General features: G+C 36.9%; 5 protein-coding genes and 1 non-coding gene across 6 annotated transcripts; 1 reads left to right on the top strand and 5 right to left on the bottom strand.

Annotated features, from left to right (window-relative positions):
* The first annotated feature begins 17,024 nt into the window (after positions 1-17,024).
* On the top strand, positions 17,025-23,357 carry LOC141591822 (putative ethylene response sensor 1). Its single transcript, XM_074412303.1, has 6 exons — positions 17,025-17,294; positions 18,999-19,916; positions 21,052-21,420; positions 21,751-22,017; positions 22,348-22,463; positions 22,859-23,357. Exons 2-6 carry the CDS (start codon positions 19,017-19,019, stop codon positions 23,097-23,099), a joined length of 1,893 nt encoding a protein of 630 aa, XP_074268404.1. The 5' UTR covers positions 17,025-17,294; positions 18,999-19,016; the 3' UTR covers positions 23,100-23,357.
* Positions 23,358-24,139: 782 nt separating this feature from the next.
* LOC141591821 (large ribosomal subunit protein eL19x-like) lies at positions 24,140-27,462 on the bottom strand. The gene is made up of 5 exons (XM_074412302.1): positions 27,310-27,462; positions 25,975-26,097; positions 24,867-25,180; positions 24,700-24,752; positions 24,140-24,392 (listed from the first exon to the last, which is right to left on the bottom strand). Exons 1-5 carry the CDS (start codon positions 27,419-27,421, stop codon positions 24,359-24,361), a joined length of 636 nt encoding a protein of 211 aa, XP_074268403.1. The 5' UTR covers positions 27,422-27,462; the 3' UTR covers positions 24,140-24,358.
* On the bottom strand, positions 25,689-25,774 carry LOC141593408 (small nucleolar RNA R16). Its single transcript, XR_012521492.1, has one exon. It is a non-coding gene; the product is annotated as a small nucleolar RNA R16 (small nucleolar RNA).
* A 1,805-nt stretch (positions 27,463-29,267) lies between the features above and the next one.
* On the bottom strand, positions 29,268-42,371 carry LOC141591820 (uncharacterized). Its single transcript, XM_074412301.1, has 15 exons — positions 42,042-42,371; positions 39,633-39,794; positions 39,399-39,464; positions 39,108-39,251; positions 38,927-39,040; positions 38,121-38,222; positions 37,852-38,037; positions 37,185-37,274; positions 36,973-37,107; positions 36,292-36,414; positions 32,945-33,030; positions 32,259-32,871; positions 32,052-32,129; positions 30,275-31,440; positions 29,268-29,724 (listed from the first exon to the last, which is right to left on the bottom strand). The coding sequence occupies exons 1-14, from the start codon at positions 42,291-42,293 to the stop codon at positions 30,397-30,399; spliced, it is 3,195 nt and encodes a 1,064-aa protein (XP_074268402.1). The 5' UTR covers positions 42,294-42,371; the 3' UTR covers positions 29,268-29,724; positions 30,275-30,396.
* A 5,616-nt stretch (positions 42,372-47,987) lies between these two features.
* On the bottom strand, positions 47,988-48,593 carry LOC141589762 (putative mitochondrial protein AtMg00310). Its single transcript, XM_074410387.1, has one exon. It carries the CDS (start codon positions 48,591-48,593, stop codon positions 47,988-47,990), a length of 606 nt encoding a protein of 201 aa, XP_074266488.1.
* A 1,568-nt stretch (positions 48,594-50,161) lies between these two features.
* Positions 50,162-63,779, bottom strand: LOC141591818 (putative GTP diphosphokinase RSH1, chloroplastic). Its single transcript, XM_074412299.1, has 24 exons — positions 63,340-63,779; positions 62,982-63,184; positions 61,096-61,266; positions 60,107-60,172; positions 59,927-60,019; positions 59,719-59,850; positions 59,502-59,597; positions 59,347-59,424; positions 59,195-59,266; positions 57,792-57,899; positions 57,391-57,488; positions 56,770-56,830; positions 56,601-56,663; positions 56,442-56,498; positions 56,237-56,338; positions 55,802-55,954; positions 55,558-55,689; positions 55,364-55,450; positions 55,218-55,289; positions 53,628-53,714; positions 52,849-53,272; positions 51,438-51,499; positions 51,279-51,347; positions 50,162-50,615 (listed from the first exon to the last, which is right to left on the bottom strand). The coding sequence occupies exons 1-24, from the start codon at positions 63,365-63,367 to the stop codon at positions 50,529-50,531; spliced, it is 2,601 nt and encodes an 866-aa protein (XP_074268400.1). The 5' UTR covers positions 63,368-63,779; the 3' UTR covers positions 50,162-50,528.
* Between the last annotated feature and the right edge of the window lie 8,310 nt (positions 63,780-72,089).

Raw genomic sequence — 72,089 nt, 5'->3', positions numbered from 1 at the left:
TGGCTCCGGGGCGGCCTCCGGCGGCTTCCTTTCGTCCGGCGGGAATTTCGGCGACTCCACCGCTCCCATGAACACCGACGACTTCCTTAGAGAGTCCGTGTTTGCAGCGGTGGACGGAGATGACAATGATGATGATAATGATAATAATGATGATGATGATGATGACGGGGACCTTGAGTCTTAGGCGGCCTCGAGTTTGGCCTATCTTTCCTCCCTTTTCAATCCAAAGCCGTCGGTATGCTCCCCGCATTCAATCCAAATGTCAAGTATGTACCCAACAATCCAAACTTCTCATTCATATTTAAATTTTGTATGCATTTAGTTAGAAATTCATATAGTTGCATTCATATAGAATTGCATTAGATTTCAATTTGTAATATATTGTCACATTTAGTAATTACATTCACTTAGAATAGATTGCATTGTCATTTAAATTTTGCATATAGAATAGAGCATGCATTGCATTTCCAAAATAAAAACCAACTAAAAAATTCAAAAACGACTAAAACCACCAAAAACATGTTATTTTATTTCACTCAATTGCCCTCCCATGTAAATGAATAAGTGTGGGGAGGGCCCAAAAAAAAAACCAAAAACATGCATTTTAATTTCCAAAAATCAAAAATACCAAAAATATGTTATTTTTATTTTCAAAAATTAAAAAAACCACCAAAAATATGTTGTTTATTTTTCCTATTCTCTCCCTATACTTTGTTCCATTGAGGACAATGTAAATTTCAAGTGTGGGGAGGGAAATATCCACTTTGTGAATATTTGTTTGCACCTTTAAATTTGATAAAAATTCAAAAAATGCCTAAAAATTGAAAAATTTCAAAAATTCAAAAAAATTGCATTGTATATATATGTTTGTCTAACAAGTGGTGCAGGCACATACGGGACATTTGAGGCATTAGGAGACTAGAAGACCGCTCGGTTCAATCTTTCTTATCTCTTTCTCCTTTTCCATTCCTTTTCTTTTACAATTGTTGTATGTATGGAGGAGGATGGGCTATGTTGATGAGGATGTTCCATTTTGGAACTTGGTATGTGTTGCTTACGTGCTGCTAGGTTTAGACAATTGTTGCATGTTTATTTAGGTTGCTAGTGCTTAGAAATGCATTTCGTACCTTGTGAATACGTGTTTGTTGCTTTATTTACATTTTGCATCGAGTTTGTATATAAGTTTTTGAACAAATTTGGTCTAGGAAGGGAGTATGATACCTCAATGATGATATTGTCTTGGCAGCGTCTTTCCCCTCCTATTGGCTTGCACCTTGTGACATCCTCGTTATATACGGGAAATGAGGCTAGACCGGAGAGTTTTGACCACCTTGTGAGACCATAGACCGTAGACTAGGCCTAGATTTCGACCTAGCTACTCAAATGTGAGGATTAGAGCCTCCTTGGGACCGGTACATCCATACCCGGTCCCCCTTTAGGTGTGAGTAGGCTCCTCGCGTGGCATGTCACATCACGACGCACAAGCATGGCGTCCTCTCCTTTTAGACCATGAGATGTTCATCTATATGCATATTTTGAAACAACAAGTTGCATTTCGATTTTTGAGCCTCACATTGCCAAATAAGCCTAATTCTTCGACCCTTTAGACTAGGACCGATTTTGTTTACCCCTTTTGAGCCTTGACCTTTCATTTGATACCTACAATACTAACTACAACCCAAAAACAACCAACCTTGATCAAGAAAGTTGTCTATGAGTTTGGGTAGTATGAAGCAAGGGGATTTGAATCTTGGTTTAGTGGATGTGCACAATCCATTTGAGTCGGAATGATGGTTTAGTTTGGTTTGCTTTGAATAAAGAGGTTTTTGAAATAAGAAATAAGAAAAAGAAAAAGAAAAGAAAATAGAAAAAGAGAAAAATGTAATGAAAAAAAAAAAAAAAAAAAAAAAAAAAAATTTGCACTATTACTTTGTTGATGAGAAAAAGCCAAGCAACACTCCTTCATCAAAGGAGTAGAAAAAGGCGTTGCAAAAATAAAGGGGAAATGATGTTTTTCCAAATGAGTCGGATTTTCAAATTTTTGTGTGATTTAGGCAACTAATATCATGTTCTTTTTGATTCATTCATTTGTTGTAATAAGTTGGGAAGAAAAGGGAAATTTTGACAACTACTTGATCTTAAACTCCAAATGAGCCATATCGGTGCTTGCACCAATCCCGTTTCGACCCTTCACCTAGCCCCATTACAACCCTTGTTTCTTGTATGCATATTTTTCCTTTTTTTTGCATCTCACTAATGGTCTTGTAGGAGAGAATTCCATGTTAGATTGCGGGCATGTCTCACGAGTCGAGTAGATGAGTGATTTTGGTTACTTTTTACACAAAATCACCCGTTCCAAAAACAAAATGAGAGATTAGTGAAAACCGTGAGGAAGTCGGTAGTCTTGGTCCCCTTAGTCATGGGTCAATTTGGTTGAATCTTGAGTGTGTCATGTGATTCTCGAAGGTTAGGCTTTGTTTTCCCCCTTTCCCGCCTTTGAATTTGTTTCCTAGGCATTTGGTTGTCAAATTGCGGTTGCTTGAGCCACCATTAGGGCATTGACACCCGCCGAGACTATGAGATGGTATCTCCCGACCAAAACCTTTAATCGTTCAAAGTAAAACGGCCGCTTAGATGAGGAAAGCGGTTTGATTTTTGTGATGCATCATATATTTTGACTTGTGCTTGATTGAACGTTTGCATCAAAAATTTCGTAGCAAGACCCAACTTGCCTTGCAATAGGGCACTCTCCCCTCATGAGTGTCAAATTGTGAGTTGAAGGGGCGTTGAGTGCGCTAATACTCGATCGGCTTAAGTAGTAGTTTAGTTGAGTGATGCTTATATTGTGCACTCACTCTCCTTGTCTATTTTAGTAGGGACTTGTGCATTGATTTTGGACTTACTCGAGGACGAGTAAGGTTTAAGTGTGGGGAGGTTGATATGTGAATTATTTACACCTTATTTCCCTCTTTCTTTGACGCATTCCGGCTCATAACGAGTCGGTTTCGTGTGCCTTTCCTTGCATTTGTGCCCGATCCCCGTACTTGTCATTTTGTGTGCCCTTTTGTAGGAACCGAGTCGAGTATGAAGGAATTGGGGCAAGATAAGGCATTCTAATGCCTTTACATGAAGAAAAGGGAGATGAAGGATTTTGAAGAAGAAATCCTCTGCCGGCAGGCCGGCAGCCGGCCCACCGGCAGGGGATATGGCTATGAGGAGAAAAAGGAGGAAACAAGCTGAGCATATGTTCTCTGCCGACAAGCCGGCAGCCGGCTCACCGGCAGGGAACACAATCCCATACTTAGTCAAATTTTTGAAGAAGTTTTTGGCCAAAGTTCAAGCAACGCGCTACCGGCACATGTAGCCGGCAGCCGGCCCACCGGCAGGGGATTGCGCAACCTTCATTTTTCTCAGTTTTTGAAAGAACGCGCTGCCGGCAGAGGAGGCCGGCAGCCGGCCCGCCGGCACAGGAGTACTTTACACGCAAATGGGCTTTTCCACTCTTTCCTCCCTTAATCCAATGATAGCCTATAAATACCCCCTCCTTAAACCCTTTTGCACACAACCCTAGATCTGAAAAACATTCCATATTTATTGTAATACCTCCTTAATCAAGTTCTAATCTTTCAATAATTATTATTAATATTTAGCAAGAATTAGTTAGTTCTAGTAATAGTCAATTGTTTACACTTGTTTGTTGAAGTTTGTATTGGGGATTTTGAAGGGTTTTCCTTCTTATTAATCAATCAAGCATCCATCTTTCCTTTTGTTGGTATAATTTCTCTCCTTTCTTTTACTTGTTTATCATTTGTTTACATTTTCCTTGTCTTTTGATTTTGTTACAACCTTCATTATGTCTCCTCCTTGTGTTGTTTGCTTTTCTTCTCTATTTAGCATAATTTCCCTTAACATGAGTGAGTAGATCCCTTCTAGGGTTTAGGGTGATTCTTTATGGAATTTATGGGCATGATTCTTTGAATATTTTGGTCTTTGGTGAAATTGTTTAACTTTCCTATTCATTGCACTCAAGGTGTTTGTTGATTTGCTCAAGTGAAAGTTTTTGCCTTTCTTCCATTATTGCTTAATTCTCCCTTAGAATGAAAGTTTTTGGGAGTCTTGATGTATGTTAGGAGAGGAGGGATGCTTAATGAAAATTAGTAGCCACCCTTAAGATAGCCAAGACATTGGTTCTTCATCTTAGGTTAATCTCTCACCATTGACCCTTTTTGATCTTCATGCTTGCCCCTAAACCATATTGATGACCCCGAAGGCCCTAGCTTTTAATTAACCGTATTCATTATCATCATCTTGTTTGTCCTTGCTCTAGTATTAATAACCAAAACCCTCACTTTTAATTTTGATTAAACTTGACTCTTAATCGAACTTTGTAGCAACCCCCGTCGTCCTTGAGTTCGACCCCGACTAAATACTACGCTTTTTCGGGTTTTATAAATTGTTTTGGTATAGGGAGTAGACGACAAATTTCCTACTATCACCTATGGAGTCAATGTAGGCTTGGGTTTGTCTATTCATACCTTTTATGATGGTAAGACACATAGTAAGCCGTGGAATTATGTCCTCATAATTATGAGAATGAATCCAATAATTCCATCTATGCATGTAATCATGGAAGTTTTCATTTTCACCCTGTAGAAACTCGATGGAAAACATTAGAACGGTCTCAAGGAACTGATGTTCCCTGAAACAAAAGACAAACTAAACAAAAACAAACAGAAAAATTTTGCCTCCCCGGCAACGGCGCCAAATTTGATAAGGTTATTTTCAGTCGTTTGCCTTAATCAAAATAAATCCTATACTACTACTAACAAAATAACTAGTGGTAAGTTAGGGTCGAATCCACAGAGAGGCGGTGATTATCTAATTTGTTGATATTTAAATCTGTCTTAAAGGTAACAATTTTATGGGGTTTGATTGAGTTTGATTTCTAAACAACTAATAGCAATTTAAATAAAGATGATAAACAATAATATCAAAGAGTCTAGGGATTTGGGTTCACTAGGTAGTCATCAAAGGGTAGGATTTAATTTATTGATTGAGCAATTTATATTGTCGAAAGTCATATGATCGGTCGATTCTAATATGTCTTTTTAGATCTAACTTAACATGCGATCGCTATCATTAAGTTGGTCTAATTCAATTATCGTGGCTTATACTAGTCTTAACCCGGTCGGTGATAATCCTAGTTTATGCAAGACTACTTAATCAATTCTGATCAGTAATCAACTAATTAGAAGTAATACGATAATTGAACAACAATAGAAAGCAATTTAACAATCAATTCATAAGTAACCCCTTTTCTAACAACCTAGATCCCCTTTCACCCTAGATAAGAGATTTAGCTACCCATAATAGAAATAAGAACAACAATAACAATAATAAGAAACATGATTGCAAGCATAAAAGATGAACAATGAAATAAATGATTAATAATAAAGGAAAGATTAAGAACAATACCGTAAATAGCTAGATCCGGAAGTAAGAACAATAAATAAACTAAACTAAGTATTTGAGAGAGTTTTCTAAGGTATCTATATTAAACCTATGTAAAATAAAGCATAATATAACCTAGAGTACGAGTTTAGGTATTTATAGTAGTCATAACCGACTTAAGGAAATTTGCGGAAACTAGTGGTTCCTCGATCGAGCCAAGGTTGACTCGATCGAGGCACCAATTCCCAGATACCCCAACTCTCGACATTGCAAATTTTAGTGATTAGGTTGGTTCCTCGATCGAGTCGACTGTGACTCGATCGAGCATGAAGTTCCTCGATCGAGCCAAGGTTGACTCGATCGAGGCATCAATTTCCTGCTTCGCGCACTGAACTTCAAACGGCCGCTATTTCTTCGTTACTTGTCAGAAACAAGCGATTTTTGCGGCGTTGGAAAGCTAAGAAGATAGGCTTTCACCTCCAATTGGAATAACTTGAAAATCTGTTGTAGAACTCGAGATATGACTCTTCAAAGTAGGCACTTGTAATAAGAAGCTCTTTTCTTCGTGTTTTCTTCTTAACTTCTCTTCCTTCATTCTTATGGATTCTCGTGCCATGCTTCGTGTATCCCTTCATGCTCACTCCGCGATGCCCATTTCATTCCTTTGCTCCTCAAATGCATCATTCCTGCATTAAACATCAAAAGGCGGAAGTATCAACATTCTAACATAAAAGGCATATAAATGATATAAACTAGCACCACCCTCGAATGGATCACCACAGTTTTTAAAACATTTAAACGGGGTCAGTTACTAATTAAACAAATCAAGATACACAATACACAATATACAAACAACACACAACTCCCAACTCCATTATATCTCCACACACCTGACTACACACTAAAGTGTGTAGTCCTGCCAGAATACTCATCGCAACAGATATTCCTCGCCGCCAGTGGGGGACCGCAGCCATACCCACCTAATCCCGCTCATCTCATCCGAGCGATAACCCATGTTCATTAATGTGCACATCTCCTTTGTGGCGGGTTCCACATAGAGCGAATTAAGGGCGTGAAGCCACTCCGTAAGTGACTTCACTCAGCCGAGGGCGCACCTCGCGAACTATAGACAAACAACAACAATTAACTACAACATCAACAATTACCAATTCAAATACGATATAGATAAATGTCATTAACCAACTATTAACAACCAATCAACCATCTAATATACATGTAACAATAACCGAGTAGGAAAACCCTACCTGGAAAAGCAATCACCAAGATCGTCACAATCAACTAATCAAAATCGTTCTTCAACGAAATCACCTCCTATCAAACATGCAATCATACAATCACCATCGCACTACAAAATAAAGGTCTCATAGCGACGGAAATGTTGCGACGGACCTCAACTCCGTCACAAAATTGACCTTGCGACGGATTATGCGACGGAAATTAAACCTTGCGACGGATATGCGACGGTACATCCGTTGCAGGCAAATATAATAAAAAGCGCCCCAAATATTGACCTGGCGGGAACGATTGTGATGGCTTCACTATGGCCAAGTACAAAAGAAGCAGCCAAAACATGCAAGTACAAGAGATCTTGGACAAGCCATGAACCCCAAATATTGACCTGGCGGGAATTTCCGTCGCAGACTTCCTTTATAGGATTGTCACTGCTCCCTCACTCCCCCCACTTCCTCATTTCAATAATTTCCCCAAGTTATCAAACCCTAAAACCCGATCTACTCTCTCCGGCCACCCCCACACCGATCACCATCCCTCACCACCACCACCCACCCTCATTGACTGCCACCACTCTCTTCTCCCTTCTCCCTTCTCCATTTTCCATTCTCCCTCTTCTCTTCTCCTCTCTCTTTTCACCGACTGCCGCTGCTCCGTCCGCCCGCCGCCGCTACATCCACCGTTGCCTGACCACCGACGACGCATCTGCCGTCTACTACTGCCTCTAATCACCCCAAGTATGTTTACTTAGTCTAATTTTTAATTAAATCCTTGATGTTTTAATTAATTAGTGTAGTTTTAGAGTTGGTTTGTTTAGTTTAGTTTTGGCATAATTAGTTTCACTTCGGTTTTTGTTTGTTTTTTTGTGAAATAATGTGCAATTGTAGATTGTGTTAAGTTTTATGGAGTACTACGTAATTCCGTATTATGCTAATGCGTTGATTTGAGTGGTTAAAATACGAATGAATGATGAACGAGTCTTGAGTTTAAACGCTTGTGGGAGTAATTTGAGCCGAAAATTACGTCTTTTTTAGTTAGAGATCGTCACAATGATTTCATGCTTTAATTGTTATCAAGTGCAGGTTACGACAAAAGTCATCACATATCTCTATAAAGTATAACCCAATTCACTTGAGGTCAGTAGTTTTGTGCATCTATTTTTTAAATGTTGGTCAACTCATTAGTCATTACTGCCACCTCTTAATCTAATGAATTACTTTGCATTACACTTGATTTTGACTTCATCTTAAGATGCTGACGTATTTTTGTTTGCCAATTCCATTGTCACATTGAAATGAAATTTGTTCTGAGAAATTGACTTCATCCATTGTCACATTGTTCTACTTATGCAGGTAACACGGACAACATCACCACTTCACCACTGGCCAAGTACAAAAGAAGCAGCCAAAACATGCAAGTACAAGAGATCTCGGACAAGCCATGAACCGCAATCCTTTTTCTCATGACAACCAGAAGTATACTCCTACCCATCTCATCCCATTCACCCCGTGTAGTTGAACGACTATTAGTTGGATTGTAGACTTATTTAGCGTCACAAATGTTGTACTTTCTTTATTTAGCTTAACTATGTAAAGTTAAACAAATGTAACCTTTTTTTAGATATGAAATATTTTTATTCGAGATGAATTGTTGTATTGTCATTTGTGGTGTTGGGTTGTTGACATTACTCGAGGAGCTGAGTTTAAAAAAAAAAAAGAGTTCTGTAGGGCATTTAGAGGAGCTGAAAACTGAAAAAACAGGTGAATGTAAAGGTACATTTGCTACGGAATTGGGCATTTTGCTACGGAAATAGCAAACCTTGACTTTTGAGTTGACTTTGGAATTTTGATGAAACCGTCGCAAATTTTGTTGCGACGGAAATATCCGTCGCAAAGTTATGCTGCTACGGAATTTCCATTGCAAAAATTAATTTTGCGACGAAAGTATGCGACGCTTGTTATTCGTCGCAAATCCTTTTTTTGCGACGGATTATCCCTTTTTGCGACGGAATTTTCCGTCGCTATGGTACTTGTTTTTTTGTAGTGATCTAATAAACACAATACTGCCAAAACCTCCAATTTACCCAATTAGGGTTTCAACCAAAATCAATGAAACAACATAAAAACTATACTAGGATCTTACCCACATTACGACGGTCTCAACGGCATAAAGAACACAACGATTCGACGACTCTAGCCCTTAGGATTTGATAGCAATGAGATAAAGAGAAGCAACGTAACTTTGTTTTGTCTTTGTGAAGTTTAGAAAAGTGTAAAAATGAAAAAAACCTGATCGACGGATTAAGTTTATATATCTTTCTCACGTTGCTATCAAAACCCGTCAAAAACAACCCGTAAAACCAACTTACTCGATCGAGTAAGTAACTTACTCGATCGAGTAACTTACTCGATCGAGTGCCACACTTACTCGATCGAGTACCCAACAGCAGAACATTGTTTCGTAAACCAAACATACTTACTCGACAGAGTAAACCTCACTCGATAGAGTACCCAAAGACATAGAAGACCGTAGTGTTACACCAATAACCCCCAATTCACCCAATTAAAGTTTAAACAATATTAACGAATTGACATAAAAATGGTACAAGGATCTTACCCACAATACGACAATCTCAACGGTATTAAGAACTCCGAAATCCGACAACCCTAACCCCTTTGATTTGATAGCAATGAGTGAAGAGAGAAGGTCGTTGTTTGTTTTCTTTTGTAAAATGTTAAGAAATAATTGAAAAGGGTAAAAGAATTGATGAATTCACTTTATACAACTTTTCACGCGTTGCTATCAAACCCTGCCAAAAACACGTATAACCCGACGTACTCGATCGAGTAACAAAGGTACTCGATCGAGTACCGCCTACTCGATCGAGTTACCGCTACTCGATCGAGTACCCATTAGGCAGAACGTACTCCAGAATGTAAAACTAACTTACTCGACAGAGTAAGCCCTACTCGATTAGCCCATTTGTACGAAGGAGAGTCAAGTCCTGATTCAACACCGGTAAAGTCTGAACTCAAGTGTCGTGGTACTTAGTTTACGAAAGTTCATGCTGGTTAGCGTTTATGAGTCAGTATACTGAAGGTTTCTTGCTAAATTAGGAGCGAACTTCCTCTTAATACGATGATTTCGCAATAACAAATAGTCATCCCTTGGCATTATCCAGGGGTATTGCTGCGGATGGACAAACTTTTGTCACTTAAGTTGACTTAAATATGTTAAATTAGAGTGCTTTATTTTTTACGACAACTAAGTTGCCTTAAATATGGTAATGACTATTTTCCATCTTCTAGCTTCGTATGGTAATAAAAAGCTTGTGTCTTTGCCCCTCTCTGCCTCTTATTTCTCTATGAAGTGCTAGTGTCCGTTTTCTTTGCTTGAGTTAACATTGTTGTTTTATTCGTTTATTTTTTTCATCAAATCATGTCAATAGTACCTTCCATTTGATTATTTTAGCCATCACTATTGGTAAATTATCACTCCTTATGTGTTAAATACAAGGATTCATGGGCGAGGTTGAAGATTTGAAAGTCAGTTTGATTCCGTTGGTATATTTCAAGGACCTCATTGTATAGGAATTATAATAATGTTTGAATGTTAAACAAGCCTTGTGTTACAGTCAAAAAACTCGTACTTCTTGTAAGTGTACTTGACTTACAAAGATAGATAGTTCAATGGATAAGTACCAGTATATTATTACATGGCCATATGACGGATTTGTGAGCACTATATCATTGTTCATGTGGTCAGGTAATGAACATGAATGTTTTAATGGCAATTTCCGAAATGAAACAGCTATTTTTTTCAGAATGAATAATGTGGAATATGATTTACCTATCAAAAATATTTTACTTCCCTTCTATTTAATTTTATATGTACTACAAATATCCAATGCTTATGAAACTTTTAGGCTTGCCAGGTAAAATTTCTAAAGCCAAATAGTTAAATGAATAATTAATTTGGTTCTTAACTAGTTATATTTTTTCTTTTGTGGGAAATCTTTATACTATCTCTATTTGATTTTCCCTATATTGATAGTTTCTCTTAAGTACAGATTAGTATCATATTCTTTTGGTCGAGTATTCTGATTTTGATGTTGTATGCATCATGTGTCTTTTGCCTCTTGTACATCTGTTCGTAGATATCAGTTGGGTTTAAGTGTATCTTTGCTTATTTCTAATTATTATACTTTCTCACCTTGGATGAAGCCCGAAGGTACCTTATGGGGCTTTTATTGAAGTTAGACTTCATGGCTCCATTTATTTTTACAACTTTTACAAAGGTATGTAAATGATAATTTCACTATCACTGAATCTCTTAGCTTAACCGTTGCCTAGATAAATGTTATTTTTGTTGTTCTAATGATTTATTATCGACATTTTAGCTCCACCGCAATGGTTTCAAGTTGTCGTATTGAATTACGATATTCAAACTTCTATCTGTTAAGCTTGAACCACTGCTATATTGAACATTTGTGCCTATTTTTTTTTACTTTCTTGATGAGTTGATGGACAGTTGGTGGACTCCACGACATGGATGAGTTTGTTCAGTCTCAGCTCATACTCATACTCATACTAGCTCATACTCATACTGACGGTGAGTGTCAACACACTAGTTTCTAATATATCCTTATCGTTACGTTGTTAACCGAATCTAAGAGGCAGACTTTCAATTTAGCATTTACGCTTGTTCAGATGAGTTTGACATTTACTCTTATTCAGGTCCATACCCTCTCTTTATTTAGACTCATTTTGAAGCTGCAAATTATGTGTTTGTGCTTTCTTTTGGCGACTTTTGTCCTGTAAATGTTTGTAGCTATAGAATTCTGGATTATTCCTTCACAAGTACAGAGCTTTGATGTTGGTACTAGGTAGTACTTGCTGTTTTTGTTTGGTAAGCTCATAAGAATGAAAAGGTTGTCGTATACTAAAACCAAATTATAACAATTTCCGTTACCATCCCACCAAATTATAACTTAATTTCCATCAAATATCAAGGAACTTAAATCCGACATGCTTGGTCGTCATGATAGTGTCCTCTTTAGCTCTTCTTGATAACTTCCTGATAACTGTGCATTTTTCCTGGATTTTTTTTTATATTCATACTTTGAAGTCGTATACACTACTCGTACTATATTTGGAACATTAGGCAGTTTTTGATAAGAGTTTTAAGAATCATGTTCTAAGAGTCTATGGGATTATGTTTTACCGCCATGTTCACGTCGTTATTGTGGCCATTTTTATCACTTGCCTAGGAATGTTTATGGGTTAGCCTCAATTCCGCGAATAAAAATCTGGTAACTAATGTTGCGGTTATAATTCTTTGATGCAGGGTATTGAGGTTATAATTCTTTGATGCAGCCTTACTTTGATGCAGTCTTTATAATTATATGATGGCAATGTTAAGGAGCCTTTATAGTTATATTAGGGTATGTTCCTTATTTATGGGCACATGTGAGACTTGGTTATTATTTTGTGGGTATGTTCCTTATAAAATAAGGACATGTTGGGGTATGTTCTTATAAAATAAGGAAAGGTTCAAGGTTTTGACAAGTGAATATTAAGGACATATATTTGTATGTCCTTGTCAGCTGTCTACTTACTGTTGATTTTGTATAAATGTAGTGCTCGAGCAAAAGCAACCTGATTGTCCTTGTTGGTTGTCTACTTACTCTTGATTTTGTATAAATGTAGTGCCCTCAACAGCCGCAGAGTTATGAGTGCGGTTATTATGTTATGAAGTGGATGTATGATATTATTGTACGTTACGCATCATTAGAGGACGACATAGTAAAGGTAGCTTGATCTATTGTCTCGAACTGTTTGAATTTTTATGTATAGATATTGTTCGTATAGAATGTCTATGTGTAGATATTGTTCGTATTTTCTAAGTGTGGCCTAATAATCCTTGTTCTTGTATGTAGTGTGTTTCAGGTTCGCAAATGACAATTGAACAAATGAACGAGGTTCGAGAGCTTTGGTCGCTTTATTGTGGAAAGAACGTCTAGAGTATGTATGATTTAGATTTCTAGAAATTGTAATTGAAAATACACATTTTGCGTCGTAGAAGCTTGTAGTGTACATTTTAAATTATTTTGAATGGACGGAATTGTATACGCTATGATATTTTTTTGGTATAATAAATATGTAGTTATGTTTAAAATTGTTGGAAGGAATGAGATGCAGGGTTGTTATTTTTATATTGATTCATTTTGCAGGCCCCTAACAAAGGTAAAAATTCACAAATAGCTTAAGAGTAAATCGTCATTCTGAATCATACTACATTAGTTTCATACATCAGTTTCAGACAAAACGATGTAAAAATGCCATTTACATTACATCAGTTTCAAACAAAAACCGATGTAATTGAGACACTATTAACATCGCTTTTCACCTATAACCGATGTTAATAATATACTATTTACATCGGTTTTAGACCAAAACCGATGTAATTGAGACACTATTAACATCGCTTTTCACCTATAACCGATGTTAATAATATATTATTTACATCGGTTTTAGACCAAAACCGATGTAATTAAAACACTATTAACATCGCTTTTATCCATAATCGATGTTAATTTTATACTATTTACATCGGTTCTGAAACCGATGTTTAGCTAAAAATACTAAATACGTCGCCCCCAGAAACATCGCCACAAAAGCGATGTAAATAGGCTAAAATAACCGATGTCAATGAGACTTTTTCTACTAGTGTACCCAACAACTCATAAATCTGAGGTATTACAGATCCAATGCATGCTCTTAACTTCACTTTGACTTTTAATTGGGCTTTACTTGTACACCAACCAAAGTTGGTTTCTTCATGCTCGTGATTTCCAATTCTCCCCAAAACGCTCCTTCATGGTCAAGACTTGCTCTCATTAGCCTCGTGAACTTGGGTGATTGCTAATTTGACGGGAAAAAGCTACAAAAGGCTTCTTTACCTACAAAATGCAACGAATACAAGCAAAACACCTAGAACACGGAATTAGCTCATAAATACACTTATAGAAGTGCAATAATCAAATAAAACCGAGTTAAAATAGGGAGTTAAACTATATATAAAATAGACCTATCACCTTTGTTTTTACATAGCTTATTTCATGTTACCCAATAGATGTGACGTTCTTCATCGTTATGACCCCGCCAAAATTTGATCTTCTCACTATTCAAATTCAAACAAATGGTGTTAGAGATCTTAAATAAACCCAATAGGTGGGAATTGTTTGGGCCACAACTTTTATGATAATTTCTCTCCTCGCAAAGGATAATTTTTTTTTCTTCCACCCTTTTAATTTCTTCCAAATCCGCTCCCTGAGAGGCGAAAAGCCTCCTACCTTACTCCTTCTAATAATGGCTGACATTCCCAAGTACTTATCAAGCAACCTGCTCTTGACTTCTAAAAATGACCCAATGTAAGCCCTCCAGTGCAGTAAAAAAATTAGAATGTTCATTTGGTCAGTGATTGAATTATGTGTAGTGTGAATAGAGTTCAGAGTGGGATTGGATGACCAACAATCCGTTGTGCGCCTGTGACCGGGATGTCAATGCGAAGAGGAAAAAACCGAACACGTACTTCGCTCTTGACCCCTTTCACGTGCTATTTGCAGCCAAGTAGGTGACTTTGCGTTGTATAACTTCTTCTATATTATCGTCCTTTTCTCTGAGTGAGTGGTAAACAACACAAGTAATAATTATTCATTTACATCAAGTGATTGCTCTTTACAGTTCATAATAACATGTTGGTGGCTTTGGAGATGGCGAAACAAAATTGTTTATGGAAGAGCTGAAGACAATCTAGTCCTTCACCGCTCTTTTTTATTTCACCAATTGGAGATCTATCAGCGAGTTTTTGATAAATTCTCAGTATTAATATCCCGTCCGAGAGCTGGTAGTAGGAAGGTCCTCATTAGATGGCTACCCCTCCACATGGTTGGTTTCTATTTAATATTAATAGTGACTCTAAGGCACCCCATTAATTTGAGAAATAACAGATATTTTTTTTTGTGTGCTAATATTATACCAAACCTTGGTGGCTCACTGGTAGAAACTATCATCCACCATCAAAGCAACCTGGGACCAAGCCCCCACGGGCAAGAGTTGTTTAAAAAAGTTATGAATATACGATAATTAAATAAATTTCTAAGTGAGAAGCATATAGTGTATTTGGTAAGATGGTAATACTTTCTTGTTTTCTTTTTCTTTTTTTTTCCCTAAAATTTCGACCATTTTTCATTAATTACTTTCTTGAATTTTTTTCCCTAGTTTAAAATGATTCTTTCATTTATTAATATGATTGTCTAAGCAATTTTTTTTATTTAGGGAAAGCTTTCAAGTGAGATCTTTACAAACGTGAGTATCTTTCGTTTTTGTTTGTAAAATAATGTCCCATAAGTTATTGTAATACCGTCTAACCATAAACATATTGACATTCATATTATTTGTTAAATGTCGGGGCGACCCTGATCGAGTAATTATATTTTGGCGTTTTTCTATGTTATAAATTTTATTAAACGCCCCCATTTCATAAATCTTAGATTTGCCACTGCTCTAAGGGCAATTCAGGTCCAATAGGCAGTAGTTGTTGGATTTCGAGACGGGCAAATTCATTTCGGCCTTTTACTTCTCTTGGGGTCACTCTACGTCGATGAGGCGAACTTAGGTTCTATCTGCTGGTTTGGAAAGAGCTTAGTATCTCTTTATTGATAAACTTGTTATATATGGACAATGCCACTTGTATTAGTTCAGGATAAACAATTTATCATCAATTTAAGGTCACTAGTCAAACGATGTAAGGATCTTATGAAGGACGAGGGATGGTCGACCAAGCTAAAGCATATTTACAAGGATGTTAATAAGGCTAGCATCGGACTCACTAATCGAGGGGTTGACTCAAGCACACAACTTAATGTTTTGGATTATCCATTTATGGAGCTTCGCTCTATTCTTCGTGAATATGTACTTAGGACAGTTATTCCCCATGTAAAAGTTAACTAATTTTTCTACTATCGGCGTTCGCCTCTCCTTGTAAAAAATAAATGTACATTGGGTAAACCTCCAAATATGCTTAATAAGTTAGTGTAGTTTTGTATTTGCACTTAATAAAGTGGATTTTGCGTTAGTGTGAACTAAAGATGATAATGGATAAGATCCTATAGGATCCAGATCCTTATGTCTTATAGTGGATCTAGATCCCGTCCATGTTCATAAGGTCTGAAATTCTCAAATCCATATCTAGATCCGCAGGATATGGACTGGATCTGGATCAATTCCGTATCCATTTTATGGTAAAAAAATCATATTTTAAATATTAAAATATTATTTTTTGGGTTATACTACAACTTACCATTCTATTTTTTTTTTTTTTATATTAGACTACAAATGTTAAAAATAAGGTTGTAAAGATATCGAAATAAAGTTTCATAAAATACAGTAGCGATAACAAAGAATTTTTGCAATTGAAAAATGTAGATGAGAAAGAAATCATAGCTTAGTATATGAAAAAAATTTAAGAAAAAAGTTTTACTATTTCTTTAACTCATTTTTTAAATTTCATTTTAAAATACAATAAAAATGGATTAGGGTAGGATCTGGATTTCGACCATATAGATCCATATCCGGATCCGTTTTTATGCATATACATCTGATCCATATCCATATCCACTAGATCCTGAATATTGAGATCCAGATCTGACCAGTTGGATCTAGATCTGGATCTGGACAAGATTCGAGATCCATTGCCATCCCTAGACTGTGAACCACTTGATAGTCGTTAAGAAACAAACATAATAATAGAATTGTTGCATCACATATATTTCACACCGATTATAACTTATTATTGTAAACATCAAGATAATCTGAATAAATCGACAAATACATTGACGAATGAAAATTCAATTTTAGCGACAACTTTCAACGTTTCTACGACTTTTATCTTTCACATTTGGTTTAAATGCCATCCGCATAGTTGATTATAAAGACTTTAAAATGCATGTTCTTTCTAACTTAATTTAAGCTCATTTTGATTTAACTTAATTCTAATTCATTTTTGTTCAACTTTTCATTCACTTCAACTCAGGTTCACTCAATCCCAGTTCAATTCAATTCAACTCAATTCCTTTAACCGAGAAAAACCGAGCTAAGATCTTTCACACATTAAACGAGCATTAGAGATACAGGATAACATAACATCCCTTAAAAAAATATCAATAATTGTCAATTTTTTTAATAAAAAAATAAAAAATCCACAAACGGTGATTGACTAAGAGTGTACACATACACTACCCTTTTCCATAGTAAACTGTTGTTGAATCAAAAATTTCTTCATCCTGTCAACGCTTGCTCACCTTATTCATATCATACTTGCCCTTTTGTAAAGCAATCTCTTTCTCTCTCTATATCTTTCTCCTTTTCCCCTTCTCTTTCAACAAGTCACGGCGCGCTTCTTATATACAATACAATTCCCCAACTACCAAATCTTTCCCTTGCCTTATTACACTTCTCTTTACCCTTTAATTTTTGCAAAATGTGATCACCATTTTATAGCTTTAACTTTAAAAATCCAATTTTTTCAAGGTAAAATGATTATGTATTGAATCTTGAGCACCATTTTTGTTAACCCTTTTGTGTTTCATGCTTGTTGTTTGGATCAGATTCATGGGTTTGCATCAAAGTTCATATCTTTTTATGTTAATTGATGTTTTGTTGTGTTTGTAATCATGTTTGTGTTTGTGGGTTTTGATTGGATTTTGATAATATTTTAGAAGTTATGTTATTGATTGTGTAACTACTGTCAATTGATGAGCTTATAGAAATTTTAAGGAAATGAACTTGGGAGTTGGGATTTATGTGAATTTGTGGATCCAGAGAAGGGGTTTAATTTTTTCAGTTTATAGGCTGCAGTTTCATCTTGGATCAATCGGAAACAGTAGCTTTGTGGTGATAACACGAGGGTAAGACTGCGTACATCCAACCCCCTTACCCTGCAATTTGCAGGGAGCTATTGATGCATTTGGGTAATGTTGTTGTATATGTTACTAGGGTTTTGAGTCTGATGAATGAATAGTGATTTTCTTAAGTTAATCAGGCTTATTTATGATTTATGGAATTTTCTTAATCCATGTGTTGTATTGCACAAGGGCTAGTTGTAAATTTTGTAGCTCATGATGAGATGAAATGATGAATGTATGAGTGCAAAGATGTACAAGAAATCACATGACTCGTTTCATGTTATATACCACATTTCGCAAATGAATTAATGATTTGGTTGTAAGTGGACAACGGTCTCACACGGAACTAATTAGCACGGATGTAATCAATGTTATATTAGCGATTATCGGCTGGATGCTTAAGACTCTGAATTGGATCATGGAGGTTTTGATTTGCACGTGGTATATTAGTATTTTATCTTCTGCAGAATGAGTGCTAGATAGTTGCTAGTAGTTGTGTGAAGTTTTGTAAGGCCAAATGCAAAACTTTTCTAGAGGGCTCTGCATTCATACTTTTGTCGATGCGACTCTGCTGTGTTGGAAGTTTCCGAGTTGTTAAAGTGTTTAAACGGGGTTTTGCTGCTTTCATCCATGTCTGTTGTAGGTGATTCATATACCTAGGTGTCCATTCCTATTACAATCGTGGGAAGGGTGGTTGAGACATCAGATAGATAGATGATAAAAGAAATACAAAATCTTGGTCATGGAGCTTGAGTTGTTAGATTTTAAGTGCCACTGAAAGATATGTGTCACTTAGTTAGTTCTTACTCTGGTCAACGCATGTTTGTATAGCTGATTGGAACAGAAAGAAGCTATAACTAGCATTGGATTTTTAATGAGCTGTAGCAATGTGTTTAGTTGTCATTGACATTCTTGTCTAATTGTTGAAGGTGTAACTTAGTTATGGCCCTTGCTATAATATACGGAGTTAGTTGACATCTACATGGTGTTTACTTACAAAGTACATCTTGTTACAATATCTGCAGTGTGATCTCATGGTGTTTACTTACAAAGTACTAAAATCATATACTCGTCTCTGTTGTGAAACCCTGTCTAATTACCAAACTGTTTTTAGGTATAGTCAAATCAGGTCAAATACTGTCTGGAATAAGTGGAGTAGGAGAATGAGCAATTAGGCGATCCTCATAAGTCAGATGTAGAAGTTCTTTGCGTCTATATGGTTATTCAGTTGAGCGTCCGTATATGTTTGGAAGTGCGCTGTCGTTTTTCCAGTATAATTGCTAATGTACTGAAGCTAATTTTTCAATACAAAAAATTCTGGCTGTTTCAGGTCGAAACTGGTTGAAGGATGGACTGCGATTGCATTGATACACAATGGCAAGATGAACTTCTAGTAAAATATCAGTATATATCAGATTTCTTTATTGCCCTAGCATATTTCTCCATCCCTTTGGAGCTAATTTATTTTGTAAAGAAGTCGGCATTCTTCCCATACAGATGGGTGCTTATGCAATTTGGCGCTTTCATTGTTTTATGTGGCGCCACTCATCTTATAAACCTGTGGACATTCTCGATGCACACAAAAACAGTTGCTATAGTAATGACCATTGCAAAAATGTCCACGGCTGCTGTATCATGCGTGACAGCTTTAATGCTTGTTCACATTATCCCGGACTTGTTAAGTGTTAAAACAAGGGAAATGTTTCTAAGGCACAGAGCAGAGGAGCTTGACAAAGAGATGGGTCTTATCCTTACACAAGAAGAAACTGGAAGGCATGTTAGAATGCTCACTCACGAGATTAGAAGCACACTTGACAGACACACCATACTGAAAACGACTCTAGTTGAGTTGGGTCGCACACTCAACTTGGAAGAATGTGCATTATGGATGCCATCACAAACTGGGATGACAATGCGACTCTCTCATACTCTGAATCACTCGATGGTTGTTGGATCAACTGTTTCAATGAATCTTTCTGTTATTGCTGAGATCTTCAATAACTCTAGTGTAGTGAGAATACCATTTACGTGTCCTTTGGTTAGGACTAGGCCTGTTGCCGGAAGATATGGAGCTCCTGATGTTGTTGCTGTCCGGGTCCCCCTTCTGCATCATTCAAATTTTCAAATCAATGATTGGCCGGATATTTCAGCGAAAAACTATGCAGTGATGGTTCTGATTTCTCCTTCCGACGGTGTCAGGAAATTTCGTGATCATGAATTGGAGCTAGTAGAAGTTGTTGCAGACCAGGTTGATATTCTCTCTTGTTCAATCGATGCAAAACCTTTATAGTGAGTTTGTATACAGAAATCTAGTTGTTAGACATGTAATTCCCTGCCTTAATATTTCTCTACGTCTAGTACTTCATTCGTTGAGTGTTTTCTGTTCTTTCTATGGACTTTTGTGTGAATTAGACTTCGAGCAGTTTTAGTTAACTCCACGTTTTTATAAATCTGGGGCTACTATTATAAATGGGGTGTCCGTTTGTGTCCATGGCAGAATCTCTGCTATTCTATGAAAAAATATTTTAGTTTTTTGCCCGAAATGTTGAAATGTCATACCCATGTCTGTGTGTTTGAGTGTCATATAAGGGTAATTTCATGAAGAGTCAGTCAGTCAGAGTAACATAGGTTGTCCAGGGTCTGTGGGAAGGCCCGGAAGGTTTGCGTGTATATGGTCTTACGATAAAGCTTTGGGAAAGAATATGAATGCGACTTTTTGCAGATATATTGTAAAACAAACTAATAAACAAGATGCAGTTTAGCACATTGAGTTCTCTCTCATCTATTTTAACCTTCTGTTTTGTACGGATGTGGGTAATAACAACCTTCTTACAACCCGTTGCCATTAAGTTGGATGATGGGCAATGGCTACCTTTTCCGGGGTTTTGTATAAGTTCAAAGCAACCAAAAGTTAGTTAGTGAAATGCAGAGGTTACTTTTTAAATTGGTACCTATAAAAGAATCACTTTGTCTAGGCCTCTTAATGCTTAAGGGAATAGTTGCATAATCTTTATCTGGTCTACATTCATCATTGAACTATGATTTCTTATTCTCCATCCTTTCCATCTTGTTTAGGCCATCCATAATTCCATATTTCTGTTCTTCTCCCCACCCCCATACTGCTTACACATATACTCATACATTTTTTTTTTTAATTTTAAAATTCTTGTGGAAGCATTGATAGAAGATACTCTTCAGTTTTCAGAGATATCATTTGAGTATTGGCTCTTTTTACTAATTGATTTTGATGTACTTGTGTTGCTGTAAACGATTAAGATGATTTCGCTCATCTAGTCTTTATATTGGACTTGTAGATCTTCTACATTGATCTTGTTAAGACAATAAAAAAATAGACTTCATCTCTGTCGAATCTTTTTCCGCAGGTAGCTGTCGCCCTTTCTCATGCTGCTATTCTGGAAGAATCTATGAGGGCTCGGGATCAGCTTATGGAACAAAATGTTGCTTTGGACTTGGCTCGTCGCGAGGCTGAGATGGCAATTCGTGCTCGTAATGACTTTTTGGCAGTCATGAACCATGAGATGAGGACACCTATGCATGCTATTATTGCTTTGTCGTCTATTCTTTTGGGAACTGAGTTAACACCTGAGCAAAGAGTGATGCTAGAGATTATACTCAAGAGTAGCAACCTGTTGTCAACATTGATCAACGACGTGCTTGATCTTTCTAGACTTGAAGATGGTAGCTTGGAGTTAGTTTCTATTGCGTTCAATCTTCACGGGGTTTTCAGAGAGGTATATTTGTAGCTTCTATTGTCCTCGTCTCTCTAGGGGAATACTACGGCAAAGAACATTACCCCAATTTTCTTGAGGCTCCCACAAACGTTACCCATGTGTTAACAAAACGGAGAGTTTATATTGAGATGACCCATAATGAAATTGTTAAGAATTCTACCTCACAATAAACAGAAGCGCAACCATTGCATCAAATGGCTGGGACTACTCAGAGTATAACGAGTCTTTGGCTTCAAATAGTGTTCATCTTGTAATCTTGTACTCCGTACTAAATTAATCTTTATCGTCTTTTTTTTTTCGACACTAACAAAGTTATTCTAATAATTGCAGGTACTTCACTTGATAAAGCCAATCGCATCCGTGAAGAAGTTATCCTTGACATTAGTTTTAGCTCCAGAGGTGCCTGTCTGTGCCATCGGTGACGAAAAACGTTTGATGCAGACGATTCTGAACGTTGTTGGAAATGCTGTAAAATTTACAAAGGAGGGATATGTTTCAATTAGCGCATCCATTGCAAGACCAGAATCTTTGACCGATTGGAGATCTTCTGAAGTTCACCCAGTCTTGAGTGATGGCCACTTCTACTTAAAAGTGCAGGTTATTGAGCTCTACTCATAACTTTAGTCATCTTTTAGTTGCATAGTTTACTTCTCTACAATCATGTCTCGTACTTGCCAATGTACTGGTTTCTACATTTATCGAGTCTGCGCCGTGACATCTGTTTGAAGGTTATTGGGTGTGTAGTTGAGGCGGTATCACACATTTTTTGAGCAACGATCAAGAGACAGCTCTACGACTGATTCTGAGATCACGACTGAAACCTATTTTTGATAGTTGATACCATGTCTTATTCAATACAATGGAAGGTGTACCTATGATTTCTTTTGTCACTAATTATCGTTAACCCCATCAACTTTACGTATGCAGGTGAAAGATTCAGGCTGTGGTGTTAATCCACAGGATATTCCTATGATTTTCAACAAATTCACTCAGTTTACACAAAACAACACTGGCATCGGACTCGGACTGGCTATTTGTAAAAGGTAATGTTACCTTAGATTCAATGCTTTTTGTTCCAACTTATGATCACCGACTCATCGTTAGCTTTATACAATAACAATTACCCCACTAGTGGTCTTAGACTTAAAAGGCTTAGGCGAGTGAAGGACGGTTGTATGTGGGCGACCTTATTTCCTTGTTAAAAATATAGAGATTGTTTCCAGATGACCCATTTTGGATCAGTTGATCACTTGATTGTACTTAACATAAACGAAGCACAAGAGCTTGGCTGCCTTGATGAGTCATTTGATTTTTTGTATTAAAATACACTCAAAATAACAAATCTTAGCTTCAATTGGAAATCGAAATTTATCATTGATTCTTTATGTAACCAAACTCGTTTTTCGGTTTTCTTGACCATGTTATCCGAACAAAACAGATATGTGCATCTCATGGGTGGCCAAATTTGGATAGAAAGCGAAGGCCATGGAAAGGGAAGTATAGCGACATTTATGGTCAAACTGGGTTCATGCAAAAGCTCAAGTGGCTCATTAACTCAACAGGTTGCAGTGAGAGGGCATGTAAGGCAAGCAAGCACCGAGTTTATTAGCAACAACCCATTCTTCCGGACCGATGATTCCATCACTTCATCATATCAGTGTTATGAAAGAAACTTCTGAAGTATTATGTGACACGACAATTCTAGGGCGGAAATAGGTAAGTAAGCAAGCAAGATTCATTGCAACTGTAAGAGAGCTCTAACTAGTATTAGGGAAAAAGACCCCATTAATCCATATTTGAGGCGTCTTATATATCGTATGAATCCCGACTTTTGTATATGTCGATATTTTCAAGTTTGAGACTCCTTAAAGAATAACGACATTGCATCTAAAAGTCCCATTCCTTCAATGAAATGTGGAGTGATGGCTTTTGCGTCACTAATTGTCTCTAATTTTACCGTCTTAATTGGAACGACTTGCACTCGTAATGCTTTCAAATTTCCGAATGAATCAAATGCCATTAAGTTAATAACTTTGTATGACGTTTCATCCGCTGCATGTCTACACTTATCACCGATAGAAACAATTTCAAGTAGACGGAACTACAAGATGACCCGATATGAGATGATATAAACGATTTGAAAATAACTAATTTAAAATTACATTCAATATCTAAGTTTGCCTACATAATAAAATGTATAAAATCATTAATATTCCCTCCATGGCGCAAATAGTTCCGTCTTAGATCCACTTCAACCATTGACCAAAAACTGAGGTATTTGTTTGGAACTACAGTGATGTCGAAATTGTAATAAGTTAGTTATATTTGGAAATTCTCCGAGTTATGAGCTCAGCACTGATGTTTTCTGTAGATCTCAGGGATAAGGAGGTGTGAGCCAATAGAAAAGTCGTACCACCGATGATTTTTCTATTTTAGGAAAGTATTCTTGAGACGAGGAAAAGCTCCAAGTGTTGCGGTCTCCCGCGACAAATTTGTGCCCTGCTAAAGAGTACGAGTATATCCTGTCACGGAAGACCGATAAACTAATCTAATTATTAGTCCAAACTATCGAACTTAGCCATCGACGTGTAAGTCAATACATGGATGGCAGGTTGTTAGGGTTAAGAAAAAATTTGACCATCCAGGTTAAACTTCAACCGATGTACGGCCTTCCCAATTTAAAATAATGTGCAAAAGGCTAAAAGTGTCGAAGCTCGCCTTGACGATTAAAAGAAAAAAGTATTTGAATTGCATACTCAAAGCAAGAGTAATACAAGATGGGAACAAGTATTTGACAGTAATACATATAAAGCTCTGTTTCAAAACCACAACATAAAAGGTTCGACATAAACGTACTTTGTTGCTGCAAAAATGTAATACTCGTACTATGTTTCAAGTAACAAGCTCTCTAAACCACCTAAAGCTTCCTAGCCAAGTCTCACGCGCTTCCCTTCTTTGCTTTTTTGGTGGCCCTGTAATTGATAACGGTGAACCACGAATCAGATATCAAAAATAAAGACTAAGAAAAAATTTATGAGACTAAAGTTGAGGTAAGACTGCAGTATGTTCTGCTAAAGTTTCACATGAAGGAATCGCACAAAAACCAGTTTTATTTGGTTTGGAGTTTTGAAACATCCGGTTTTAAGTCTAGCTTTGAGACCGTAGTACCATGAGGGGACTAAATCTTGAAACCTCTAGTTAACCTAAATCAGACCCAAAACCTTCAAACTAGAAACTTCACTGCCGTACGTGTTTAATGAGTTGTCAAAATAAACTTACTGTGCAGGTGCAACGGCTGCTGCTGCTGCTGGTACTGGTTCAGCGCCAGGTCCCTGCTCAAAATGGCAACCGAATATAATTGAGTACATACATCCGAGCAACTAAACAACTAATAACAGGGAGAATTAACTAGACTAGGAAAAATCCATTATATCTCGGATGTATACCTGTGCAAAACGCTCCTCTCGGCGAGCCAACTTCCTCTCCCTACTGGCTTTGTTCTTAGCACGTTTGGCCTCAAACTGGTCAGACAAAGTCTTGTCTCTTGCCTTTTCAGCCTTAGTTTTGTGAATGCTTTCCATCAATACTCTCTTGTTCTTGAACACATTACCCTTCACCTTCATGTACATCTCATGGTACATATGCTTGTCAATTTTCTTTGACTCTCGGTACTTGCGGAGCAACCTCCTAAGAACTCTCATCCTCCTCATCCACAATACCTTAGTTGGAAGCCTTGCCTCTCTTGTACCCTTACGCTTACCTACATTGTACCAAAAAAAAAATTTTCTTAGTAGGATAAAATCATAAAAGTTATAACTAGCACGGAGTAGATAACACCAACCCTACTTAGACATTTCGACACAGGGTCAGGCGACATGATGTCACGTGCCTCGCACTATGTTTAACACGCACAAATATAGTCAAACAAGAGACGCTGATTTTGTAAAATATCAAATATGTAAACTACCCTTGTTTCAGTGTTCTAGAGAACTTCATAAGTCCAGACATAATTTTGCTCATCATCACTACAAGATGTCGTAAACCAAATCTCCCATCAACAAACTATTATCAATTAATACAAAGATTAAAAAGTTAATTATCTCAGAGAAATCCAATTAAGGAAATACACAGACATTCGACATGGCATCAATTCCGACCGCCCGTCTGTTAATATCTCATCATTGATAGCATTTCCAAACAGAACTTATTTAAACCCCCAACAAATCTTATAATAAAATTTTCAATAAATAACGTAAACAATAAATTAGATGGGCATCAGATAATAGGCGGAGATTGTGGTCTACATGAAAAAAGATTCAGTGTAGGATAAGTATTGCATTATTTCGCTGCCAATAAACCCATACTCTCTCATTCTCGACAATCCAAAACATGCCTTAAGAGAAAATGTAAACTATTGCCTCAAGAGTCAAGGAGACAAAAATGGAAAGCCTAGGGCATTGGCTACTTGGCTTATTGGCTATGACATGGGAAGTATGAGTTTACAAAAGAGAACAGTAAAATAGCCCAAAAGGGAGTTTATGCATTCAAAATTACCATATCCAGAGTGACGACCCTTTCTCTTGGCTTCCTTCATGCGGCGAGCACGAGACCTGGAGTGAATCTTGGTGGGCTTTCTGATGATGAAACCATCCTTGACTAGCTTCCTAATGTTTTGGCCTACACAAAATAATCCACTATATATCACAATCACATTCATAACAAGCAACACAGCCACATAGTAAGAAATAGGGTTTTGAAACCCCTTGGCTTTAAAGAAAATGACATTTTACGTCGTCAAATTTGCCTAATATGAAACTTTAGAGCTTACCACCCTTAATAGAAGGGAGAAATGTCTATGAAACTTAAAACAAATCAACGCTCCTAACGTACCAGATTACACCATTGCTGGTAACACACTAAGCTTACAAAACATACAATCTATGTTACTCCGACACTTCAATTAACTGCCGTGTCGCGTATCCGACACCTACTTGTCCGATACCGACACGACAATTCGACACTTTACTTTAGACCAAAAAAATTGAAAAATCCGGACAAAATAGCCGTATCCAACACTCAACACGTGTCACGTGTGACACGGGGTGTTGGAGAGTCAGGTTAACACAGCATACAATCAATACCATCACCAACATAAAAACATCTCACATTCAGAATGAACAAATGACATTGCGTAATTACATCTTTATAGCAGACGAATAAAATAAACTTGTACCAGATGAATTAGATGTAATACTAATTACTAAGAAGCAAAAACAAACAGTTACTTCAAGACTAATCATCTGGCTAACATTTACCACTTCCAATCCACACCAAAATTTCGCATTGTTCGAAATTCCCCTCACATATTTTGGGACTACAGGTTACATGATCCAGCTATCAATATCACACACGAACACTCGGACTTCAAATGACCATATAACAACTAATCCATCCGCCTTAATCATTTGTTTAACATTTATAATCTTTCCAATGGTAATTTTAATTCAATTAAATGTACCAAATGATCGGGACGGAGGGAGTAATATTCTAAAGTCCAACCATACAAGCGAGTAGTATAACTATAACACCAAATTACTCAATTGAATCAAAATATTCGATCAAACAACATAAATCACGAGCCCAAACACCAATCTAAACTACAAAGTATCACAAATCACCTAAAAATTAATACCCAACAATCTAAACATAATTTAGAACACCTCATAGATTCATACCCAATTTCTAAAACCAATAAAAAAACATAAAAAGATGCAAACTTTATCATCAGATACAATAATCAATCAATACCCACAAAATAAAACATCAGATTTTGTACCAAAAACAGGAAATCTAAATAAAAAAGTGTAAGAAAAAGAGAGAGGGACGAACGAGAATTAGCCATGGAGATTTCATTAGATTCATTGGGATCAAGCCAAACTTTGCCACGACCACACTTGAGGATGTCTGCTGCGAGACGCTTTTGAACCTTCAACGACACCATTTTTGACGGTGGATTGATTTCTCTCGAGATGCAACAAGATAAGAAATAAGAAATGGGGGAAGTTTTAGGTTTTATAGCCCCGCTTTGTACCCAATTAGGGTTTTGGGACTGTTGGGTTCAAGGGTTTTGGGACTATAATTGGGTTTTCTTTTTTCGGTTGATCTTCGTTTACAGCAACTCTCTTATAGGACCATTCTATAGCATAAGACTGACCCAATAAAAGAATAGCCCACACTTAATAGTTAATTATATTTGCATTTTAATTTTATTTTCATAACTCGATATATTAGGATGAACTCGGACATATTTAAATGTGCAACTTATCAAAATATAATATTAGCTTATTAAAATAAAATGTTTTTATACAAATATATTAGTTATTTTAGTTGGACTTTTGTAAATGAGCTAGTCTTATTTATAAAATGGTCCTATAGAATAATTTGTGAACCGTTTAACCTAAGATTCACATCTCTTTTCATTTCCGTCTTTAATTGGGTATTTCCATCTTTATTTAATTGGGTATGAGATTTGTTTAAATTAAGACGGTTAAAAATGGCGTTTCTTACCGTGTTCATTTATTACGAGCTGGCTTGTGGGATGTGCATAAATAAAATTGTTTCGTTTGACGATCATTTGAATTTTGGTTGGTTAAAATTCGGCTTAAGTTTGTTTAAAGACACCTTGAACTTAATCGAGCTCGTGATGAGGGTTGATTCGGTTATACCTCGAGCATTAACAAATACCACAACCCATTGAGCCAAATCACGAAATGTATGTATTGTCGTATTGATATGAACTTGTAAGGAAATGTTGAATAGAACTAAGTTGGCCATGTATTCAACCCGAATAACCTATTTACTAATTCCGTTAATGTAACATATAATGATTAGTTTTTTTGTTTTTTTTGTTTGGGGTCGTACTTTTTCACATACGAACTTTACTCTTTCACATATAACTTTTACGATTTGACCCTTATTATTTTTTCTCATCTCCCTCCTTCAATACCAAATACAACTCATCCACCCACCAATCAACAACCACCCACGCCCTCCCTCCCCAGACTCACCCTCCCCTCCCCGTCCACGTCAACAACCTTCATCGTAAAACTGATTAAATTCCTTAGAATATTAGGGTTTTTTGGGTAAAAATTTTCACTTCAACCATGAATTTAATCATCCAATTTTCCGTAAAACCTACCTTACAATGAAAATAAAACGTTATCAATATCGATAGATTTGTGAAGTGTTGAACATTATCGAATGAGAATTGGATACGTAGTATAATGTCAATGAATACAAGTACACTATAAGAGCAAATCATCAACCCTAATCTACTAATGTCCAACCAAATACAATATCAACAATAAGGCAATATGATTCTCATGAGATGACTACTATAATTAAAAGGTCATGATGACCAATAACTAAAGATAACGACCATAAAGGTCCATAACAATATACACGTGAGATACAATGCAATCATGATATGATTCTGTGCAAAAACACCTTGTTTCCGAACCAATATGGAGTAAATTACACACGAGGCGGCAAAATAGAACGCGACGACGATGTGACAAATCTAGCGATGGTGGAAACAAGGTGCAGTGGCTGATTGGGAGTGGATGCGGCGTGGTTGGGAGAGGTTGGAGGGTTTATTGAAGATGGTGGATAATAATTTGGGAGGGAGGATTGAAGGGGTAGTATATGTCAATTTTGTGAAAAAGTGTATGTGATAGAGTAAAACTCGTATGTAAAAAAGTAATTCCGTTTTACATTTTTTACTCTTCTTATATAACCTTGTACCTTTGTCAAACACCAAAAAAAGTGTAAAAGATGGTTGTAAAGTATACTACATAAATTGAACCACCTTTATAATACCATCGGCTTGTCTCTTGCTTGACAGAAATCTTCAATTGATCTTACTGTAAGATCGTTGTATGATATTTTACAATATAATTATTATTACTAAGATTAAATGAAACGAGTAATATGAGATGAAGACGTTGTTCGACGCCTAACCGTCTAATTTGAATTTTCGGAAAAAATGTTGTACAAAAATGTCGATAGCATTTAACTATGGAGTATCATCTAACTTTTGGATCCGCCCCCAAATTGGCCAGAGCGCAAAAATCCAGGCCCTTGTAGCTTCCCATGGCAGGCTCAACGCCTCTAGCAGTCTAGTCCTTTACTCTATTTCCCTGATTGTATAATTTTGTGGCAGCGTCAAAGACCGCTGTTTCAGGATCGGGCATCAGTTTTCGCGTTGGTTCTGAAACAGATCTTTGATGCCGCCTTAAAATGTTTCTGCAGAAGCAAATTAACCATTCTGAAGCATGGTAGTAACCCAGAATTAAATACACGTATAGCATAGTTGGTAAGTTGTAACCATTCTGATTTCAGGTGCATTAAGTTGATAATCACAAACACTAATTAGATACATCAATGACAATTTTGTACGAGAAAAAATTGATCTATAAGGTCATTGAATAGGACCCAAATACGGGGATACTAGAATACAACACGCTTGAGAGAAATTGTTTAGACTTGAATCAAGAATAATCAAACAACTCTTTATATACTCTCTGTCACAAATCTCAAACCACTCCACATCTCTGTAGCAATCAATTAGTGTTTAAAATGCATCTACTCCTATAGACTTATAAGCAAATAATGGAACAGACGCCCAAATAATCGCAGAAAGTTCCAGCCTATCAAACGGATTCGCAAGAACCACCACCAAACTCAAGAATTTGATACCGAAAAGCAGGAAAAGAAACCGGAACTATAAAGTAAGTCATGAACAAGTGGCTTACTAATCACAGTACTATAAGCATAGTGCCGCAAGAGGACTTACCAATCAAGCATGTACCTTCTGTATGAATTGTTGGCCGGTATTATCGTCTTGGAGGCAGCTTCACGTCAATTATAAACAGAAGTATAAACAAAGTGCCGCAAGAGGATTACTCATCTATCATCTCATAATTTCTTAAGAACACATCTTTCGTATAATGTAAGGACTTGCTTTCGGCTGGGATTTGCCAACTTCAATACCTCGGCACCAAAATTGTGTTTCACAAGCTCTTGTTTAAGCCTTTGAATTGTGAATTTAGTGTAATCTTCTAAATCCCTTTCGCTATCGCCTTCTGGTGATGCTCGCTTGAAAGGACTAATAATGCTTTTGAGCTTCTTCGTCACTCGAGTAAGTCTGCCACTAACATCACCATCATCACCAGAATAATCCTTTCTATCATTAATATTAAAGTTTAAATTTTCCGTCAGTTCTTCAGGGTCTTCCACCCTTGAACGTTTTCCATGTGAAGAAGACTTGAGCTTGGCTTCCAGAGCCGATTCATTCAGACGAACAGAAGTCAACTCTCGCTGCAATAAGTCAAGCTTACTCTGGGTGGATTGGAGCTTAACAGAGAGCGCTTTAGCCCTTTGATTAGCTTCAGCTTGAGAATTGCGCTCAGACTCGAGTAATCCCTCAAGGACTTGTACTGTATTAGATCGTTGTGCATTGTTTGATTTCATGAGTGATTCTATTTCCTTCTCTCTTTCCTCTACTCGAGCTTCTAGAAGCGCGACTTTAGATTTAGCACCTGCCTCTGATGCACGAATGGCTGACAGTTCATCAGTAAGGTCTATTTTCTGCCTCTCCAGCTTTTCAACCTGCCTCTCTAAATTCTCAATACGAGCCAATCTTTCCATGGATATTCGCTGGATGTCACTCTTTTCCCTTAGGGCATTTGCTTCTTCATCACGTGCTCTATCTGCAATCTCACTGGCTTTCCTAGCCTGGATTTCAGCAGAGGTACATCTATTTTGTAACTCATCAAACATCATGAACTCAGATCGATACTTCTCGTCCAGCTGGATTTTCTCCTGCTCTAGGGTTTTAGCCTCTCTCTCATGAGATTGTGCGGTTGCATTAGCAGTTTCCAACTTTTCTTTCAGCAGCTTAACCTCAGATTTTAAGTCAGCTAGTTCTGTTTCTTTGTCTTTGACCTTTGATTCAGAGGCCTGAGAATATTAGAAGCACTGTGAATCAAAACGTCACTCAGCACATGCCACTGCGACGTACGCTAATAATATTGAGCAATGCAACCATACAGACATAGGAGCATCAACTAGGGGGTGATGGTGTGCAGTTTACACTAGTAACCAGTCAGTGTCCCACCAGCTATGTTAAGACTGTATTAGACTGTAACACAATCAATCACTCCCATATTATGAAGACTACTTACCATAGTCATAAACTGCCTACAGGTTCTGGACTATGGAGGCCATTCAGAGGGTTTTTGACTTTTGGTTTTCAACACTCCGACACTTCACTTAACTGCCGTGTCGCGTGTCAGACACGTGTCGGTGTCCGACACGACACTTCGACACTTTAATTTAGACCACAAAACAGGAAAATTCACCCCAAATAGCCGTGTCCGACACGCCGACACGTGTCGGACACCGACACGTGTCGGCGTGTCTGAGTAACACAGCTTTTGGTATACATGTGAATCACGACGATTTTATGATTGTATTTAGCAGTAATTCTTTCAAGTGTTTATTCAAGTGTCACAATGAGATTACTGAGATTCTAATAGACACTGGAGACATTTAGACCCATAGATACTCACCTTCAACTGTAACATCAAAGTTGTTAGTTGTTGCTCAGTCCTTTCAATCTTTGCGACCTTGTTCTTCAGTTCTTCTTCCTACAATCAATGACAGTGAGTTCAAAACTAAATAAAATATGATTCCTTTTTTTGCTATCCATGGATATCATGAAACCGATAAAAAGGTTCCTAAAAGGATACAAATTAAGAAGGTAATTGGTTACAGACCATGTTAGCCAAATTCTTCGCAAATTCAGCTCTGAGCAGATCTTCTCGAGCTTGCATACTTTTATTCGTAGATTCTTGCACAAAAGCTACTTTCTCAAGGGCAGATTTTGCTTGCCCTGCAGAAATTTCATATTTGCGTTTCCACTCCTCAGCTTCCTCTTTAGCAGAGTGTGCTTGTTCACGAACAGCTGCAAGACTTGCTTCAGCAACACTGGCCCGAGACTTGTAAACACCTATTTCAGCACAGGCCTCATCTTCTTCAGCTTTCTGGGTTGAAAAGAGCTGTTCATATTTTTGCTTCCATTCAAGAGATTCTTTTCTAGCTAAATCCAGTGTTTTAGACAAGGCAGAATTCTTTTCTTCTACTGAGCTAGATTTACTTTGCATATTAGTAATTCGATTCATATAGTCATTGGCTAGTTTCTTCTTGTCATTTATAGCTTCTTCATATCGCTTAAGATACTCAGACTTCTGCTTCTCGCTTGCTTCTAACTGTTTGGTTAGTAGAGACATCTTATCCTCAACAGAGTGGCATTTCAGTACAAGAGCACTTCTGTCGGATTCCATCTGATTAATCTGCTTCTCAACAAGGTCGGAAATTGGGCCTTCAAAACTGGAAAATAGTCCACTGTGAGATGACTCATTGAAACCAGACTAGATGGCACTAACTAAAATCATAGACTAACCTCTGCTGTAAGAAAATAGCCTTTTTATGATCTTTCCCCGGCCCATGACATGATTCTTCATATTCCGATAAGAGATCATCAATAACCTACTAGAACAAATGCGTTTCAACATTGCTCAGAACATAAAAAATTACTCTAGGCTTACAAACAAGAACTATTGGGGTAAGGCAGCATACATCCGACTTCGTTTTATCCAACACCATGCTCTTAAGAATGTTCCAGATTTTCAGAGCTGATGAACTGATGCCGAAGTTGGTTGAGTTATATACTCCCTCCGTCTCAGTCAATTGTTTGCCTTTCTATCTTAGGAATGCTATTAATGGGCAATTGGATCCTCCACACTCAATTTGGTCCACTTATCTAATAATTGGTCACTTCCTCTCTTCTTCGTCTTTGTGCCAAAACCAAAGGCAAACAAATGACCGGGACGTAGGAGTACCAAAAAATAAAAGTCTAAATAAGAAACCAACCCATTTATTTCTTTTTATTGATTAATGACGGAAAAATTTGACAGACAGTTGCACGAATGTAACAGAAGTCAGGTTTGAGGTCCTTAGCTATATAAGTATATAAGTTAAATCCTTTTTGTATGGACACTCAAAAAAAAACATGTGAAAAATGAGATGCTGATTTAGATGATTAAAGAGATGACATTAGGATGACAAACAGACAAAGATTAGGGTATAAACATAAGTAAATAACATTATTATGGCATGTATACTCCCAAACAAAAATGTCAAATACGATTATGAATTCTATCTTGCTTTTCCAGCCGAATAAGCCAAAATCAAGCTAAGAAAACATAGTATGTAACTATGTATATAGATATATGCTGATTTTTTGCAAGGCATTCATCACAGTAGTAGCATAGTGCAGAATGTAAGAGATAACAATTTGTAAGAGTATCACTAAGAACACCCAGAAACTTGCTACGATGTTTTTATAAACCCTATTTATGTAGAGAAGGTTAACTAGGAGTATTTACTAGAACATACTTCGCTACAGTAGCAGGTCCCTGAATAATCGCCCAATAGTAAAACTTTATTAAAACTAGTGTAGATCCCGCGCAAATGCGCGGTATATTAGACCTTTTAATTTTTACTATAATGCTTATAGATTTTGTATTTATATCTCATGAATTTTAAAAAACAAAAATTAATCTTAAAATTAATCAAGAGAATTGAATAATTTCATGAAGTGCGTTTTTTATGAAAATATTTGAACTACCACAAATTATTTTAATAAATTCTTTTTTCGTCACGATATTAATAATAGGAATAACAATTTATGTATAGATTATAGTTTTAACTTTTATACCAATTTTGTTTTATTTTTGTTAAAAGATTATATTTTTAAGTTTAATGATGAAAAGGTTATTTTTAAATGAAAAATAACTTTAATAAATGAAAATCTAATTTGTTTCCATATATAAGTTTGAGCACTTTGGAGGGAAAACTTTAGAGAAGTTTTATTCTCTTAGTATAATTGACACATAATTAATTTTTCATATTTTAATTTGAGAATAAAAAATTAAATGAAAAACTAATCAAAAGAATTGAGTAGAGTCATGAAATATGTATTTTAATGAAACTTTTTACCATATACTTCGTAACTAATAATTCCAATTTATAAATTTTCTCAAATAGTTTTAATGAATTTTGTTTTCACGAAATTAATATTATCAGTTCATAGTGTTTTTATACTAATTAAGTTCATGTTAAGTATTTTTTATATGAAACTAATAATATCAATTTATACATTTTTCATATACAAATTTTTAGATTTATATACCAGTTTTGTTTTATTATAATTAAATGAATACTATAATTTAGTTCAAGAATTTTTATAGTGAATAAAAGACTATATGGTAATTAAAAGATAAAATCATTTAATAAAAAGAAAGTCTTGTTTCCTTATTTAAGCAGATTCTTTTGGAGGGAAAATGTATGAGAATTTTTATTCTCTTAGGCCCTGTTCTTTAGGACTTAAAGTCACTTAATTTAAGTTCACTTCAGATCCTATAAGTTCAGTTCAGATCCTATAAGTTCAGTTTAGTTCAGATCCTATACGTTCAGTTCAGTTCAGTTCAGATCCTATAAGTTCATTTCAGGAAAATTACATACGGAGTATTAGTTTAAAAACCGATACAAAAAAATTTCATATTAATTATTCGATACACATAATAATTTAAACAAAACAAAAAAAAAAAAAAACTTAATAATGTCAGTGTGAGTTCACTCTTCATTAATAACACAAATTATTCACTCCCCTCATAAACTCAATACATTTACCACACTCCCCTCCCTCACCTAATTATCACCTCTCCCATTAATCACCTCCTTCATCACCATTGTTCGTTTCACTAAGGCCCTGTTCTTTTGGACTGAAACGGATTTGATCTGAACTGAACTTATAGGATCTGAACGGAACTGAACTGAACTTATAGGATCTAAACTGAACTGAACTTATTGGATCTGAACTGATAAGGTATAAGGTCATGGATTCGTTGTATAAGGTGCGGAATAACATATTCAAAAACATTTGGCGAGGTCATGGATTCGTTGTCGAGAGTGAGAGTGATAGTGATAGTGAAGATGAAAGTGATGAGGATTATGATAATATGAAAATTAATGGTTAGAAAAAAAGATGTAATATGTGATTTATTTTTTATCGTAATGTTTTATCGTAATGTAGTCGTAGTATAATGTATGAACATACTACTCCTACTCCTACTCCTGCCTTTTTATTAAAAATAATAATAATAATAATAATAATAATAATAATAATAATAATAATAATTAAGTTAAATTAAATTAAATTAAATTAAGTTAATTTAAGTTCGGATCTTATCGATTCGGTTTGATTCGATTCGATTCGATTCGATTCGATTCGATTGATTCGATTCGATTCGATTCGATTCGATTGATTCGATTGATTCGATTCGATTCGATTCGAGATCGATTCGAGATTCTATAAGTTGATTCGATTCGAGATCGATCCGTTTCAGTCCAAAAGAACAGGGCCTTAGTATATAGGAGGATGGTATTTTTTTAATAGGAGAATGAAGCTCTTTAGTCTCAAACTAGCGCCATATTAAAAAGCGAGAAAGTTTTTTGATAAGGGGAAGAAGCTCTTCGTCTAATGCTATGAATACAGTGCCAAGAGACTCTTTCAAGGATTGTACAATGTAAGCTTTTCAAAACTTGATAGATCTGTTGACACAATGAAACCATATGAGAGCCAAAGCAGCTATGCCAAAAATGGAAAAGTTTTAGAGAAAGCCGAGATAACACACTAACAAAGAGTTAGGAATATTGTAGGGACGGAGGGTAAAGAAGCATAATCACCTTCAAAACTCGAGCCAGGTCCGCATCAGGAGCATGGCAAGCTGCTCTTAGTTTCTTTTCCATGTTCTGGATGGCAGCTGAACATTGTAAATCAGCTTGCATGTATGCATTTTTCTTATAACCCTGCATCCGAATTTAGGATTGTTAAGCATTTAGGCAACTTATGAACGTTAAACCACAGAGACCCTCAGACCTATCCATTGAGCACCAATGTGCCATAGTATGATTCACTTCAGTTCAATATGTTCCACATTTAGTTCCGAGACTTCACAAATGAGACAAATCACCAATGCGTTAGATTTTCTATTGTTGTTCTGAAGAATTCCGGGCAAACTTGTTGATATAAGCAAGATTTCTTGCAACAATTGGTAAACTGTTTCTGGGGTTAGGAAATAAAATGGAAACTTTTCCTTTAGAGGTATTATCATTTTTTTCTGTGTACTCTTTTTGTTACGAATTTGATTTTAGAAATTTTTTATCATAGTTACTCTCTAGCAACTGCTATTTTTTGTGATTCCTTATATTCAAGAATGTTCATTAACATATCCTGGATGGGTAGGTTAACTATTACTCGTAACATATTTCCTATAGTTTAAAATTAATAGATTAAAAGAAATACTCCGTATAATGCAAAAACAAAAAACAAAAAAATACTCTGTATAATGCACTGAAGTTAATCACCTCAAATTCTTTCCTGAAGAAATTCTGCAGGAGCCTTTCAAATTTTTGTTTTGCTGAACCGACTCCTACAGCATTTGAATTAAACAACTCTAACGCCTTTCGGACTGCTTCATCATGAGCCTCTCGGAGTGCTACCTACGATGGAGTGGAATCAGGATTCATAAGTGGAAGAGAAGATCTATACCAAAATTGAAATTTGTCGAGATTCTTACTTCCTCAGGTGGTTTCAACTTGTCAAAGGAGCAAATATACACTTCAGTAGCTAAGTCATATGCCCTTCTGCACTCTGTTTCTTCAACACTCTAGTCAAAAATAAAAACAAAAATCGCCCTGTCAAAGATTATCCACCGGACATTTCAAGAACTTTTCTACGACAGACAAGAATTAGCGCAGAAAACTATGAAGAATGTTTCAAGACATTTACTAAAAAATTGATCTTTACATCCTGTCGCTTGGTCACCAAGAATGTTACTTTGACGCTACAATTTTGCTGCATGGTGCATGTAGACACGGCACTCCCTCCGACACAACAGAATATTTCCACACTTTATTTTAAGCGAAAATGTAAACTGATCAGCAAATTTAGTCAAGTTTGACACTTGCAGTCGAGTTGGTAATATTAAAGATAAGAAGAGGTTGTGTTGCCTGTGAAAGTGCAATTATTCTACAAATTGGAGACCACACAAGGATGAGGACTTCTACATGCAAAGAAGCTCAACCGCATAAACGGGAAAAAAAAAGTCATCTACGTGTAGCTCAAATGGCCAATAGTTATAAGGAGTATATATTTGAAACCATCCATATGCATTACCATCAACATAAGCATCTGCACTAGAAATACACTTACAATAACTAAAAGGTACCCAGTGAAAGATTTACCTGCCAAGAGGAAGCTATTGTAGGCACAGCACCATTATTGATTGCATCTAGGAAAGATTGAGTTATGCCAACAAGTATAGGTCCATTCATAACTGTTGACCCAATTTGCTTGGGCCTAGTTCTCTCGAACACAAACCTTGTTAATGCGTCTAAGCCAGCTCTAAATTCTGGTCTGAAGTTCTGCAACTACATATCATGCATACACAGTTTAATACAAGAATAAGTGAGATAGTCTAAAGTAAACTGAATGAAAGGATTCAGATGCTTACAGGAGTTTGATCAAGCTGCTGGAGTTCAGTCTCACTGTTCAATGGCCTTACGAGAGTGAAGCATTCACGGTCAGGGAAAAGAGCACGGATTGATTCACGAACCTAGTTGACACCATAAAACCCATAAGTGTGACCATAAATTAATTCAGTTCTACTCATAGCTAGATCATGGTCACTAGTCAAAGTTCTCGTTCTTGCCAGGTTATGCACCACAAAAAGGAGGTCGGTGGATTCTTCTTCTCACTGGTCACAACATAAAGGTGGTCCATAATCTGTATCACCTCAGTGACCTCACCCCAAATGGAGCTCGGGTACTAGGTTGAAGTCCTGAAACCTTCACTTTTAATTATTTTGCATTTTGTATTCGATACAGTTAACCCTCACAAGAAGAGACATTTGAATAAGTATTGCAGGGTAGAAGTTACAAGGATTATATTTTAGAGGGGACTAAAATCCATGGAAGTGCAGTACACATATATGGGACAAAAGTGTCTTCCTCAAACAAATGACATATCGGCACATGCTCAATGCTTATAAATAAGTTCCCGCAAAAAGCAGGGCAAAAGACGGTTTCCAAGTAACCCACAGTAAAAAAAAAACTAAGACGTTCATCTACTACTTCATGCAAAAAGCACGTAAGGATTTAAGAGCCATCTTGATATAGTCCATCCCGGAAACAAAAGATTAATATCTCTTTGGCCTCATCCGAAATAGACGGAGATAGGGTAACTAAGATAAATAAATAACTAAATTTAAGCTATCACTAGCAGGCGAATTCCAGAACATATATTGGTTGTTCGGTATACCTCATTCTTTGCAGCTGTAGCTTTTCCACTAACTTGAATTGGCCTCAAAGCAAGCTCTAGATAATCACGAGGAGTAATTTTACTATTGTCTTCAACTAAATCCAGATAGAAGTCCTGCATCATAATGTGTGTCAATTCACGAAACAAGAAGATTACAATTAGGCATTGCCACAAATATTACCCTCAGCAGCCAAACAAAAATCGGGGAAAACTGCCCCAGTTCAGAAGCAGTAGTCTTTCCTCCTGACGCCCTGACGCGTATATGTTTAGTCATTTCCGTCACAAGTGAGAGACGATCTAGTGCAGCCTCATCAATTCCACCCATCTGTATATAAAGATAACTTTAGTCGACTTGCTTGGCAATTAAACTTATAAGATGATTCACAGTGTGGTAAGCATTTTAAAAAAAATCATTTTTCTATGAATTCTCACTGAAGAGAAAAATCAGAATCCGCTTCTAATAAAGCCCTACTTGGTTGTAGATGAACAAGCTGGATAAAAGAACAGCCAATGAAAATATCTGAGTGCTGTAGGTTCCCTGAATGGAGAAAATCAGATGTAACACGTTAACAAGACAAAAAAGTTCCCAAACAGAAGAATACAGATCAATATGACCGGTTTCGTAGTGAACCAAGGAAACTAACTTCATCGACCCAACATCCTAACATTCACATAAGAGAGTGATCTTAAAAAGAGAAAACCTCACCGTCTGATCATAAGCATCAATCCCTTCACTATCCAAAAGTATAAGATTGTAATCTGTACCATCAATTGCAGTCCTCTTTATGGGCGCACTCCACAACCAAAGCCCCTTGGTACATGGCCGATGAGTTGATGCAACTTGAAACCCGCTGCTCCTTCCAATAAGCTAAAACTCAGTTCATGAAAAATGTCAGATTTAAAATTCGTGAGGAATATCCTTGCTGGAAAAAAGAATTAAAAAGTTGAGGTCATGCAGACCAATACAATGTAAAAAAAATGAATTGCATCAGAGGGTGTGTTCATCACGACGGAAAAGGTTTTCCTTCAACAACATTCAGGCTATACAAGTTCCATGGTATTTTGCTCGAATTGAGAGAGAAGCCCCACTGAAGAGACACCTCTATGAAGTTTTCAAGAGTATTTGCTAAGTAATGCATGAAAAGAGGAATTGCGAAAGTAGCTCCAATAAGATTATGTGAGATATAACTGTCGCTTCAACAAATGAATCTCTAACTAGTTGAGTCTCGGAAAGTTTCGTCAATGCTAAATGACTTAACAATAAGGTGGCAGATTGCCAGATCATTTACCTAGAACAAAATTTCTCCATCCTAATCATTAATCAATCAATATACACAAAGTTTAGAAGCTACTGAGATAATTTTCCATGGGCTTATAACATTTTCTAAAGGTCACTTGTGTTCATGGAAAAGCCTAATTAACCCAACAGCTGGAATAAAATATCGGTCATATTTTTACCTACATCGCTTAACTTCATTTAAGTCCTAAAGACCACTCGAACCTTAGCTACGCAATATGAACATTAGCTGATCTTTAACCAGCCTTGTACACAATGGCCTATTTATACCTTAGCTTATAGAACTTCAGAGATGATATATTACTCTCATTGTCCTATATGCCCTCACACATACGTTCTTTATTCTTTTGAACAAACTTGACTTGGCTGAAAAATTTATGCATCATGATTTCTGTGTAATAACATCTAAAAGTTTAACAAATTATAAGGTCTGTCATTAGAAAAACACTACTCTGTATCGTTCAGTGAACCTGTGACTAGAGTTTCAAACCTTTTGTGATTTTACTAATTTCACGGTAGACAGTGATACTGATTAACAGCCAATTCCAGTCAAAAGCACTACCGACTATTCTTATTATTTCTTGTCATAATACCTACTTATACACTTTTCTTAGGAATGTTTCCACTTTAGTGCCCTGATCTTTTGGCTAATTTCACTTTAATACCCTGTGAGCTGTGGTTCCACCAATTTCCCTTTCATAGCTCGATACCTCATATTTGAGATATTTCTAATATATTGACCGGAAATGTAATATCACTAAGAAAACATATAGTAGTAATTATAAGCTAAGTAGGATTTCGCAAAAATATGTTCACACACTTTTCCTAGACATATACTTCATTGTTTATTTTTACACTTCATTATGATGAAAAAATTCATTAAAAGATGAAATTGAACTATTTTATACTTTAGCGGCTTAGCCATTGATGTGAAAATAATTCAGTTCAAATGTCGAGACATCATTAATAACTTGATCAAAAACATAAAAGTGGATTAACCAAAACTCATATTATCCTGTAAGTATTGTATAAGACTCCCCGTGTGAGACGATCCTTTTATATATAAAAAAACATCCATTCATTATTTCATTGTTAATAACAAATGAGTGTTTAGGCAATAAAACAAGGGTGCACATATATACACTCCCAAAACATACTCGGACACTAATTTTATTTGCAGTAGACAAAAACACCCTTACATCACCCCACTTGCTTGTTTAATTTTATTAGGGTACACTGTCTATTGCACATAAAATTAGTGTCCCAATATGTTTCGGGAGTGTATATATGTGCACCCTACAACCGTCCGGTCTTAATTCTATAATTTGAGCAGGTTATTATAAACTTCCAATGCTAAAAAATCGATAACAAGTTTTGATTAAGTCATTACTTAATTAAAGTTTGACTTTAATGCCATCTGCAAACAATCAAATCAAATCTCCACTCACATTCCACCAGTATCTTCACGAACTTCAAGTCATAATCACAAACTAAATGCAGCCAGTAATTAGAATGCAAACTATCTTACACTGTGAGACGATTTATTTCTATAAAAAATTACAAAATCACAAACTAAATGCAGCCAGTAATTATAGTGTAAGACGATCTTACACTATGAGACCGCTTATTTCACGGTGTGAGACCGTCTTACACTATAGTTTGTGAAATGCAGCACATAAATGATTGATCCTACGTAAAGCAAGCCAAATTCACAATTCACAAATCCGCAGGCTCAAATTCCTCTCGCAAAACTTGAACGTAATTCAACACCAAAAAGTCAAAATTCAGTCAAATGAGAGATAGAGAGAGATAGGCTACCTGGTTAAGAATAAAGCTCTTGCCTTGACGAGCGCGACCGCAAACGGCGACAACACCAATAGGATCCTTAACGAGTTGAAGAACCGCCACCGCCTCGGGATCGATACGGAATTTTCCGGCATCGTCGCAGTACACAAACCTAATCGGCCGCGGCGGTCCAGTGATTGATGTTGACGCCACCGCGGCCGGTGACATTGGTGGAGTTGTCGGCGGCGGAGAAGAATCGCCGTCTTTGGCGCGGAAGAATCTCATAGGTTACTTTTTGGGAGTGGTAGTTTGATTATTTTTGGGGGGAAAAGGGAAAAAGGAAAAAGGAGAACGGTAACTGGGTAAGAACTAAGAAGGACAGAACAGAAGGAGGTGTAGTAGCACTTTTTGGTGGGTCCTTTTGTGTTTTACAAGTGTAAAGTTCGGTATTATTGGAGTTTGGGCTTCCAACTTGGAACTTTGGAAGAGTCTCGAAGGTCGAGCTTTGTTTGTGTCAAGTGTCAACGATGTAGATAAGATGATTTTGTTTTCCTAAAAAAAAAAAATAGAATTATACTTGTTCAAAGTTATACGAGTTGGTATTTACAATTTGGGATATTCTACTGCGGTGTCGCAGTTTTCGGTTTTTACATGTTGTCACCTCTCATTTTTTTATATTCTACATTGTCACTCTAAAAAGTCGTTTGGTTCATCCTTAACTTATAATCTTAGGAAGTGTCATATCACATGATTTTAGAATTCATGTGAATCAGAAAAATGTTGTTTGGTTACATGCAGGCATTGTGATTCATGTAGGCATTCTCACTTACCTAGGGGGATCTAGGTAAGCAACTTCCTCTATTATGGAGGAATATGAATTCATGGGAAGTTCCAATTCATGTGAATTGGGGTAACCAAACAACCTACCCATTTTGCAATTCACATGAATTAAAGTTCCTGTGTAATTTAGTGGGCAACCAAACGACCCCTAAATTCCTTACATATTTCTCCATCATGACCTCGTTTAACTTTCAATTAACTTTATCACTATCAAACAACCATACTTTAACCTTTATTTTGACGTATTAATGTTGTATCACCATTCTACATGAGAAACATCACAAATTATCTTTAATAAGCACAAACTACTATTAAAACATCTGTTATGATTCATGACATGATAATGGAGAATCACTACTACAAATCCAGGCAACCACAACAACCCTTTAACAACGCTTATTCACGAAAATCACCATAAAACGTTGTAGAATGGATGACGCGAATTTTACTATACTTAATTACAACGGTTATGTGTTGTTAACCGTTGTTATTAGTTTTAACAACGGGTCAAACTTGCACAACCGTTGTTAATATAAAAACTAATAACAACAGTTTACTCTGTAATACATTATAACCGTTGTTAATAATTTGGCGCAAAATTAGTGAAAAGTAATTACAACGATTATATATAAACCCGTTGTTAATACTTTTTATCAACGGTTTTCTAAGGACCCGTTGTTAATATATTCTCCAATGACAACGGGTTTATGTGTAAAAACCGTTGTAAATACTTTCAAGCAAATACCACAATATATACCACACAAACACAGATCAGCCACAGCCACAAACACACAACCACACTCTTTCTCATCGTCTCTTTCTCATCGTCGCTTTATCATCTCCGTCACTGTTATTGTCATCGTCTCTTTCTTTCTCTAATTATCAGGTAAATATCTATCGCTTTATGGTTTTAGGTTTTGTCATCTCCGTCATTATTTTATTTCTCTAATTATTTTATTTGCATGTATTTTTCTCGATCAATATTGTTCTTTCTCTAAGTATTATTCGCTTAATTAGTTTTGTCACTGTTGTTTTTCTGCGTTTATTAGCTAGTAAAACAAATTAAATAAAATAAAACAAAGAAGAAGATGATGGAGAGGAATGCATAAACTTAATTAATTAATATATAAATACATAAAAAACTTATTACATTGCTAAAAATGCAATTCTTAGATATGCATAGAGAGATGCATTATCTTCTATGATATTCATCATCTCCTCCTTTGCTATTTGGAGGTTTCGTTCCGCGGATGCTATATCGTCATATAGCTGCATTATCTGCGGCTCTAACAAGCCATTTTTTTTGGCATCCTTGAGTGCGATCCGAGCGTCCTCAAGGTAGCTCCTGTACCTCCTCTCGATGTCCAGCAACCGGCGTATGAAACTCTTGTTGTACTCGGTCATAATGCATGTATTACGAATGTTATCATTCATTGTTGTTGAAGGAAGTTTGGAGTTTATTATTAGGTTTTAAAGATTTAGGGTTTGGAGTTTAGGGTGGAGATAGTGATATAATGGAATGGTTATTGAGATAATGCATGAATTTATACTTAGTAATGTGTCGTTTGAGTTGTTTTTTAATTAATATGTTTAGGAAGTTGTGCCAAATCTTATAACCATTCTCATTCCATATATTATTGTGTCCTTTCATATGCAGGGATTTGGCAGTAATAATGCATTATGCATCGGAATTGCAGTAATAATGTATGCATCTAGTAATATATAATTTTTTATTTTTTTTAAATCAACAACAACGGTTATTAAAAAAAACTGTTGTCTTTAGTTATAACAACGGTTTTTTCTATTGTAACCGTTGTTATAACTTTCCCACCAAAAATTAGTCACACTTTCCGCAACGAATGTCTCATAACGACAACGGTTTTTAACCGTTGTTAATAATTTTCACAACGAGTTTCTTAGAAAAACCAACCGTTAAAACCTTTAACAACTGACGCTTTAACAACATCCGCTTTTTTATATAACAACGGTTTTTAACCGTTGTTATAGCCTGTATCTGTAATAGTGAATTGATGAACTTTAAGTTAGATTCGTATACTATTTGGTGGGATAATGAGTAATTCGGCGAACTAAGAAGTAAATACGTAAGTTATCGAGTAATTGGAATGGTAAATAAACGATTTAATAGGTCAAGTAAGAAATTAGGTTAGCAAAGACAATAAATAAGGTCATGGTATAGACTAATGTATAGAGTTCAGGGGTACACCATAGAATTTCAAAAATGTAGGGCTACAGCATAGAATACCGAAAAACACGAGGGTACACCGTAGAATATCCCTAATTTTTATACAACAAAGGTAAAAATATACTCGGCCCGTCTTACTTGTGACGGTTATAAGCTTGTGACCTCACAACGCTCTTTCACTTGCACTCCCACCAGTGGCGGCTCTAGGAATTGAACATAGGGGGTGCGAAAATTTTACAAAATCAAAAGACTTTTAGTACGTGGCGGCGAAATCAATACTACTTATAATAAAATTTCACAAATTTCACATACGTCTTAAAGGATGTCTTTTTTTAAAGGATTTTGTAATACGAGGCTATCAAACATACGCAAAATTCGAATACGGAAAAAACATTTATTATATACCAAACAAATTATTCTTTTTGGTAATTTTTTTAATAATGATTTGACATATTTATCAATAATTTTGTAATTATAATACCTAATTTTTATACAACAAAGGTAAAAATATACTCGGTAAACTAACAAATAATCATAAATAAGTTTTATAAACTAAATATAATAATTAAATAATCTCTCTAAAAAAAAATTAAATAATTTTGATGTACTGTCGCTGTCTCATTTATTTGTTTTTTTTGAAGTAAACAGACGTAACATTAATATTAGGATGGTAAGCCAATGTTATCCATAAGTACAAGCGGAACAATAGCCTCCGGTACTGACTCAACCCAAAACCGAGTCGAGTAAGATAACGGTAATAGGTGAGCCAAACCATGAGCCACGACATTCCCCTCTCTGCGAATAAAACTAAACTGAATGCAAGTAAAATAACTAGCCAAGTCAGAAACGACTTTCCCAATTCTACCAAAGTAATTCAAAGGAAAAGATCTAGCCTTCAACATCGTGATCAAGAGTGATACGGAAATTGCACGGAAGCGGTTTAATAGAAAACGAACAATAATGAAATAAGGATATTTGCTTCGAAATATGTCTTGAAATCGAAACAATGGGATATTTGCGCGATCTAGACCTATAGATCGAACAATGGTGAACTATAATCAAGACCTATTGATTATAACTCGGGGTAATGCTTGAAAACGCGTCAAACAATAACAATTTTGAAACGAACTCGTCGAACCGATGTTTACAATTGTAAACGAAAAACTCACTGTTTTTATTCAATAACTCAATCTTCGATATCTAAAACAGTACAATTGACTCCCTATCTATACTAATAGGCCGACTTGCTAAACAAGCCAAAACCAGCTTAAAACACGCCAAAACTTACCTAAACTCGACTTTCCTAAAGCTAATACAATTGCCTTATATTTCTTATTCGATAATTAGGAAATAAGTAAAATAACCGGCTGCAATTTTAAATTGCTTATTCCTAAATAATAATACTTTTAATACTAAACTAGTATAGATCCCGCGCAAATGCGCGGTTTTTTAGATAAGAATATTAGAGAATTTAATAATTATACTATTGGTATTTAACTACATTTGAACTTCTATTATAAAATTTACTATTAGTAATTTTGTATTAAGAGCTAGAAAAGAGATTTTTCAACACTTTTTACTCTGTATAAGAGTGTCGGTTTTACTAAAATTATTTTATTAACTTTGTTTTAATAAAACGTTGTTTTTAATTATATCACTATATCCTGAATGCGTTATATAAACAATAAAAAAAAGTAACCAAAATTTAAATTTTCATATAGTATGGAGCAAAGATGAATATTAAGTTAAGGTGTAAAAAAAAAATATCATAAGTAAATTTATATCCGTTAATATGTCTATGCAAATTAAAAGAATATTATCCCTTTTTTAAATGGTATATAAAAATTATTTATTGTATGAAATTAATCAGTATGGTCCAGTTGTAGATATGATATAATGAAGCCCATTTATAACCTAAGTCGAAATTGATCAAGATGGCCCAATTGTAGATATGATGTTATGAAGTCCATTTATAGCCTAATTCATTTAGGCGGGAAAACTTTACAGATTTCTTATTCTTTTAGTTTAAGGGGATTGCTTATTTCGCCCTCTCCTCCCTAACTACACGACCACGGTTTCACAACTTAGCTGAACTTTCTTCCACGCCTCCCAATAGCACACCGCTTTATTCACAATATACTTCGTGCTCTGTCAAAAACACGACACCCAATCAACAGCTCTTCCCCGAAATAGTCCTCATTTCTACCATTCCAACAAGCCCATAACACCACCAACCTCTTCCCCAACTCATCCCCTTTCAGCCTCGCCATGAACCCATCCACCCAATCCGCTACACTGCCAGAATGCCGCCCCACTCCTCCTCGTCCAAACCCGCATATTCCCACAAATTCTGAGCAAAAGCACAACCGAACAAAGCATGTGAATCACTCTCAACATAACGATGGCAACGCTTACATGTAGGATCAACATCTTGAACCCGTTTTTGCACAATCAAACCGCAAGGCAGTACACCCTTACAAGCTCTCCAAACAAAATTTTTAATTTTACCATGCAACTCCAACTTTCATATACGCGACCAGAGCTTCGGCCTCACACTCGTAGATGCACGCCCAACATCATTCTCCTTCAGGCTTCTAAAAAAATGATACCCAGTTTTAACCGAATACTTTCCGTTTTCTGAGTGATTCCAAATTAATCGATCACTCTCATGATCATCATACAGCGGAATACGAAGTATTTCATTAACCTCAAACTCATATAAGTGCTGCCTTAATAATTCCTCATTCCACCTCCTCGGTTCCTCCGTAAATCAGTCCGCTACAACACTCTGCTCCAAACCGTTAAATCGGTGAAATCAGACGGGAACCTGATGCTTGTTTTGCCCACTGATCATGGCAAAATCTGATGGTCTTACCATCCCCTAGAAGCCAGCTACTCCCCTTACGAAACCCAGGCATCGCTTCCATCAAGCTTCTCTAAACAAAGGACGGATGATGTCCAATAGTAGCGTCCATAATATTCCCGGTCGGATAATACCGAGCAGCTAATAAACGCGCCACCAGAGACTGGGGTCTATCATATAATCTCCTTAATTGCTTAGTGAGCATGGCCAGATTAAAGGATTCAAAATGTCGATAACCCAGACCACCATCGTTTTTAGCACAACACATCCTTTCCCATGAAAGCCAGAAAATATGTCGTTTCTCACTACTATGTACCCACCAAAACCGAGCCAAATTACCCTCAATTTTGGAGCATAAAGTAGCCGGAAACTTAAAGAGCCCCATATGATAAGTGGGAATCGATTGGTCCACTGCCTTAATGAGGATTTCCCTACCCGAATATGAGAGCAACTTTTCTTTCCAACCCTTCAATTTTTTCCAAATACGTTCCTTTACTGGGTTAAACGCCATCATTTTATTTCGTCCAACAACCGCTGGGATACCCAAATACTTCCCCGGAGCAGAGACAACCTCCGCCTGGAGAACCGAACTGGTCTTCGAAGCCATACTAGTGCTAGGGCTATAAAACAATTCAGATTTTTGCAAATTCAACCGTTGACCTGACGCCGATTGATACATTTTAATAACCCCCCGAATAGCATCAACATTCTTTTTGTCAGCCGGCACAAAAGCAAGGAGTCATCCGCGAAAAAAAGATGGGATATACAAGGAGCATTCCGACAAATTTTAACACCGTATAAATTTTTCCTAGCCACTTCCCTGGAAATTAGTCTAGAAAAACATTGGCACATAAAATAAAAAAATACGGCGAAATAGGATCACCTTGGCGAAGACCCCGTCTCGGACGGAAGGAATCAGATGCAACACCATTAACTAGAAGAGCCGAACTTACAGTTCGAACACATCGCATCGACATTTCAACCCACCTCGGCGCAAAGCCCATCTTCACCATAACCCGCTCCAAAAAGGCCCACTCCACCCTATCATACGCTTTACTCATGTCTAATTTTAAGGACATATACCCATTCTGTCCCTGAGAATGTGACTTGATAAAGTGAAAGCATTCAAACGCCATAATAGCGTTATCCGAAATCAGACGTCTCGGGATAAACGCACTTTGTTCCACCTCAACTAATTCATCCAAATAACCTTTTAACCTGCCAACTAATACTTTCGAAGCCAATTTGTACAAGACATTACATAAGGTTTTTATTTGTTTATCTTTAATTAAAAGATTTTTCAACAAAAAATAAAAATGATAAGAGAGATGAATGAGACATAAGGTGTACAAATTACAATGATAGGGCGTGAGATCATAAATTTGCAATAGTTTCTTTGTAAACAACCGGATTTACAAAGATTAAGAGCAGTTGGAAATTCAAAGGAAAAGGTGAAATCGCTAACTGGCGTCAACAACAAATGTTTTGTTTTTAATGTAAATTGGATGCTTAAGCTTCTTGAGTTCTTGTGCTTTTGTGAGAAAAAAGGTAGGAGGATTACTTGGTGTTTGAATACTAATAAAACATTGGACAGAAGATTGTGAAAACCAAGTAATTAACTGCCTAATGGATTGAAATGGTACTACCATAGGCATATATAGTGTAATCGATTAAGCTGATGCTTAAAATTGAAGACATTCTCCTAAATAAGCCTTTTGAAACTCCATGTTTTTTTTAATGCTTGTTAGTTTGTTTTTTTTTTTATTATTTTTAGACAACTTAATGCTTGTTAGTTGATGCCACATATAAGTATATTTGTCAGGGTTCGGATCTCTTCCTGAACTCAGGCGAGCTCAACAAGATGTCATGCTCAATTATATAGAAGCAAGTGCGGTTTCAAGTCCAACAATGGCGGATCAAATAGATACACCAAAGCTTTAGAGCGATTTGGAAGTTTGTTTTGAATCCTTCCATGATATTGTACCAAAATCGCTGAATGAATTAACAAAGTTTATAAACAAAGGCTGAAACTGGAAAAAAAGGAGAAAGGTAAACCGTAAATGCAGTCAAAACTTGATGTTCTTCAAACATTAGCACTATTTGTTAGTTTTTCTGCCAGAGGCAAAATGTCTACTAGAACCGAAGGATCTCAAATAACATTTCTTGTTACCGTCTTTTAGAAAAGCATGGTATATACCGTTGTTTCCTTGGAAATAAACGATAGATTAAATGAGCAAGAGATTATATGAACTCCAGAGACCCGTTATTTACAGTATAACCATCCCAAAGAATACAAGAGCACAACAGAAGCAATTTTCAGCAGTTATTCATGAAAAAATTACATCAACGAACTAAGCGAATTAGTTTATTATTGTTTCGACTTCTCTTCCTGGACGAAGTCATGTATACCTTCTTTTCCTCTTTATCCCTAACTATTACTCTCTTCTCTATATACACAGCCTTGACGATTATATGACACTATACACTACGACAACAAATTGAGGACTCTACGACGGAAAAAACAATAAAAGACCATGATCAGCACCAAATCATGATTTCCTTCACCCTTCTTTTTGAATGTTCTAGAATGTACATGTATCATACTAGAGTTTCACTATTGCTCAGACGGGTTTAACCAACTGCAACCCACAGACCATCCCAGAACACCAAATATAAGATCAATCCTTGCACATGCGTCAACCTGGAAATAAAAAAGATTAGAAGCTTTTTTCCTGGCTTGGAAGCTAAACCGATATCCCAATGCCTAAACAGCTCTCGCCTTCGGAAGGATAAACTTAATAAAGGGGTCGATGATAAGCAACCTGACAACTACGATTGATTCTACAAGGAGAGGCTAAAATGGCCCTTGATGAAAATTGCATTGAGACCTATGTTTACTCTGATACTTCACTTAGTTGCCGTATTCCGTACCCGATACTTATTTTGTCAGATACAATAAGATACTCTGATACTTCATTTTAGACCAAAATATTGAAACTTCCGCACAAAATAGCCGTATCAGATACTCCGATACGTATTTTGTCGGATACGAGTAGACGAGTCTGAGTAACATAGATTGAGACTTGTTTTATTGATCAATACTTCACAACTATGTTACTAGGACGCGATGCAAGTGTCTGCCTCTACATAGTAGTAAGGGTCGGACACTACCGTCTTGTGAAACAGTTGTATATTTTAATACTTAATAAAGTGTCAGACAGCTGGAGACCAGGCAAGAGGCACATAAACAAAGTGAGGTGTTGAAATAACAGAGTTTCACAATATAGAAGCGCGCACACACTTAAGGGAACAAGTAGCATGCATGAAACATCTAACTTCTATAAATAAGCTATAAACAACATACCATATTATCGGTGCTTCCTTCAATGTGAAACAGCATGACTCCCATACACCTTCCTCGGTCAATTTCAGCCTGCAGGTCAATTAGTACACACAGCAAGTTAAACTTGCAACTCCAAAATTTCAGTAATGAGAAGCAAGCAGAGGCCAGAGACTGCCTTACCACGCAAGAACACACTGAAAAGCCCAACGATGCCAAAACTGTTATCACTTCACCCATTATACCTGAAATTTATGTTTTCAAGAGTAGTTCAGAACCCACAGGCGTAAAAGTGGCACCGAATCAGTCAAAGACATTAATGTAAACAGCTATACAATTTTCTTTTATTTATTTATAGACTGCTCATAGGGAGTTGGGACCACACATGCCAAGTCACAGGACCCACCGTAACATCTCAACTTCACCAGTCGGACGTACTCTATCCTCTATAAAAGAGTTTCCAAAAGAATTTTAACTAAACACAGGAGTTCATTGAAAAGAGGCATAGACCTTTTTAAGAGCAATAGCAACGACAAAGATTCTTTCAGGATTATTCTTCACATCATTTCATTCAACAAAAAACTCAAACTTTTGAAAACCCGATATCAACAATGAAGTTCTTTCTAGTTCTTAAATGGGTCCTACAAATCACTAACTCTATTTTTTACCATAACAATACATACTTGATGCAAGTGTTTTAAAATGACTTAAATACTACGTATAATATAAACTGTACACATGTCTCGTAATACCTACTTGTACACAGTTTTTCAATATAATAAATCACGGAGTATTAATTATATAATGCGCATGGAAATTGTACAGAAATATTCTGAACAAATAAATGGGTTTCTCTGCAAATAAATGGGGTTGTCAATGTTGAATTATCTACATTGAAGTATGGGCAAAGGATTTGGTTTTCATAGGCCTTATATGTCATTCATCCTCCGTTTTTAGTCACCCACAATTTCCATCAATGAATTACACGCTTAAAGCATAGCTCACTCTGCACCAAACGCCTCACCTCATGTATTTCCCTCATTCTTCCCATTCCTTCCATCTCTATCTTCCTTACAGAACGAAGTCACGAACGCGTTTATCTGTGGGGACATCTATGGGTGAAATTCTGCAAACTACATCCCACAACAAGGTAAATTTGTGCCTAAGTTAGATCTCCCTTCAAAACATATTGTTGCTACTGCTCTAAGAAGCCAATTTCTATTATACGCAAAAGGAGTAATAAATGCCATCAAAGATAGACAGAAAAAACTTATTCCTTTCCCAAATACATATTCCCCATATTTCATCTGCCTACTTCAGTATGTTATGCCAGGAGCTTTCCATGGTTATCCGCTTTTAAAGGTTAATCCTCGGCTTCTTGAAATTATTAAATATAAATGGACTCGAACAAGCAGAAGAATGAAAGTACTATACTTTATTCGCCAAATTCACAACTATCAAGATCACCTCAGTGATGGACCTTTTAACTAACTTGATATCAACAAGCACATACGCAATGCTCGGGGATAGAATGATTAAACAGGAAGCTAAGAAACTTCAGAAAACATTTCCAGAGAGAGAAATGAAAATTTACCTCTCCTATCAATACAAATAACAGAGAGCCATACAACAGAATTTCCTTCAAGACTGTGCCAAGCAGCAATTTTGCTACTCTGCCAACACTCGAGACCAGGCAAAACTTCCCTGGGCCTTGCCTTGTTAGCAAATATCGTCTTAGCAACATCATTATCTCGAGACCATAATTGCCCCCACTCCTTCAAGCTTGATTTCTCCACTTGCTTATTGTGTTTCCCATTTACCTTTGGGAGTTGAATAGCACCATTCTGTGGGAGAAGATCTTCCGAGCTTCTAGAAAGCAATGCCTCAAAGATCTCACTCATCTTGGAAAGATCAGAACTCTCCTCAACTACATCTTTCTTATCAGCATCAGCAATAAAGTTTCCAACTGAATCAGTCATAATTTCTTCAGCAGACAATGAGGCTTGCTCCCTCAAAAACTAAAAAAAAAAAAAAAAAAAAAAAAAAAAAAAAAAATCTTAAAATTAATATGATGCTCTAGAGAGAGTATACTACCTCCAACCGAAATTTATTGTCCTCATTTGACTTTGTTGGTCAACATATGTCAACTTTAACCATTAATTTCCCAACATATAACGTCTATTTGGATGTTTGATTTATCACACCAACTATTTCCATATGTTCGTTTTTGAAAAGTTGTAAACTACTGTATATTATGAGAAAATATCGATAAAGGTCAACATTGTTTGACCATTAAAGTCAATTAGGACAATATAAAATATAAATGGGATGGAGGGAGTAACAGTTTCACATACAAGTTTACAGCGAGCTCACCCTCATAATCTTGTGCCTAGTACTGCGGGTTTTGGCATGTTGCAGCCACAGCTTGTGCTTCTGAAAAGCTGATTTACTTGAAAGTGCCTGAGACATGCCGTTAGACACCATAGCACAGCCAAATTAGTTTGATGACTGGTGTATGTACTAAACCAGCAGAGCTGAAGAAACATATAAGCAGGCTACGCACATGAAGCAGAACTAAACTGTGATAAATTTCTGATACTACGAGAGAGTTTGACATTAATTATAAACTGCCTAAAGGAAAGATTCAGATTCAAAAACAACAAAATCAGTTCACTTATAATATGTCAGTTGATAGAAATTCTACAACATCTAATTTGTTTCCGCACAAAGAGAGTAAGCCTACTGGCTCATTTATGATTCTATGGCATCTAATACCACTATACCAGCCACGACACTGAATTATGACTGAATTATCATGGTTTTCAGGTTACCACCCTACTGTGACCACATTTTGAGGTCACCGCGCTACCAGGACCACATTTTGAGGAGGTATCGGACGCATTTATCGCGCAAAGACAGAGACCAAGCTGTGACAGTCACGGCGAGCTCCATAATCAATTCCCAAAGCGATATCTAATACGAACATCCCTAATCGATAATTGGACCATCATAGAGTAAAACCTAATAAAGGCTTCCACTTATGTTATTTAAGACGTTCAGTAGAATATATCTTTGCTTCATCAAGCATTATTTTTCAAATAGTGGGGAAAAAAATAGTTCAAATATAACTCCTAAGTGAAATTATTTGAAAGCAATATATTAACCCACAATACCCCAATTTTCATATTTATACTCAACCTTTGGTAATTCATAAACAACCTCTTTATGTTGCTAACACAAGGGTAAGGTTGCGTACATCCGACATCTTCGACCCCACAATTTAAGGGAGGCATTGAGGCACTGGGCCACTGGGGTAATGTTGTTGTATGCAGTGATACAAGGTATACCCTACCGAGAAAGAGGATCCGTTTTTGCTTCAAAATATTCCAAATACAAATGCAGTTCACAGATAATATCTTAATTCATGTGAATTTTAACAAAACTAAATTAACTGCTGCAATCACAAAGTCAGCCTTTTCTATTATCCATAGACAGTATCTTAACCATTCACAGAATCTTCTATAGCCTTATAGGTCTGCTTCAGTTTACTTCACTAAACCTTAATTTCCAGATAACTGGGCCACTGGGTTTAAAAGCTTAAAAATAACCTTTCTTTTCATGGAGACATACTATTAATTAAGGGATATAAAGGGGGTGAATGGGTGATGCCTATGTACAAAAAAGACACTATTAAGGTGACACGCATATAAAAAAGTTTTGGAACGAACTAAGAGACCTACCCGGCTACACATGAAAACATGATAATGAAAGACCTCTCTGATACTGCCACAACGGCACAACATCATTACCCCAGTATCTTATAGGTACTCCTGACTGTGGTGTATAAGGGGGTCGGATGTATGTAATTCATACCACAATACTTGACATTTCTAAATTAAGACTTGAAAGGGGGACACACACACATAGAGAGATGGAGAGGAGGGAGGGGGAGGGGGAGCTTACATCGTATGTTATTATCTCCACAACTTCTGCATTGGCAAGTACGTGTGTTGGAGAAACAAGATTTCCGTTAACCTAGTAAAAAATAGCCCACTGATGACACAATTTTTAAATATTGGTGCTCAAGTTTAACTCATCTGAAGGGATACCTTTGCAGCCACCATTCTGTTTCCAATTTCTGTGTGTATCATATATGCATAATCAACAACAGTTGCTCCCTTCGGCAGATTTTTTATCTGCCAGCCCAACAAACAAATTAGGTATCGCAACAAAGAAACAAATAAAAACAATTTGTTTAATATGGTTTAAATAATCTCATATACATATAATTAACACTTTATACCTCTCCACGTGGTGTAAATACAAAGACACGGCTACCTAGAAGATCACGAGTTATGACATCCACAAACTCCCTAGAACTCATGTTGCCAACAAATTCTTCTTGCCATTCTCTGATTGCATTAAGCCAGCCAATCTAGAGCAATAAAGAAGCCATCAATCACGTGATCAGTGGGGTGCTTATAATGAAAGTATTCTACAAAAAAGGTACTTTAATAACAAATCAAAATAAAGAATATAAACAATACCCTGAGAGCAACATTGTTGTTTCTAAAACAGGCTGATTTCCCTATTGAATATCTGGGCATCAAATGCGCAGCCATACCATCAGTCAACACCCTCCCACAATAGTGTGCCGCTATGCCTCTTTGAGCTATCAAATCCATTTCTTCTGTTCTTATCTGAAAATATGAAAGAATGTAAAAGAATAAAGGTAAAGAAGTGTATCGTGAGAACTGCAGGCATTATAACAGCTAAGACCTTCAATTCTCTAGATAAATGTGAGAAACAAAGATCTTGCAAATGCAAGCTAGAGTTACAGACGGCAATGTCAACTTTGAGACAGTTTACACGAGACAGATGAAGCAATAAGCACGCACACAGTCAACGTGATATTATGATGGACGACATCGAAAGTGATGCGAAAGACATGTCCAGAAGAAAAGTAAAAGTTAGAGAGTAACCTGAACTTCTAAACGGAACATGCTCTCGTAAAGAAATGGAATGACAGTTGTGTGCAGACTTTGGTAGCCATTAGGCTTTGGGGTAGCGATGTAATCTTTCACCTGTTTTATATGAAGATGAAGGAAAATTAACGAATGTGAGGACAAGGGAACTTCCGTTGAATTTGATAAAGAGGCCCTATCATATAGAGATCAAAAGACTCACAGATCGAGGAATTGGAGTCCATATACTGTGGACAAGGCCAAGAGCATGATAGCATATCTGCATAATTCAGAGCAAGAAGATCTTTTAGTAGTAAATACTAAATAAGTCGATATGTCGGGCAAACGCTTTTGTACAACTGAGAAAAATACAGATACTAACCTGTTCAGCATTGCAAAGAGGGCCAATTCCAATGCAAGGTTTTGGCTTTATTATAACTCGGAGCTGAAAAAAGAAAGTAACCCGCAATCTATAGTTAGAGATAAATGGTTCCTTAAATTGATTTAGCGACCTGTATATAAGATAACATCCTAAAACCAATCCTACACACCTGAGCAATCTGGTTGACCTCACTGATTGAAACTTTTGCTTTAGTTACAGCTTTATAGATGCTACATAAACAAAATACACAAGCTCAATAAAATAATACAGACACGAGGAAAATGCATTAAAGAAAATCAGAAAAAAAAAAGTCATTTTCAGTCATGCTCTATCAACATGCTGAATATAACTATGAATACAAACAATTAGACGTGAATAGTGATTCTACAATCTTAAAGCTACTCGGCTATAATGAGAAAAAGCCCTGAGGATCTGCCATACAACAAAAATGATAGCTCTAGCACCATGAACACTATGGCAATTCTATTGAAATGTTTAAATGTCAAATGGAGCACACAAAATCAAAACAGACGAGCATTTCCATGAAGCATGACCTCTCATCTACAGCGATATCATTTCCTCCACTTAACTAACATGCATCAATTTTTTATTGTGGGTAAAGGGAGAGTCGGATGTACACAGCCCTACCTCTATGTTAGCAACACAACTTTAAAAAAAAACGCATCGCTGAAATATTTTTTTAGCACAAAATAACATCGGTCTAATTGAAAACGTGTTGAAGATTTGACGCAACAGCAATTTCAGTACAACAAAGACAAAGCTCTTGGACCTGTATGGCTCCTTCGTTACAGCACGCACTTCAGTTCTGACAGTAACAAGTTCTAAGAATTGGTCCTCCTCAATTTTTTTCACCAAAATCTTGTTTGCCTGGAAAGAAGGAAAAGTGTACTATGAACAATAAGAATGAAACAAGTCATAATTACAATATATTCCTCAACTTCTCATGCAGCCTTCAAAATAATCATAACTTTCCAAGAGTTCCAAGAGTTACAACTCCCAACAGAATTCTAGCAATAAAATAGATATTATGTATATTGCGTGAGTCGTCGAGAACCTAAAGGGAGGCTGAACTGGTTCACCAAGAACAGAGTTATAGATTACATTGGTTATTTCTACAAAGTTATAGAATAAGTTCTCATGTCTACAGTAAGCAGCAGTAGAAATAATCACCTCATTCAATTCTTTTTTGTGATCTTCATAAAGCTCAGCAACCCTTTTAGTGATCTTCTCATAGTCCTGAGTATTTGTGTACATGAACGATAGATTCTCAAGTTCGGACTGCAGCACCAGACAAGAAACAACCAAATGCTCAGAACTTATGATTCCATAGTAAAAGAGAAAGACAGTTATAAGGATTTCAGAAGAAGTAAGAACAGAAAACTCAGGCAAGCGCCTATATCATGACAGATATGGAAAAAACTAGCCATAAACAGGTGCCTTTGAAGCACTGGGCTATTGGAATCCTGTAAAGCGAGACTGATAAATAATACTCCCTCCTACTCTATTTGTTGTTCCCCTTTCTTTTGGGCATAAGAAATAAGGTAATCAATTTGGATCAAACAATACACATAAACCCACATCAAATTGATTTTGGACCACACAAAGTTGTCCAAAAAAGGAAAGAGGGAACAAAACCTGAATTGAATGGAAAAGGAAAGAGGGAACAACAAATAGAATAGGAGAGATTATTTTTTAAACAATATTTACCAGTAGCCTATACAAATGGCCTTGTTGTTAGCCAAATTTCAACCGACGCTAGAAAAAACAAAGCTCGCCATTCATCTCATGACTTGTCCTGATACATTCCTTTCTAAAGACATCTATTATGCTTTTAGACTCAAATCAACAAAATGGACAGTGCTCAGTATTCGTTTAAATAGAGCCACATATATATACATAAAGGCCACAGATAAGATAGAAAAATCAAGCTGAAAAACAACATGAAAAACAGAGACAAGCTTCAGAACATATTTAATTCGATAGAATCCCAATATATCTATCATAAGACACGCTTTTACTCCACTCATAAGTTTAGTACGCAGAAAGAACCATCGCAGATAACGGGAGGAATAGAACTTGAATGCATGAATATTTTACATATATTATCTCCAGAAAATGACATTCCTTGTAAGATAATCTCTAAACTCAAGAGTAGCAACTATTGTACATAAAACTCAAGGGAGAAACTATTGTGATTCACAGAAAAGGAACCAAGGACAAAAAGATGGCTGAAATAAAATGACACATATGGTATATAAGCACACAAATTGACCAGAGTTTGATAAGAATTTAACCTATAATTTCAAGCAGGTGGGAAACATACTAATCGAGGTTTTGCCAAATTTCAAGGATGAGAAACTTGTATGCACACAAGAGTCTTGCAAGGGATATATCCATAATTAGTTAATTACGTAGCCTAGTAGCTGACACAGGAAGGCCAAACGAGGCTCTACTGTAACAGTAAGTTCAATAAGTAGAGGCAAGATGATGCACATTAATACTCCGTATTAAACAAGTCAAATTGTGGCTAACAAACAGCTACAAAATGACAGAGATTTTGAATCTACACATACCTTAATCTGGTACATTCCTAGCAGCTTTGCCAGAGGGGCAAACACCTGCAGCGTCTCCAGAGCTATACTTGCCTAGATATAATAAAAATGTTAATGATTACAGAAAATACACGTAGAAAGTATCCAACCCACTAACCAAACTATCACATTACCTGCTTATGAGCAGGCATGTGTGAAAGTGTGCGCATATTGTGCAATCTATCGGCTAATTTGACAATAATGACGCGAACCTGAAGCAGAAGATTCAATTATTAGTTAATGAAATACACTTTGAAAGTTAGAGCTACAAGTAAATGGTGTCCATCACCTCTTCAGTCATTGCCAGGAACATCTGTCTTAAATCATCAGCTTTGACATCACAACTGGTTTTATTCTTGTATTTCAACTTCCCCAGCTTTGATACCTGAATATAAGATGATCGTACAAAAACTGAAGTAAGAGACAAATACATATTGATACAGTAGCTTTGCACTTTTACCACAATCAAATATTGATTATAAGTCGCTGTGAACTGTTAGATGCACCTTGGTCTCCCCTTCTACAATACGACGAACAGTGCAACCAAAGTCCTTCTCAATTCTTTCAAAAGTGACAACATTTGTATCTTCAACTGTATCATGCAGTAATCCAGCCGCAATAGACTCCCAATCCAATTCCTAGGATCATAACCACAATCTATAAAACAGCCTCGCAAAATAAAATGAGAAAAAATAAAAGCTTGTGCCAGCTTACAAGTTCGCCTAGTATGCGTGCAACTTCAACTGGATGGATGATGAAGGGCTCTCCACTCCGCCTCTTTTGACCATTATGAGCATCAAAAGCTAGCTGTAGAAATCAACTATAGGACTTCAAACCAGCAATTCGAAATAAATTATTCCTCGGTGACAAAGGGAACTAACACATAACTGATACCTTGAGAGCTTTCTGAACCAGATTGAGTTCACCGACAGGCAGGTACGAAATGGCGGGTAAAAGATCCTGAGAGCAATTAGAAAGTAGAACATAAAATATTTAGACCAAGCTAATAACAGACATAATAAAAACAAAGACTGTTCCAAAAGGAACAGAGAAGAAATTATAATAAACATATAGATGTATAGTCCTTTAATTGAAGGGAGACATTGCTTTGTTATAGACTACGTTCGAGGTGTATCAATGGAGGAGAATCCAAGCCGAAGCGAATTGGATTGTGAACTCAGCATGGAAAAGGAGTCGCGATCTGAAGACGAATTTGGGCTGAGGAACCAGATTGTGGGCGCGAGGAACTGTTGGGGCGCGTCCAGGACGGTTTTAGACGATAGATTTCTTTCCTTTGTTTAATTTTTAGTTTTCTAACTCTAATAGGTGAAAAACTATTTTCTTAAGCCGAGTAGGTTATTTCTAAGTTTCCTAATCCTAGTAGGCTATTCCTTTAAGGAAGGCTTTAGCCTTTATGCATTGTAATAAAATACTACTCTCTTTTATTATTTTGTATAGACTTGAATTACTGAATTGAGAATTTAATCCCCTTGAACGGTTGTTCAACTTTAGAACTTGGTTGAGTTTGCACAAAAGTCAAAAAACGGTTCATCTTTTTCCTTTGCTAATTTATTAACGGTCGTTAATCAATTATCAAACTTATTCTTTGTTATTTGGTTTTCCGCTGCAAACTCCAATCCTTCTACGTGATCCACATCAATGCCAAACATGAATTAGTAATTTAGTATTTACTCTTTCCTTTCATGACGATCACTTCTTTTGAGAGAACAATTTCAAAAATTAATAAGGAATGCGAAATTTTGAGGGTCTCACCAGCAAAGTGTGTTTACGGACTAACGAATCACTATGTAATCATATCACCTCTATGCCTTGACGAAGAAATGTTATCACTAATATAAATTTGGTTTGTGTTTTATGCATACCTCCCACAAATATTCAGCCGAAATATCATCAAAAGAGCCTGAATCAGAAGATGAAGAACACTCGCATTTCCATCTTTTAGAACTAAGACCTTCCAAGCTAAAACTAAAGATCTGACCCAAATCCTTGAAGCAGAAATCTCCAAACCAATCACTGCCTCCAACCCTCGATCTCTGGTTAAAATAGCAAACACATAGTCAGGAGCGGTGTAATCTAACATTATATTGAATAATAAAAGTCATAGCAACTTGCAAGAGGCTGCAAGCAAAAAAACAGAGAAGGATGGAAGTAAACAAAAAATAACAAAAGTGCAAAACATTTATGTTTCTAACAAGTAGAGATACAAAAACGTAAAGCCCTTTGTTAGCAAATTTCATACTATAATAGAACAATATCAAGAAAAAATAGCCCGATACAAATTTTCAGGCTATTTTTTCATAGTCAAGAAGTGAACACACGGCTGAATAGTGGACAACATTTTCTCATACTTTCGTAGACAGAACTTAGAAGACATAGCTCCATTCGGGAAATAATGTTTGGTCTTTCAGCACATGCCCGATGTTGTCTTCATTTATTAAAAAATGCCACTGTCTAAATTATCTACGAGTTGACCGGGCATTTATCGGATCTCCATTTGAAATGGTCTTCTTATGAGTAGAAGATAGATGAGATAAGGTCTTACTTTCGATATTGAATATCGTTCAATTGACAATTTGGATATTGAATATCGTCCAAGTGATTTTACTTTTAAATATTTAACGACATCTCTCACCAGACCAATTCTACTAACTATGGATTGGTGATGAAACACATTAGGAAATCTGAATCTCCATCGAAAGTAAGTGGCTTTTGTCGGACTATGATCCTAGGTAGAATAAACATTTATGGCAATCTTTAGAGTAGCATGCAGTGTGCCGTGCGTAGGAATAACTATCTTCGGACAAGGAAGCATTTATTCCTTCTTTAATTGTTGATCCTATATGTAAAAAGCAGTGAGGGTGTCTTGTTTCCATAGTAGATTTCTTACCATTAAATTTCATGACCTGGTTAGTAGAAAATAGGGCAAGCAATTATAGAAATGTGTCCTGTTAGGTATCTTTTGTTGCATAATTCCCGTATCTCTTCAGGGACTACACATTCTTTCGGTTATACTTTTGGCAATAGTTGTTTTCTAGCTTCATTGTGAGCCAAAGCAATGGGTACTTCTAATTAAATTTTCTGCCTTCACCAATAACGTCAATACGTAGCAAAAGAACAAACAAATCCTTGCATCGGCTATATTACATTTCTAGCTGAGTTGATTTGTAGGTAAAAATGATAAACGTGTCACATTCTCACAATCATGACACAATGGAATAATCTCAAACAACATGCCGAATTCTTCACAATACTACTCCAAATGAAACTAAATCTTCATCAACCTTCTAACTAACTACGGCAACTACGCTTCTATATCCCATTAAAGCTTCCCAATTCTAGTATAACATTCCAACTATCACTCCTAAAACATACGGACTATATTTCAATATCAATTTCATTTCCATCTTACTCAGAACTAAACAAAGGTTCATCAACCTTCTAACTAACTACCGGCAAATATGCTTATGTATCCATTCACCTTCCCAATTCTAGTATCATATTCCAACTATCGCTCCTAAATCATCTATTTCAAATATCAATTTCATTTTTATTAAACAACATTTTTTCTCAATCAGTTAGACAGTTACTACAACAAAACTTTCGAATTACTACAACATTTTTCACAATCAATTACTACAACAAAACTTTCGAATTGAACCAAAAGAAAAACTAACATTATAACCACACCATTTCCTAGCATCAGAATCAATATCATCACCTAAAAATGTCATAAAACAAGTTCACTTACATATCTATACCGATTAATCCTCTGACCACTCGAGAACAACGAAGACGAAGACGACAACGAACACTGCGTAGTACTCGCCAAAGAACCAGTAAGAACCCTAGGCGCCTTCCACGCACAAGAATACACGCTACAATCTCCTCCTCCACCACCGCCGCCTCCTCGCCATGGTTTTAGCTTACAAACGCTCACGCATTCAACCGAAACTACACAAAATTCAACAATTCAACACACATATCAATATATCACCATTCAATTACGAGAATTACGACAGAATTCGCATAATCGACCAAAAAACCTCAAAAAATCGAGTAAAACAAGAAGATTACGGAATTTGCGAAGAAGATGATTGAATTAGTACCTGAGAGAGTTGATGGAGAAGACGCCATAGAAATCTACAGCGAAGCATCGAGAATCGAAGAGAACATCGAAGGAAGAGGAATTAGCGCGATTAATTTAGTGAATAAATTAAGGAAGTTGATAGATTAGTGGAGTAGTGTGTATTTGTTGTTGGTTAATGGATAATAAGGTGTGTGTTTGTGTTGTGTATGTGACTATGTGTGTGTTGGATTGATATTTGATAAGGTGAGCGTTTGGTTGGAGAAGGGAATGAGAGGAGAACATAAGAGGTGTATGGTGTTGAAGGATATGGGAGATATAATTATCATGGGAAGGTGTATAAATTGTGGTTCATTTTTTGCTTGCTTAGTTTTGATTGACGACTAATTTAGGTTTGGTGTTTTGTTTTGTGGTTAGGAAGTTTGTTTTGATAAATTGGGTAGACAATTACACATGGTTATTTTGACTGTTTGGTCTATAGCTCTAGTACAATCTGTCTTTTGAATTGTTATGTTTGGAATTCGGGTTCAAACAAACTCCGTAAACCCTAAATAATTTAGGATATTTCAAATTGTACAAGATAAGTATACTTTTAATATACTTCGCATATGATTGATTTCTATTCTATATTCTATTAAAATATTTATTTACGTGACCCTTAGTTTTATTCCGACAAATTTGTCGGTGAATTAGTCGGCTCGCCACTGACTAGGCTGGTTGCATTTTGATTTTTGGATTATTTTACAAGGTAATCTTATTAACTGCTACCAGATAGCCTTAGGAGGCGCTTGATTGAGGGTATTCAGGAAAGTGAAAGAGAATCAAAGCAAATGAATCCCTTTGTTGGTGTTTGTTTATCTCTTTTAATCATTCCTGTAACACCCCCTCATACCAAGGTACCTTACCAAGGACTACCCTAGCATGAGAGGCTGTTACCATCTCGGTTGTCCGATGTTAGTATATCAAAAGTAACAATCCAAAACAACTTTATTAAAGTATAAAGAGTTTAACGATTACATAATCTCAGCCCAATTCTAAATAAAAGTGTAAGGAACTCAATACAACTGAAATCAAAGACAGCTAAACTCATAACAGCGGAAGCTAGACTCGAAGTGATGACTGCCCCATAGCTAAACATTTGCATTACCTGTCATAATCTGCTCACCATCCCCGAATGGATCACCGCAGATTTTACAAAACAACAACACGGGGTCAGTACCATTCAATCAAGATAAGACAAACAAATAATGTAACCGACTGATCATCCTCCACAGTAACTAACTACACACCGAAGTGTGTAGCCTGCCGGATTACCCCATCGCAATGTAATCCACTCACGGTGGGGGACCGCACCCATCCCCACCAAGTCCAGCTCATCAACGAGCGACTATCAATCCCTGTCCCTTAATGTGCACATCCCCTCCCGTGACGGGTTCCACGGAGGGCGAATTAGGGTGTGAAGTCACTCCCGCAAGTGACTTCACCACAATCACACACACCACAGCATCACAGCTGTCACAATACCACAACCGTCACAACACGACCACATCACCGCCGTCACCACAACACCCATACTCCGATGATCAGCAGGTAACAACAATTACAATACAAACACAATCTTAAATCAATTAACAGTAACTGAGTAAGGAAACTCTACCTTTTCGCAATCCGCTTACGCTGCAATCAACCATACAAATGCATAACAAATACCACATCGTCACATAATTTCAATCACTAACTGCAAAACCCATTTCCCTCAATTCATGATTAAAGACAAACCCTAAAATTAATCATCAACAATCATGGGAATAGAGACTTATCGACGAAAGGATGAAGGATTGAATGTGATTGCTAAGATAGTCCAAACATACATAGAGGAGAGATTGGGAGTGATTAGAGCGTCGTACGTTTGATTAGGTTTTGTAAAATGATGTTTAGAAACTGATTATCGAAGTTATATAACTTCTAATTACTCCCGAATCAAACCGCTGAAATATCACTCACGGGTCGGATACTCGGTCGAGTATAGAGTATACTCGGCCGAGTATCCTCTACTTGGTCGAGTATTCATCATACTCGGCCGAGTATTCCTCGGCAGTAGCCAAACAGACTCCACGACACATACTACTCGACCGAGTAGGTCATACTCGGTCGAGTACGAGCCTATAAAATCAGTAGTATTGCAGTCTTCCCTCCTTAAAAAGAACTTCGTCCCCGAAGTTTGATGTATCACTTTTATATATACTTTTATAGCTCCCTTTATACCATTTTACATACCGTTTCGTGCCTATTATATCATTTATATGCCTTATTTCAATGAATTGTCGATACTGCCGCTATTTTGTGTTTTGATGCAGAAATGACTCGTTATGAGTATGATCAAGCTAAGATTAGCATGGCGGAGACGGCATAGTAGAATACACGAAGCACGACACGAGAAACGAGGAAGCATGAAGGCTAAAAGAGAAAGAAGAGAAGAAATAGCCTGTAAAGCAAGATCCTCGATCGAGTCACCTCTGACTCGATCGAGCAAGCTGTCCTCGATCGAGTCACCTATGGCTCGATCGAGGATCCTCTCTGGCAGACTTATTTCCGGACTTTCCTAAAACGATTATCTTTTGTTATAAATTAGAAACTCATGTTTTATTGTTAGACTACGTTTTAATTTACTTTCATACTGCTGGATACTTTCTTAGAACCCTAATTTCTTCCTTGTGACGGTACTAATCTTTCCTCATTAATTAATCGTTCATCGTTTTATGTTCATCAATTATTGTTCCATGCTTTCAATCATGTTTTCATTCTTAATCATTGTTGTTGTTGTTATCATTATGAGTAGCTAATCTCCTCATCTAGGATGAAGGGGATCTAGGTTAATTAAAAAGGGAAAATTGATTAATTGCTATTGATATCGCTTAAGTTGTTGTTTGATTATTGTACTTCTTCTAGTTAATTAACTTGAGGCCTGAGTTATTAATTAGTGTAGCGAATTGATCCTATCGCCGACCAGGTTAGAATTAATATAGGCTGCGATAATCAAATAGATTGTATCTAATTATAGCGCCGCATGTTAGAATCGATCTAAAGGGCATAATTGAGTCGACCGATCTTATGACCTTAAACAGCTTGATAGATTTAGCAATTGATTAATAATCTCCAAATAATTGACCTAGTGAACCGGAAGTCCTAGACCTTTAATATTATCGTTAAAACCTTCATTTAATTACTTGCAATTAGTTTATTAGATCAAAACAAAACAAACCCCCAGAAATCGGTTACTTTTAGACAGTTTAAATACTTACAGATTTAGCTTTTACCGCCTCCCTGTGGATTCGATACCTGTCTTACTGCTAGCTATTCTTGTTAGTCCTGAGATAGATTTACTTTGGTTTGGTGATACGACTTTAGCCACATCAAATTTGGCGCCGTTGTTCTTGGGAGGCAACAATTGTTTAGTTTGTTTCTGTTTATTTTGTCTTTTTGTCTCAGGGAACCTGGTTCCTTGAGACCGTTCTCACACTTTTCTTGTTAGTTCCGTTTATGCCCAGTGTCTAATAGGTCCGAGATTATTCCTTTTGATCCCGAACCGAAAAGACTTTTCGCTGCATTTGGAAATTTAATCAAGAAGTGGGTCAAGTAGAAGACTTGAGTATACTTGACGTCGAAACGGCGAGCTCAACAGAGACAGTCGATCGGTCCTACGAAGAGGAAGAGGACGACATTCCTATTCCTGACATTCCAGTCACGACTGACATTCCCAAAACTACCATCATGCGTACTTTAGTCAGTCACTCCGAGCCGACCTTAGCTTCTATCCCTCAAGGATTTAAGCTACCCACTACTACCAATGGAACTTTTGAGATTCGGCCATCGTATATCAATTTGGTGGAACGAAATATGTTTGGAGGGACAGCTGCTGAGGATCCTGCGACGCATATGGAGAAATTTGTCACCTCTTCTTTTCTATTCCATTAACACCGGATGACACAAGATCAGGTTAAGCAGGTGCTCTTTCCTTTCTCTCTGAAAGATGGAGCTGCTGAGTGGTTGAGAGATATGGACATGGATATTGTGGGAGTTACAGACTGGAATTCCTTGGCTCTTGCTCTCTACAAGAGGTACTTCCCACCGCAAAAGACTAATGCTTTGAGAAATCAAATTACCAGTTTCAAGCAAGGAGCTACTGAAGATTTGAATGAAGCCTAGACTCGCTTCAAACGTTTAGTCCGATCAGTTCCCCATCATGGTTTCCCAAAGTGGTTTCTTTGCAACCAGTTTTATAACGGGTTGTTTGACGATCATCGTGCCCTTTTGGATTCTTATGCTAATGGGAGGTTTCAAGATAACACCAATGATGGTGACGCGTGGAAGTTGATTGATCAGATTGCTACCCATAGCGCCAGGTATGGAAATCCTAGGGGAAGCACTTGAGGTACTGGAGTTGATAGTGCCCTGACGGCACAACTGAAGACTATTTATGCCCAGATTGCTGAGATAAAGACTACCCAATCATTGGGTAGTAAGGAGAGAGTTCATACTATGAGTCAGCAAGTAGAGGAGTCTTGTGCTATATGCGGTTTAGATGGTCACAGTGCAGCTGATTGTATGAGCACATTAGAGCAGGTTAATGCCTTTCAGGCTTACAGACAAGGTGCGCAAGGTACACCTTTCTCCAACTTTTACAATTAAAGAACGAAGGAACATCCGTTCCTTCAATGGTCTAGTCAGAATGTGCAAAACCCGCAGCAGCCACAACCGCAAAAGAATACTTATATCCCCCCAACAATTGTGGCAGTCAACCACAAGGGGGATATCAAAGGCAGAATCAAGGAGGCCAGCAGTTTAACAATCAATATCAGCAGCCTCCTCAGCAAACTCCTCAACAAGCTCCGAACAATGAGATGGCAGAGTTGCGCAATCTTTTGCAACAAACTTTGTCGATCAGTGACAGGCGGCTCAAATTTCTGAGCTAATTGCCCATAACAAGATGCTAGATAATCAAGTGGCTCAAATGGCACTTCAAAACCCATCAAAACTGGCCGTAGGTCTTCCTCCTCAAGGTAAACAAGCTCACGAGCAAGCTAATGTTATTCAGTTGAGGAGCGGTACTTCTTATGCGAATCCCGACCTGTAAAGCCTTGAGAATGAAGTGCCCATTACTGTTGATGAAGTCCCTTATATGCATCCCAAAGGATTGGGAAATTTGGAGCTTAGTGATGATGAAAAAGAACCTGACGAAGTTGAAACACGAGCTGACGATAAAAGTAAAAAAGACGAAGAAGTCAACCTGCAGAGGTTCCTCGATCGAGTCGGCCCGGCTCGATCGAGGATCCGACCAGCTTCGATCGAGTCACCCCTCGACTCGATCGAGGATCCACTTCGACAGCTGACGGTGTTTCAAAAGTTGTTTCTAAGGACAAGCAAGCCGAGCCCATAACTATTGCACTACCTTTTCCTCATCGACAACAAAAATCCAAGCTGGATAAGCAGTTCGGTAAGTTTATGGAGGTCGTGAAGAATCTACAGGTAAGTGTCCCTTTTACTGAATTAATTACTCAAGTGCCGGCTTATGCGAAATTCATGAAGGAGATTTTGACAAGGAAGAGATCCTTTGACGCGGTGGAAACTATTGCTTACACTCAGAAGTGCAGTGCCATGTTGCCAATTAACTCACCACCTAAATTAAAGGATCCAGGAAGTTTTTCTATCTCTTGTCAAATTGGTCATCTCTCTATTAGTAAAGCTCTTTGTGATTTAGGAGCTAGCGTCAGCGTTATGCCTTATTCTATTTGTAAGAAATAAAATATGGGTCCGTTGACAGTTACTAATATGACACTGCAGATGGCCGATAGAACTGTTAAACACCCATTGGGGGTGTTAGAGGATGTTCCCGTTCGAATTGGGAAGTTTTTCATCCCCGTTGATTTTGTTGTCATGGACATGGCTGAAGACAACCAAATCCCTATCATCCTGGGCAGACCGTTCTTACATATCTGGGGGGGTCATAGATGTTAGGCAAGGGAGATTGACCTTAGCTGTGGGGGATGATACGATTATATTTAACTTGGAAAAAGCATTGAAAAACCGCATGATAGAAGAGACTTGTCATAGTATAGATGTTGTTGATTTTACTATTGATGAGTGTCTTCCTATGTGCTTGGACAGGGATCCTCTGGAGATTGCCCTGGTCATGGATCCAGCTGATCAGACGGGTTCATGGAGTCCAGAAGTTCATCGGATTGAGAAGCTTCTAACTGGAGAGGAATGCCCACATCAGCAGGTATATAGTTTAAGTGTCACACCTAAGGTAACTGAGGTAAATAAACCTGAATTAAAACCTCTCCCCTCTCATCTCAAATATGAATTTCTTGATGACTGTGAAATGAACCCAGTGATCGTCAATGCTAGCCTAACTGAAGGTCAACTATCTGCTTTGTTGACTGTTTTGAGAACTCATAAAAAGGCAATTGGGTATAGCATTGATGATCTCAAAGGTATTAGTCCTGATTTTTGTATGCATCGTATTCATTTGGAAGAGGGCCACAAGCCCAGTGCACAAGGTCAGAGACGACTAAATCCTCCAATGCAGGAGGTGGTAAGAAAAGAGGTACAGAAATTACTTGATGCCGGTATAATCTTCTCTATATCTGATTCTAAATGGGTCAGTCCTGTCCAAGTTGTACCTAAGAAGGGAGGTACTACAGTAGTAAAGAATGATAAGAATTAATTGATTGCTACTAGACTTGTTACAGGGTGGAGGATGTGCATTGACTATAGGAAGTTGAACACGGCCACTAAAAAGGACCATTTCCCACTTCCTTACATTGACCAAATGTTAGAGAGATTAGCGTGTCATAGTTATTTTTGTTACCTAGATGGCTACTCCGGTTTCTTTCAGATACCCATACATCCTGACGATCAGGAAAAGACCACTTTCACATGTCCATATGGTATATTTGCTTATAGGAGGATGCCCTTTGGTTTATGTAACGCTCCTGCTACCTTTTAGCGTTGTATGATGGCCATATTTTCTGATTACATAGAGTCTATCATGGAAGTCTTTATGGATGATTTCAGTGTATATGGTACTGATTTTGATATTTGCTTGAGAAACTTGACTAAAGTTTTGCAGCGTTGTGAGGAGAGCAACCTTGTTCTCAACTGGGAGAAGTGACACTTCATGGTTACTGAAGGGGTGGTACTCGGTCACTTGGTTTCAGGTAAGGGTATTCAGGTGGACAAAGCTAAGGTTGAGGTAATTGAGCAACTCCCGTACCCGGTTAATGTTAAAAGTGTGCGTAATTTTCTTGGTCATGCAGGGTTCTATCGCTGCTTTATTAAGGATTTTTCTAAAATTGCTCAACCTCTAACTCAGCTTCTTCATAAAGATACACCTTTTGTGTTTACTGACAAGTGTATTCAAGCCTTTGACATGATCAAACAAGCTCTTATCTCAGCTCCCATAATCCGATCACCGGATTGGAGCCTTCCTTTTGAGATTATGTGCGATGCCAGTGACTATGCAGTTGGAGCTGTTCTAGGGCAGCGAAAGGACAAGGTGTTACATGCCATTTACTATGCAAGCAAGACTCTCGATGATGCACAAATCAACCATGCTACTACAGAGAAAGAGCTTCTTGCAGTTGTCTATTCCTTAGACAAATTTAGAGCTTATCTTGTTGGTTCTAAAGTTATTGTTCATACTGACCATGCCGCTTTAAAATATCTTTTAACCAAACTGTAGATACCTCATTTCTGCACCTCTTGCAAACCACCCGGTGATGATTGGGCCGCATGTTTGGTACGCGGAATGATTTGTGACAATTCATAAGTTTATCGTCAAGTGATTGCTCAAATATTAATGTTTACCTCTTAGTTGTCATCTACGTGCCGATACGGTCGTTTTGACAGTAATTAGAGTACATTTGGAGTCCGAACCTAAAACCGTCTCCATTTTCTGATAATCGTTCAATCCCGAGTCGGAATGTTCTGGAATGTTCCGGATATTTCTATTCCATATTTTATAAATATTTCACAATCTTAATCTTTTGGCAAACAATTTCCCGAAATATTCATATAAAGTATTAAGGAAAACCAAATTATTCCGTCCTACCATAACTTAAACACGGAAATCTTTCTTCCGCAGGAGGAAACCACTTGGGAACAGACGCGGCGTCTTTGCGCCTCTTCCAAGAGACGCGATTTGGCCGAGCCTCTTCCCAGGTCCTATTCTGCGTAGTTTTCGTATCCTTTTCATATCTTTCCGAGATTCACTTCCAAAGAGTCTCCGAAACCCTATTTCCTCCACGTGATTAGTATAAATAGGAGCTTTCGCTCCTCGTATTTCTCACGCGAGTGTCCGCCCTTCTCTTCTCCCTTTGCATTCTAGACTTTTGTTCTTACTTTTTGGCGCCTACGTGCTTGATCTTTCGACCACGTAAGCTCGGATCCTTCTGAGTACCAGCCTCGTTTGCATGACCGACCAACTTGACCAACTACACATCAATCAACTTAATTAACTTAATCGTTTTCCTCTTACGAGGGCACTTTCTTTGCATTCGCGTCGAGCATCACTAATCGATATCTTAGTCCTTCTCGTTTCGTCAACATGTAAGTCTGAGGGTGTAAATCTCTCTTTTATTTATTGTATTTTACTTATTGTATCACAATTGTAAGGTTTATGTCAAAAATACCTCGTTAAAACCGATTTCTAAACCATGCTTTAAAACCTCTTTTTTTACGGATTTCCAGAAGACTAACCGTCGAGAAAGG

The sequence above is a fragment of the Silene latifolia genome, chromosome 7, assembly GCF_048544455.1.
Source record: "Silene latifolia isolate original U9 population chromosome 7, ASM4854445v1, whole genome shotgun sequence".
NCBI classification, from domain to species: domain Eukaryota; kingdom Viridiplantae; phylum Streptophyta; class Magnoliopsida; order Caryophyllales; family Caryophyllaceae; genus Silene; species Silene latifolia.
This window is presented reverse-complemented; position numbering and strand designations above follow the sequence as displayed.

What these genes read in the sequence shown, in the direction of transcription:
- LOC141591822 (XM_074412303.1), top strand. Translation starts at nt 19,017, where the DNA reads ATGGACTGCGATTGCATTGATACACAATGGCAAGATGAACTTCTAGTA. An exon ending in TTCACGGGGTTTTCAGAGAG is followed by an intron (nt 21,421 to 21,750) that starts GTATATTTGTAG and finishes TAATAATTGCAG; the next exon opens with GTACTTCACTTGATAAAGCC. An exon ending in ACTTCTACTTAAAAGTGCAG is followed by an intron (nt 22,018 to 22,347) that starts GTTATTGAGCTC and finishes TTACGTATGCAG; the next exon opens with GTGAAAGATTCAGGCTGTGG.
- LOC141589762 (XM_074410387.1), bottom strand. Translation starts at nt 48,593, where the DNA reads ATGTATCAATCGGCGTCAGGTCAACGGTTGAATTTGCAAAAATCTGAA.
- LOC141591820 (XM_074412301.1), bottom strand. Translation starts at nt 42,293, where the DNA reads ATGAGATTCTTCCGCGCCAAAGACGGCGATTCTTCTCCGCCGCCGACA. An exon ending in TTTTTGTTTGGCTGCTGAGG is followed by an intron (nt 39,041 to 39,107) that starts GTAATATTTGTG and finishes ATTATGATGCAG; the next exon opens with GACTTCTATCTGGATTTAGT. An exon ending in CTACAGCTGCAAAGAATGAG is followed by an intron (nt 38,223 to 38,926) that starts GTATACCGAACA and finishes GGTGTCAACTAG; the next exon opens with GTTCGTGAATCAATCCGTGC.
- LOC141591821 (XM_074412302.1), bottom strand. Translation starts at nt 27,421, where the DNA reads ATGGTGTCGTTGAAGGTTCAAAAGCGTCTCGCAGCAGACATCCTCAAG. An exon ending in AATCTCCATGGCTAATTCTC is followed by an intron (nt 26,098 to 27,309) that starts GTTCGTCCCTCT and finishes TATTTTGTGTAG; the next exon opens with GCCAAAACATTAGGAAGCTA. An exon ending in GCAGCCGTTGCACCTGCACA is followed by an intron (nt 24,393 to 24,699) that starts GTAAGTTTATTT and finishes TATCAATTACAG; the next exon opens with GGCCACCAAAAAAGCAAAGA.
- LOC141591818 (XM_074412299.1), bottom strand. Translation starts at nt 63,367, where the DNA reads ATGGCGTCTTCTCCATCAACTCTCTCAG. An exon ending in CACGCATACTAGGCGAACTT is followed by an intron (nt 59,851 to 59,926) that starts GTAAGCTGGCAC and finishes TTATGATCCTAG; the next exon opens with GAATTGGATTGGGAGTCTAT. An exon ending in ACAGAATGGTGGCTGCAAAG is followed by an intron (nt 55,290 to 55,363) that starts GTATCCCTTCAG and finishes ATTTTTTACTAG; the next exon opens with GTTAACGGAAATCTTGTTTC.